This window comes from Budorcas taxicolor, chromosome 2, assembly GCF_023091745.1.
Source record: "Budorcas taxicolor isolate Tak-1 chromosome 2, Takin1.1, whole genome shotgun sequence".
Lineage (NCBI taxonomy): Eukaryota > Metazoa > Chordata > Mammalia > Artiodactyla > Bovidae > Budorcas > Budorcas taxicolor.
Genome location: NC_068911.1, coordinates 43,872,358 through 43,944,446, shown reverse-complemented (window position 1 = coordinate 43,944,446; position 72,089 = coordinate 43,872,358). Strand labels below are relative to the sequence as shown.

General features: G+C 36.8%; 1 protein-coding gene and 3 pseudogenes across 1 annotated transcript; 2 read left to right on the top strand and 2 right to left on the bottom strand.

The window, feature by feature from the left end:
- Window positions 1-10,778: 10,778 nt before the first annotated feature.
- Window positions 10,779-11,708, top strand: LOC128043893 (olfactory receptor 4P4-like). Its single transcript, XM_052636310.1, has one exon. The coding sequence runs from the start codon at window positions 10,779-10,781 to the stop codon at window positions 11,706-11,708; it is 930 nt and encodes a 309-aa protein (XP_052492270.1).
- Window positions 11,709-39,433: 27,725 nt separating this feature from the next.
- Window positions 39,434-40,366, bottom strand: LOC128043791 (olfactory receptor 4P4-like; annotated as a pseudogene).
- Window positions 40,367-48,588: 8,222 nt separating this feature from the next.
- LOC128060336 (olfactory receptor 4P4-like) lies at window positions 48,589-49,633 on the bottom strand (annotated as a pseudogene).
- Window positions 49,634-66,858: 17,225 nt separating this feature from the next.
- LOC128043426 (olfactory receptor 1165-like) lies at window positions 66,859-67,809 on the top strand (annotated as a pseudogene).
- The last annotated feature ends 4,280 nt before the right edge of the window (window positions 67,810-72,089 follow it).

The window sequence follows — 72,089 nt, the reverse complement described above, 5'->3', positions numbered from 1 at the left end:
CATGTCCAACTCCTTGCGACTCTGTGAATCGCAGCATGCCAAGCCTCCCTGTCCATCACCGTCTCCCAGAGTTCACTCAAACTCATGCCCATCAAGACAGTCATGCCATCCAGCCATCTCATCTTCTGTCGTCCCCTTCTCCTCCTGCCCCCAATCCCTCCCAGCATCAGAGTCTTTTCCAAAGAGTCAACTCTTCACATGAGGCGGACAAAGTACTGGAGTTTCAGTTTCAGCATCATTCCCTCCAAAGAAATGCCAGGGCTGATCTCCTTCAGAATGGACTGGTTGGATCTCCTTGCAGTCCAAGGGACTCTCAAGAGTCTTCTCCAACACCACAGTTGAAAAGCATTAATTATTCAGTGCTCAGCTTTCTTCACAGTCTAATTCTCACATCCATACATGACCACTGGGAAAATGAGAGCTTTGACTAGATGGACCTCTGTTGGCAAAGTAATGTCTCTGCTTTTCAATATGCTATCAAGGTTGGTCATAACTTTTCTTCCAAGGAGTAAGCGTCTTTTAATTTCATGGCTGCAGTCACCATCTGCAGTGATTTTGGAGCCCTAAAAAATGAAGTCTTACACTGTTTCCACTGTTTCCCCAACTATTTGCCATGAAGTGATGGGACTAGATGCCATGATCTTTGTTTTCTGAATGTTGAGCTTTAAGCCAACTTTTTCACTCTCCTCTTTCACTTTCATCAAGAGGCTTTTTAGCTCCTCTTCACTTTCTTCCATAAGGGTGGTGTCATCTGCATATCTGAGGTTATTGATATTTCTCCCGGCAATCTCGATTCCAGCTTGTGCTTCTTCTAGCCCAGTGTTTCTCATGATGTACTCTGAATATAAGTTAAATAAGCAGGGTGACATAAACTTGTAAATATATAAAAAATTTACCCCCATTTCGAGGAGTTGACTCATTGGAAAAGACTGATGCTGGGAGGGATTGGGGGCAGGAGGAGAAGGGGACGACAGAAGGTGAGATAGCTAGATGGCATCACTGACTCGATGGACGTGAGTCTGAGTGAACTCTGGGAGTTGGTGATGGACAGGGAGGCTGGGTGTGCTGCGATTCATGGGGTCACAAAGAGTCGGACACGACTGAGCGACTGAACTGAACTGAACTGAATTTTTAGTTTTTCTTAAAGTTTTTACTGTCATATATAAATGATCTAACTCCAACTCAAAAAAATCTTGTAGGTTTTCTATAAAGTTCACTGTAACACATGTGTCTCTAGGTCTCTGACTCATTTTGAGTTAGTATTTCTGTAGTGTGTGGTAATCTTTAAGGTTCATTTTTTTTCTTATGTATGACCAATTGATTTGCTATTTATAATAAATAGCATAATCGGTTAAATGTCTACTTTTAGATACCTCAGTTTAAAAAAATATCATGAGTAATTTGTTAAGAATTCACATTAAATCAGTAGATTGTTTTGAGGAATATGGCCATTTTAACAATATTAATTCTTCTAATCCCAGAGCGTGGGATATCTTTCCAATTATTTCAATCATTTTTAATTTATTTTCTTAGTGTGCTATAGTTTTTAGCATATGTCTTTCACCTCCATGGTCTGGTGTATTTGTAAGTTTTTTTTTTAATAATTCAGTTTTAGAAATAATTTTTGTTTGCTTTTCTTTTACTTTCCTTTTCTGATATATATATATATATATTTAATAATAAAGAAATTCAATCAATATCTGTATTTTAATCTTGTATCCTACTGGCTTTGCTGAATTTATCAGTTCTAATAGTTTTTGTGGGTCTTTATGGTTTTCTATGTATTTATTATATTGCTGGCATGTAATAATAAATTTACGTTTTCTTTTCCAATTTGGGTATGTTTTATTTCCCATTCTTATCTGATTTCTTATGGCTAGGATATCTTAAACTCCCTTGAATAGAAGTGATGAGAGTGGGCATCTTTATCTTGTTTCAGATTTTAGCAATAAGGTTTTCAGCTTTTCAACATTGAGTGCTATGTTGCCTGTGGGTTGTCATAAATAGCTTTTATTGTGTTAAGATCTGTTATCTACATACCAACTTTTAGTTTTTATAATCCATGGATATTTAATTTTATCAAATGCCTTTTCATCTACTGAGATAATTGAATGCTTTCCGTTTTTTTTTCTTTTTTTTTATATGGTGTATCACATGAATTGATTTGTGCATGTTGAACCATCTTTGTGACCCTTGTATGACCCTTGTGTGACCCTTGGTCTTTCAGTAACATGTTGTTTAGTCTCCATATATTTTTTTTCTTGTTTCTGTTTCTGTGGTTGATATTGTAATCATAAAAGATTTTTGAAAGTATTCCAGTTCAGTTAGGTCCAATCACTCAGTCATGTCCGACTCTTTGCAACCCCATGAATTACAGCACGCCAGGCCTCCCTGTCTATCACCAACTCGTGGAGTTAACTCAAACTCACGTCCATCGAGTCAGTGATGCCTTCCAGCCATCTCATCCTCTGCCGTCCCCTTCTCCTCTTTCCCCCAATCACTCCCAGCATCAGAGTCTTTTCCAATGAGTCAACTCTTCTCATGAGGTGGACAAAGTACTGGAGTTTCAGCTTCAGCATCATTCTTCCAAAGAACACCCAGGACTGATCTCCTTCAGAATGGACTGGTTGGATCTCCTTGCAGTCCAAGGGACTCTCAAGAGTCTTTTCCAACACCACAGTTCAAAAGCATCAATTCTTCGGCTCTTAGCTTTTTTCACAGTCCAACTCTCACAGCCATACATGACTACTGGAAAAACCATAGCCTTGACTAGATGGAACTCTGCTGGCAAAGTAATGTCTCTGCTTTTGAATATGCTATCTAGGTTGGTCATAACTTTTATTCCAAGGAGTAAGCGTCTTTTAATTTCATGGCTGTAGTTACCATCTGGTGTGATTTTTGAGCCCCCCAAAATAAAGTCTGACACTGTTTCCACATGTATTTGCCATAAAGTGATGGGACCAGATGCCATGATCTTCGTTTTCTGAATGTTAAGCTTTAAGCCAACTTTTCCACTCTCCTCTTTCACTTGCATCAAGAGGCTTTTTAGTTCTTCTAGGTTTCTTTAAACACGTATATTTCTACATAAATTTCAGAATGGGATTATTGATTTATTCTGATGATTCTATTTTATTTTATTGGAATCACATTGAAATTTAAAAAGCAAAATGGTAAAATAGAATAAGTCTTATAATTCACCTATATGGCATATCTCTTTACTTTATTATGACCTTTATGCATATTGTTTAATTTGACTTGTTAATATTTAATTGAGAATTTTTGCATCTGTGTTCATAAGATATTGGGCTATAATTTCTTCTTGGTACTGTCTTTGTCTGATTTTTATTTCAGAGTGATGATGGCGTAATACAATAATTTTGGGCGGGTTCCCTCCTCTTCAATCGCTTGGAAGAATTTGAGAAGGATTAGTGTAAGTTCTTTTGTGTCTGGTAGAATTTCCCAGTGAAGCATGTTCAATTTATCTATTTTTCCTTGATTCTGTTTTTGTGTATCATATGTTTCCAGAAATGTGTTCCTTTCTTCTCCTTTGTCCAATTTGTTGGCATATAATTATTCTTAGTATTCACTTATGTACTTTTCTATTACCATGGTATTGTTTGTTATTTCTCATCTTTCATTTCTTATTTTGTTTATTTGGATCCTCTCTGTTTTCTTCTTCATGAGCTTTGTCAGAAGTTTGTCTATTTTGTTTATCTTTTCAATGAACCAGCTCTTGGTTTTATTATTTTTCTATTATTTTTTATCTCTATTTTATTGATTTCTATGTGATCTTTATTCCTTCCTTCTGCATACTCTAGGTTTTGTATGTTCTTCTTTTTCTAATCCTTTCAAGTGGTAAATTAGACTGTTTATATGAGTTATTTATTGTTATCTGAAGACCTATATTGCTATGAATTTCCCTTTAAGAATCACTTTTGCTGCATCCCATAGGTTGTATGGTTGTGTTCATCAGTAGCCGGTTGGATTTTCAGTAACATGTTGCTTTCAGTTCAGTTCAGTTCAGTTCAGTCGCTCAGTAGTGTCCGACTCTTTGCAACCCCATGAATCGCAGCACGCCAGGCCTCCCTGTCCATCACCATCTCCCAGAGTTCACCCAGACTCTCGTCCATCGAGTCAGTGATGCCATCCAGCCATCTCATCCTGGGTGGTCCCCTTCTCCTCCTGCCCCCAATCCCTCCCAGCATCAGAGTCTTTTCCAATGAGTCAACCCTTCGCATGAGGTGGCCAAAGTACTGGAGCTTCAGCTTTAGCATCATTCCTTCCAAAGAAATCCCAGGGTAGATCTCCTTTAGAATGGACTGGTTGGATCTCCACCACAGTTCAGAAGCATCAATTCTTCAGCACTCAGCCTTCTTCACAGTCCAAGTAAACATGTTGTTTAGTCTTCATAATTTTTTTCTTCTTGTTTCTCTTTCTGTGGTTGATTTTACTGTGGTCACCAAAGATTTTTGAAAGTATTCCAGGTTTGTTTAAACTTGTACATTTCTACATAAATTGCAGAATGGGATTATTGATTTATTCTGATTATTCTGTTTTATTTTATTGGAATCACATTGAAATTTAAAAAGCAAAACAGTAAAATATAATAAGTCTTATAGTTCACCATATGGCATATCTCTTTACTTACTTGTGTATTGAATTTTCTTAAGAAATACTTCCTGCTTTTGATGTACAGGTTAAGTGCTCTACAAGTATATATTATTATATACTCAAATTTATCTCTTAAGTTTCATATTTTTAATTAATACCTTATATAGATGTTGATCCTAATTTCAGTTTTTAATTGTTGCTGTTATAGAAATGCACTTAATTTTTGTATTAAAATTATATCTTGTGAACTTGCTAAACTAATTGATTGCATGCATGCTAACTCACTTCAGTCGTGTCTGACTCCTGAGACCCCTTGGGCTGTAGCCCACCAGTCTCCTCTGTCCATGGGGATTCTCCAGGCAAGTATATTGGAGTGGATTGAAGTGCCTTCCTCTAGAGGATCTTCTTGACCCAGGGATCAAACCCCTGTCTCTTTTGATTTTTGCACCTGTAAATGGGTTCTTGCACCTGTAGATGGGTTCTTTACCACTAGGTCTGCTTTAGATTCTTTACAGAACACTTAGCATTTTCTATCATATAACCATTCTATATCTGTATATGTGTATATTTATTACAATTTTACTGCTACCTTTGAAGCTGTATGTTTTATGTTTCTTTCTTTTACCTCATTGCAGTGTCTGGAACTTAGGATTTAATTCAGAGTGGACAGTCTTTTATTTGTCCAGACTTATGGAGTATTCATTATTATAAGTGATGGTAGTTGTAAGTCTTATACAGTTGCAATATTAGGTTAGGCAATTTCATTTGCTGAAATATTTAAAAAATATTATATACATATAAAATTGAATTTTAAAATTGTAATTAACTTCATGCATTATTGAAATAACCTTGTGATTCTCTTTATTGTGCTAATATAGTGAATTAAATTGTTGCATTTTAAGTCTTTTATTTCTGGGATAATTTCCACATGATCATGATAAATTATTATTAAATTCATTGGACCAGAAATTATATTTGGCAAGAAGTTTAGCCATGAATTTAATTTCTCTAGCTGATATACAACAATTCTGCTTTTCTGTATCTTCTGTTAGAGTCTACAATATTTTTATTAAAATTATTTTTTAATATTTTCTACTACCTTGTTAATATCCATAAATTCTGCAATGCTGTGCATTATTTCCTTCTTGGTTCAAGTGTTTTTTCTCTATTTTCTCTTATTCTCTTGCTTACTTCTCTCATCCTTTTCCTTATTTTGAGATATTTTGTTTTATTTGATCTCTCAAAGACTGTTTCTTATTTAATCAAATTTACATTTAAGGACTTTTATTGCTTCCCAATATCAAGCAGTGCCAGGGTTCAGCCCCGGTGGATCCAGGGTAATTCGAAGGGGAGATGGCGTCGGCAATTAGGAAATAATTATTTATTTAGAGATTTAAAGAGAGATTAGAAGAGAATAGTGTAGTAGAGAAAAAGGTGCTGAGATTCCTTGGTTTACACAAAATGACAATAAAGTTCCGAGATGAGGAACTTTCACCATCTACGTTACACCACAGACACCCTCCTGGTCTCCTGAAGGAGCGGAGATGCAAAGCGCCTCCCCTTTTGGGTCTTAGAAGCCCAGGCAAAATTGGTAGACATGGAGAGCCCTTATGTTCCAGATGGGAATTCAGCCTGAAGAAGAGAGGGAGGGAGAGTGAGAGAGAGAGAGAGAGAGAGAGAGAGAGAGAGAGAGAGAGAGAGAATTGACATGGGGAGGGAGGGACCAGATTTCCGAGAAACTGGTCCGTTTCTTTATTTTCCAGGAAAGCTTTTATACTTAAAGTAGTACATAGAGATCAATGGATAATACAAAGTCATTCAGGGTCAGCAGCCTTGACCCTTATTGAGACCAGGCTTTCCCTCTGCATACTTAGCTGTATACACAGGTCTTAGGTGATTGACATCATCTTCTGGCCAGGAGGCCTAATAGAATTTTATGGCCCTTTTCTGATAAGGGTCTGTCAACCAGAAAACATATTTGCCCTAAAAGTGTTCTTACTAAAGTCTGATACTACTCTCAGAAAGCACTAATTAAGGTTACATTCTTACATAGCAAGGATACAGCAATTTATAACAAGGAAAGAGGAGTACAGTGATTTATAACAAAGAGAAAATTCATTAACTCAAAAGTCTAGTATTGCTAACAACTACTATATTCATTTTTCTATATCCCAATTACATTGATTAATATCCTTCAGGTGCCTAAAAGATAAAGGATATGGAGGCCTGGGGGCAATCATTAACTCAACAATGAAACCCTTCACCAATATAATTGTTAGTTCTTTAAAACAGGCTCTATATCTTTAAGATGTTTTAAGCTTCATGCCTCTCGCGGTTGGGAGGCTGTAAACAATCACATTCGTAGTTGTAAAAGTCCAGGTAAACCTGTCAGGTAAGTTAGAGAGCCATCAGAGGGGTTTGAGCTAAGACATTCCTTTTATATGCAGGAGACTGTTAACTGGAGCTCTAAGTTAACTTTTTCCAGAGAAAGGTGATCAGGGATAGCTCCCTGTTAATGTCATAGGAGTTGGTGAAAGTCATAAAATAATAATGGAGACAGATTCTGGTTTTGGGGTAGATGCTCGAGAAGTTCCAGGGGGCCCCACGAGGCCTGATCCTGCCTTTGCATGTCAGGCCGCTTCCTCATGACCTTTGCCATGGGCGGGATTCCCCATGCTGACACCTGGCAAAGCAGCAAGGAGAAGGCAGAGTCAAACACCACAATTAAAGGTGATTTTATTAAAAGATTATTTCTAGATATTGACAGTGTGGGGAGAGTACAACTAATATGAAATGCCCTGAAGCTAGTAAGAGTTAAATACATTATAGTACAGTGAGTATCTAGAGTGGAAATGAGCAGTTTAAAAAGGAAAAATATATTGTAAAATAAACAAAACCTTAGAAGGACCCATCATGACCCATGAAAATAGCTTGATAAGAAATAGGAACTAAGGACTACAGTTCACTCCACCTGGTCCCTTAGTTTCTACTGACAACCTGCTTGGCAAAGGGATTAAAAGGGACTAAGGAAAGCAAAAAAAAAAAAAAAAAAAACTAAAATAATAATAATCTAATACTAGATGACATCTGTTGACACAAATTGCTGTTCATGGCTTTTAAATTTCAAGTGGGAGTAAATAAACATTGAGAAACAATTTCAAAATTTTGATAGTAATGTTAAGTAGACATGTTCTGATTATCTCTTAACATATTTACACAATTAAATAATACATATTTCAAATATATTAAATGTGTAGTATATATACCTTGGTAAACATGAGCAAATTCAGTTTTTGAGGAAATTATTTTAGGAGAAGTGAGAGATAGAAAAATAAATATCCATAATATTTCATTAGTTTCTATAACATTATAAAGTTATTGAATCATTCCTATGATAACCCTCAAGAGATTAAGTTAAAGAAAGAAGCCTCAAACCCATCTTATATACTCCATTAATATCAGTAGCTTTATTCTTATAATTATAACCTTATACACACTGGCTGCTGTAAAATACCTGTGGGATTCCCCCCCACCACTTTCCTTTGGTGTACTTTCAATTCAAGTTATATACAGCAATGCTTTCCTCAAAGTCTTTTGGATGGACAGTTCCTGAGAAGGTCAGATGTATTCTCTATCTATTTGCTGTTTCAAAGCCCAGTCTCAGAGAAATAAAAAGAAACAGTCTGAAGCACCACCTGAAATTTCAAATGAATGTAAAGTTTTTCAGAAATCAGTGTTATGATTAGTTGCACAGATGCACATTAAATTTCTATAAAAATAATTGATTTAGAAAAAATTTATGTAATTTTTGATTATAGTAATTGAAATTGTAAATGCCTTCGTAGGTGTTGATAAAGGTGAAATGGTCAGTAAATGATTTTTTTTTTTTTTTAGTTTTGTGACCAGATCATTTAATTAGTTAGTAGATAGTGTCTCAACATTTGGGCTTCCCTGGAAGCTCAGATGGTAAAGAATTTGCCTGCAATACAGGAGACCTGGCTTTGATCCCTGAATTGGGAAGCTCTTCTGGAGAAGGGCATGGCAACATACTCCAATATTCTTTCTTGGAGAATTCCATGGACAGAGACTGGAGGGCTACAGCCCATGGGTCAAATACGACTGAGAAAACTACACTTGCACTTTCTGTTTTCATCTTAACACTTACTCTAAATGTAGAAAATAATGAAAACCATACATGCTAATTTCATGATTCTTTTATTTATTATTAATATGATAAACACTTAAAATGCTGATAATAATGTTGTCAAATTGCCCTTGATGGGTTTTTACAGTGTCCATGTACAATCATGAACTTAATTATAAATCCCCTTTCTTAATATGCTTATATAAGTGCTTTTTGCTTTTTCAAACTGTAGTTTGATATATCTTTTGAAACTATTCCTCACTGATTTTTTTTTTTAAGAATTTAAAGTTTGAAGGAGGGATTTTTGGAAGAAACACCTTAACTGAAAGGTATGTGAAAAGTTGGACTCAATATTCTTCCTTCACTCCCAAAACCCTTGATACCTAAATATGTATTTGGGTAATGGTGGTATGTGTGCTGGCTGGATGCAGGGAGAGAGAGAGTGAGAGAGAACAAGGAGGGACAAAGAAAGGGACAAGGCACTTTTTTTTCCCCTAGTTTAAAGGAAAACCAGAAGAAGAATAAAGCCTGCACTGAAGGCTCTTTTTCCATGAGTCTGTATTTTCCAAAGTTCTGCTCAACCACTGTAAGTAGTACAGCACTGATTCAAATATTAAGGGATGCTGAGGCTTGTAATTGCTGTTTAAAAAAGATGCTAAACTAAGAGCTTCATTTTCTACACTTTTGGTTCTCTAGTTTTTCTATAATTTCTATTATATTTTTAATAAAAAAGTGTCTTTAAATTTGTTTATATCATGTGTTCAATCTTCCACATAATTATAGACAAGGTATAAATTTTGCTTTCTGTTTTTGCTGTAAGGAAAATGGATCCAGCAGTATCAATTTCACTTCTCTAAGAAGGCTTAGAGAGGGCGAACTGTTTAGTGCTCAACAAAAATCAAACAGGACTTGTGAGACCGTATCATTAGATGATGGGTCTATCTAACATGCCACATTGTTCCTCAATGATGCCATTAAACAACAATTCATTACAATTAACAGTATTTGACGCAAACAATGATTTTACTGTGGAGAACATTTGGTTTGGGTAAAAGTTGATTTTTTTCAACATATTAACTCTGTCCTCCTTGGTTTACAACATCCAAAATGTGGCACCTAGTGTTTAACTAAATAGGTCATTCTTTGTGTTGAGTTCACCCAATGTCAAAAAAAAAAAAAAAAGCTCTAAGGAGTATCAACAGAAACCTCTGAAACATATATTTACTGAAATTAAGGTTAAAGTGGATTTTTATGTAACAATAACATTTCTTCCTATATTCAGATGGTTCACATTGTGGTTAAATTCTCTGTTTCCAGTCTCTCCATGTTTTGGATCTTGATCACACATGACTACAAGGAGAGTCACTGAAAATATTTTCAACTAATACAGGTATGCTCTGCTATGACTAAAAGCATTTTTCAAAATTTTCAAAAATAATATTTAGTTCCATTGAATGTATAGAATGTTCATCTGAAATTGGGACTTTGTATGTGATTTACATGCACATGGAGAAGTGGAGAGATTTTCTTAAATATGTAAATAGCTATTACATAGATGACTAAAAGCTGGGATGGAGAATGACTTTATATTTTTTACACAGATGAACAAAAGCTGGAATTTCCGTGATCAGTGAATGTTGTTGCATTGTTCCCAAGATCATGAACTCTGGTATCAGAGTCAGGTTTATCTTAGTTTGATTGCAACTTAATCTCTTACTGATTTGGTGCAAATTACTGAAAGCTCTTGCTTTTATTTTACAAGTGTAAAATGAGTATCAGAATACCACCTCTTGGTTGGGTTGTTATGTTCCAGACATTATTATGATTTTATTAAATATTGTTTGATATATGTTGCTCTTAATATCAAATGATAGATTGCTTATAGTAAATTTTCTGTGCCCTACATCTTTGCTCAATGTATAATAATCCAAAACTTTAAATATGCAATTAAAGATGTATTATGTTCTGTATTGTTTCAGATGAACTGAGTTTCTGTTGTGTCTTCCAAACTCTACACAACCTCATGGAAACCCAAAACAATGTCACAGAATTTGTTTTCATAGGGTTGTGGGGAAATAAGAAAATAGATTTACTGTTCTTCTTCTTGTTCCTGTTCTGTTATCTGGCTGTCTTAATGGGGAATTTCATCATCTTGCTCACCATCACCTGCAGCCATCTAATGCAACAACCAATGTACTACTTCCTTCGTCACCTCTCCCTCATGGATGTCAGCTACACCTCCACGGTGATCCCCAGGCTAATCAGGGACTTAGCTGCAGCACGAAGAAACATTTCCTATAACAACTGTATGACCCAGCTTTTCGCTGCCCACTTGCTGGCAGGTGTGGAAATATTCATCTTGATGTTCATGGCTTTTGATCGCTATATAGCCATCGTCAAGCCCCTGCACTACATGGTCATCATGAACAGACAGAGGTGTGACATGTTGATGGTCCTGGCCTGGGCATTAGGTTTTTGGCATTCTATTGCTTTACTTCTCATGGTACTCAAATTACCTTTCTGTGGTCCTAATCAGATAGATCACTACCTATGTGATGTGAAGCCTCTTTTGAAACTGGTGTGCAAAGATATTCATGTTGTGAGTATCTTAGTGATTGCAAATTCAGGAATGGTTGTGGTTGTCATATTTCTAATTCTAGTAGCTTCTTACATAGTCATACTATATAACCTTAGAACACATTCTTCTGCAGGGCGAAAGAAAGCTCTCTCAACATGTAGTTCTCACATAACAATTGTAGTTTTATTTTTTGTGCCCTATATCTATACTTACGTTCTACCTGCAGGGAGCAAGAACAAGGACAAGGACATCTCTGTGTTTTACACTGTGATTGCCCCCATGCTGAACCCTCTCATCTACACCCTGAGAAACACGGAGATGAAAATCACCATAAGGAAGGTGTGGACTAAAGTGGCACATTCAGGTTTAAAGTAAATAGAGTGATACTTATTATGATTTAGAATTCATGTCTCATCTCTAGATCCTGTATCCTTTGAGGTATTAGAAGAAAACATATACCCTTTATTTGAGAAATTGAAATAAATTTCTTCTGGTATTCAGTTCAGTCACTCAGTCATGTCCAACTCTTTGCGACCCCATGGACTGCAGCACACCAGGCTTCCCTGTCGATTGCCAACTCCTGGAGTTTACTCAAACTCATGTTCATTGCGTCAATGATGCATCTAACCATCAAATCCTCTGTCGTCCGCTTCTCCTCCTGCCTTCAATCTTTCCCAGCATCAGGGTCTTTTCTAATGAGTCAGTTCTTCACAACAGGTGGCCAAAGTTTTGGAGTTTCAGCTTCATCATCAATCCTTCCAATGAATATTCAGGACTTGTTTTCTTTAGGATGGAGTGGTTGGATCTCCTTGAGGTCCAAGAGACTCTCAAGAGTCTTCTCCAACACCACAGTTCAAAAGCATCAATTTTTGGCACTCAGCTTTCTTTATAGTCCACCTCTCATGCCTGTCATTAGGTTAGCCAATGAATCATGCTACTGTGATTCAGACTACAATATGCACTTTAAAGGACCCAACTAGTTTTGTGTGTGAGCACTTGGAGGAATGCAAGAATTGTCCTTCTAAAGCTCATCACTTATTGTATGACTGACCTGCCCAATAATTGCGGAAGAACCTATTTTCCTTGGAATAAAATCCAACCTTCTCACTCGTGCATTAGAAAATTAGGTATAACTGTCTAATTTCAGAAGTCATCACTTTGAAAGTAATTACGGGGTTACAAAGAGACTGGGTGGTCAAGGAAACCTGGGTGACTCCTCAATTTGTTTGGTTTTATGCCTTTGTCTTGGAAATTTGTTCAAATTATATTGTTTTTGAAAACGAATGTCTATGAAATGTGATAATATTATGCTTCATAAAATGAAATATTAATTGCACTACCATCTGTTAAATTTTGCTTGGGGTATGGCTACAAGAGACTCATACTAGGTGCTTTGTGCTTCATTTGGCAATAATAAACTCATAATAGGTTCTTTCTTGTTTCTTCATCATTTACCACTCAATTCCCTCTCATTAGATGCTTTTATCCAGCTACATTAGGCCCCTCTACATTCTCTAAACTGACCCTAAAATCTGGCCAACTATGACTTTTTTTCTTCTATTTTCTCTGACTAGGAACCCTCCACTCTTATGTTTTAGGGTCCATGTCATAAATATTATTCACATTTCAGATATTTTCTTATTCAGAAATATTTTACAGATTCATAAATAGACAAATAACAGACAGAAATGGTAGGAACCTAACAGAAACAGAAGATATTAAGAACAGGTGGCAAGAATACACAGAAGAATTGTACAAAAAGATCTTCACGACCCAGATAATCACATGATCACTCACCTAGAGCCAGACATCCTGGAATGTGAAGTCAAGTGGGCCGTTGAAAGCATCACTATGAACAAAGCTAGTGGAGATGACAGAATTCCACTGAGCTATTTCAAATCCTGAAAGATGATGCTGTGAAAGTCCTGCACTCAATATGCCAGAAAATTTGGAAACCTCAGCAATGGCCACAGGACTGGAAAAGGTCCGTTTTCATTCCAGTCCCAAAGAAAGGCAATGCCAAAGAATGCTCAAACTACTGCATAATTGCACTCATCTCACATGCTAGTAAAGTAATGCTCAAAATTTTCCAAGCCAGGCTTCAGCAATATGTGAACCGTGAACTTCCAAATGTTCAAGCTGGTTTTAGAAAAGTCAGAGGAACCAGAGATCAAATTGCCAACGTCTGTTGGATTAACAAAAAAGCAAGAGAGTTCCAGAAAAACATCTATTTCTGCTCTATTGACTATACCAAAGCCTTTGACTGTGTGGATCACAACAAACTGTTGAAAATTCTGAGGGAGATAGGAATACCAGACCACCTGACCTGCCTCTTGAGAAACCTGTATGCAAGTCAGGAAGCAACAGTCAGAACTGGACTTGGAACAACAAACTGGTTCCAAATTGGAAAAGGAGTATGTCAAGGCTGTATATTGTCACCCTGCTTATTTAACTTATATGCAGAGTACATCATGAGAAATCCTGGGCTAGAGAAAGCAGAACCTGGAATCAGGATTGCTGGGAGAAATTTAAATAACCTCCGATATGAAGAACTAAAGAGCCTCTTGATGAAAGTGAAAGAGGAGAGGAGAGTGAAAAATTTGGCTTAAAGCTCAACATTCAGAAAACTAAGATCATGGCATCTAGTCCCATCACTTCATGGGAAATAGATGGGGAAACAGTGGAAACAGTGGCTGACTTTATTTTTCTGGGCTCCAAAATCACTGTAGATCGTGATTACAGCCATGAAATTAAAAGATGCTTACACCGTGCAAGGAAAGTTATGACCAACCTAGACAGCATATTAAAAAGCAGAGACATCACTTTGTCAACAAAGGCCCATCTAGCCAAGACTAGGTTTTTCCAGTGGTCATGTATGGATGTTAGAGTTGGACTGTGAAGAAAGCTGAGCACCAAAGAATTGATGCTTTTGAGCTGTGGTGTTGGAGAAGACTCTTGAGAGTTCCTTGGACTGCAGGGAGATCCAACCAGTCTATCCTAAAGGAGATCAGTCCTGGGTGTTCATTGGAAGGACTGATGTTGAAGCTGAAACTCTAATACTTTGGCCACCTGATGTGAAGAACTGATTCATTGGAAAAGATCGGGATACTGGGAAAGATTGAGGGCAGGAGAAGCGGACGACAGAGGATGAGATGGTTGGAAGGCATCACCGACTCAATGAACATGGTTTTGGGTGGTTTCTGGGAGTAGGTGATGGACAGGGAGGCCTGGTGTGCTGCAGTCCATGGGTTCACAAAGAGTTGGACATGACTGAGCGACTGAATTGAATTGAAATGGACCAGAAGTATTTCCCTTTTGTTTTTCTCTTCTTTTTATTGGATTTTAGCTGTACTTTTACTGTATACGAAATAATCCAAACCCCATATTACTTTGTATGTGTGTGTGTGTGAATTGCATTTTCCCTGTTTGACTGAGGCAAAAATTATAGATCTTTCTATTTCTTTGTACCCCTGAAGTTTCTCATAATAAATCCGAGACAATTTAAGCTGTAATTAAACATTTATGAAATTAAATTCAAAGACTCTGTATTTTCCTTTTAATATGAATGTATATATTGTTCTCTTGTATATAAAATCCCCCTTATTTATTAATATGTCAGAAAGACTAAACATTAGCATAAATCCCATGATATATCAGATAGGGAATGCTGAAAAAACTATATTTTTTCCCATTATTTGTTTTTGGCATTTATGTGGAAGATAATTACCCATAGGTGTCCATAGATTCATTTCTGTTCTGTCTGTTATGTTTCATTGATCCATATGTCTGTTTTTGTATCAATACCATGCATTTCGTGTACTGTTGCTTTGAATATTGTATGAAGAGTGGAACTGTGATACCTTCAGGGTTTTTTTTTTTTTTTCCTTTTGTTTTTGTTCAAGTTTGCTTTGTAAATTTGGGGTCTTTTGGTTTCATACGATTTTTAAAATTATTTGTTCTAGTTCTGTAAAAGTTTCATGGGTATTTTGATAGGAATTGCATTACATTTATAGATTGTATTGAATAGTATAGACATTTTAACAATATTAATTATTCTAATCCAAGAGCCTGAGATGTGTTTTCATTTATTTGCATTTTCTATAATTTCATCCATAATTGTCTCTTTCTTTTCTTTTTCAGAGTGTAGGCTTTTTACTTTCTTCATTAAGTTTATTACTAGATAGTTTATTCTTTTTGATGTGATTTAAACCAGTAATTAAAAAATATAGTCCCTGTTTGTTAGTTTATTATTAGTGTATAGAAAAGCAAAAAGTATATACTAATCTTAAATCTGGCAACTTTTGCTAAGTTGCCATTATTCATTTTTCTAATATTTTAAAGGTAAAGACTTTAGAGTTTTCTATATAAATTTATGTCATCTGCAAAGATGTGGAGAGCTTTTATTTCTTCTTCTTGTCTGATTGCTGTGTGGGACTTCAAATACTGTGTTAAATAGAAGTGGTGAGAGTGGGCAGGCTTATTTCATTTCTGATTTAGCAAAAAGACTTTCTGCTTTCACCATTGAGTATGATGTTTCCTATGGGTTTCTCATAAATGATTTCATTATGTAATGAGATATAATGGATCAGTGAATTATAAGCAGGTATATTTAATTAAAATTTTATTAAAAACATTGCACTTAGGGGTCAAATCACGTACTGATATAGATTCTGTGGTACTGGAAAAGTTGCAATCTAAAATTAAAGTAACATTTACAATTTCTGATAGAACTTTCATATATACATTCCCTAGAGTTATTGAGAAATGAATTGTGCAGCAACAACAGCAACAAAAATGCCAGTATGTAGATTATGTTTTAAAGTAGTTTCTGGGTCAACTGTCCTGACTTCCCTTTGGGGGAAAATAATAACAGTAATTAGTGTAGACATAGGAAGAAGCAAAAATTCAGACTAACATTTATTATACCTACTGACCAGATTTTAAAAAATCATCCCCCATAAAACTTAAGGAACTAAATTAAAATGTGTAAATATTCACCCACTCCTACTTGATTGGGAACACATGTAAGAATTAAAGATTTTAAAATTAAAAAAATAAAAAACTAAAAAAAATAATAAAAAAATAAAATAAAATAAAAAAATAAAAAAGAAAACTGATAAGTAAATGGAAGTCAAAACCAAAGACCTTATCTTATACACTTAGGAAAAAAGTAAATAAAATCAGCAAAAGACAAATGTGATCTAGAAAAGAACAAACAAACTGACTGCAAAATACATTTTGTTGCACATGGATGCTTATACCAACTTCATTTATAACTGCCAAACCTTGAAGCATCTAAGATGCCCTTCAGTAAATAAAGTGAAAGAGTTATGTCCAATTCTTTGCAATCCCATGGACTGTAGCCTGCCAGGCTCCTCTATCCATGGGATTTTCCAGGAAAGACTACCAGAGTGGGTTGCCATTCCTTTCTCCAGGAAATCTTCTGAACCCAGGTCTCCCAAATTACAGGCAGATTCTTTATTGGCAGAGGCACCAGGGAAGCCCAAAACCGTTGCACATTTATACAATGTAATACACCTCAGTGTTAAAAAGAAATGAGCTACCAAGCCATGACCAGATATGGCAGACACATAAATGAATATTATTAGGTAAAAGATTAAAAAGTGAGTCTCTAGAAGTTAAGTGACTAGTTCAAACAGCTAGTAAATAGGAGAAAAATAGTTGAGTGCTTTCTGAGAATGAATAAAACAGATTCTGATCAGTTTGGTAATTATTTTATCTTATTCTTAACACAATAGAGGTAATGCCATTTATGTCATTATTGTGAGATGGAATTATAAATTTGAAGCATGAAATAATCTCTCAGTAAACTGTTATTACTTTTTACTGCTGAAGATATTATAAAAATTGATTTTCTGAAGTCTTACATACTTGAAAGAAACCATTAACACATAGATTTCAGCATGAAGTAAGGAATTAAATACCTGAACTTTAGGGTGTACTTTTGGGGCTGAGTGTGTATCATCTGTGGAAATGAAGTGGCATAAGAGAAAAACAAAATGGTCAGCAGAATAGAAGCTCTGCTGAGATAGGCAATGTCCACAGCTCCAGGGACATGACCTTGGACAGCAAGGTGGGAGGTTTTTGTGAAGCTCTGTTTAGAAATGCCTCTGGGAACATCATTTCTTAGAATATTCAGAGGCTAATTAATTCTTACATTGTCATATAAGTCACATTCTGTTCTTCTCAACCAAATTTCCTTTAGGGATAGGCATAAAATAAATGACTCTATGACTCTCATGATTGAAAATGTTTGTTTGCTTGTGTGAGAATTGCAGAATACTTGTTTTATTTATTTATTTTAATCTGAAAATCCATTGGTTCCATCACCGACTCACTGACTCACATTATACTCCCTGGGCAAATATATACAATTTTCTAAGACTCTGCAAAGTGAGTGTTTCAGGAAGAAACTATTCCTGATTCAACCTAAAAATTCATTGTACAGCCACTTAGATACGATGGTCAGTAAATTAGTGAAATAACCATTTTTAAAAAAAGAATATTTGAACAAGTGTGCATTATACATCATTTAAATTTATTCTCTTTAGTTTAAATTTTGACTACCATAAAATTATTTGGCTAACTTTAGTGTTAGTAGCACATTATTCACAAGTAGAATTCCAGTTGAGTTAGAGTTATAAAATATTCTATCCATAGTGAATTGCGTTGAGTCCTATTTTGGTTCTTTTATATTTTCCTCTTTCCTCCGTATTCTTATCAAAGAATAGCCCAGTTTATGCTTGTATATCTCCACTGACTAATAATTTCCTAGCTTCAAAATCCTTGCCATCCTGAAATGGAATAGAGTCATTCTATTCAATTAAGGTAATTTTATAGAAAATCATATTCTGATACACCTAGGAGAAAATTTGAACTTATGGCAGAAATTTTACCTTAACTATAATAAAAACTATTCTTATAATTTAACCAGCAAAATGAAAAACGAATGCTGAATTTTTGTGAAATGCTACTAAAGAAATAAAAATAATTATTTAATTATATTTTTGTAGCACAGAGAAAATTGTGACTTAGTAGTGTTAAGAAATGCCCTAAGATAACCAATATCTTACAGTAATTTTATTTTTATTAACAGATTATCAAAATTAAAACTACTTCATAAATCTGTGCTGTGATATTACTTTCATCTTCATTGTATTTTTTTAATGAAATGTGTATATGGCAATTTCAGAAACTGCTCACTCAAAAAATACAGTAAGGAAAAGTAAACTAGCATGTCATGCCCATGTATGATGCGGGGTATTTCAAATTTTTTCTTACCTTATTCATTGTATTCTGAATTTTTGTAGTAGTATATTAAATCTATACATATAGACAATGTGTTTTTAAGAGGTGAGCAATGTTCACAAGTCATAAGGAAGTGGAGAAAATTAATTCTATTTACTGAGCTCCATATTTAAAATATTTGCTATATAGGGAAAAATATTTAATAAAATTAATGAGAAAACAATGTTTGGATAGATTTACAGTGATTGCAAAAGCTGGCTACAGAATCTTCAGCATTTTCTCAGATCTCACTTGCTTGGGAAATTTGATTTTTTCATGTTTATTTTCCCCCTTTTCTCTTCTCATACCTGTCTCAAGAATTCCTTAATTTGACATTGTATTTCGACTGTTATATATATATATATAATTTCTTTCTTTTGAAATGCTTAAATTTATAGGAAATTGTAGGTGGTGGGTAGTGGGAAGTGGATGTTAACTAGATTTGAGTAAAACGATTTTGTCAATTCTTAAAATGAAAGTGAAAGTGTTAGTCATTCAGTTGTGTCTGACTCTTTGCAACCCCATAGACTGTAGCCCACCATGCTCCTCTGCCAATGGAATTCTCCAAACCAGAATACTGGAGTGGGTAGCCATTCCCTTCTCCAGGGGGTCTTCTTGACCCAGGGATCAAAACTAGGTCTCCAGTATTCCAGGCAGATTCTTTACCATCTGAGCTACCAGGGAAGCTCTCTTAAAATATCAGACCAATATTAAATAAACATCCTTAATTACTGAAACCTAAATTCTCTAGTATCTTATAGCTAATTTTCTAATTCTCTCTTTTGGACTTCCAATCTTATTCTAGTGTGCTCTTAATGAAATAAACTAACAGGAAGTCATCTGCTAAAGGAAAAACACTGTGAAATTTAACTCCCAGCATCTCAGAGGAGAACACTTAAAGGTTGATTATTGAGCTGAGGCTAATAAGTACATGAGTGCAACATTTAACTCCTTTTACTACTGTTTAGAAACACTCCTCTACATTAAATTTGGACCTCCTTACAAAAACCAATAGTATCTCTATGCTTTTACCAAACAAGATGCTTCTACAAAGATAGTCTCCCTCTTTTTCTCCCAAAAAGGAAATGCAAATCCTGAAATTTCTGTACAATGCTAGTTTCTCTTCTAGTTCAGGTTGCAGTCTTTCTTGAATAATCTGTAACGCTAAGAATAAATTGTAAAATTAATACTCCAAACTTAAGAAAGGAAATAAAAGTATGTAATTAAATGTATGAAAATTATGCAATACTGAATTAGCCCTTGTTTTTGTGATTGGAATCAGGAATTTAGACATAATGAAGATGGCTTATCTTTTCCCTGTGGTGTCTGAGGTTGCAGCTTAGAAAATTCAAAAGTTCATTAACTGGCAGCTGAAATTGTTTCAGTTCACTTCAGTTCAGTTCAGTTCTGTTCAGTTGCTCAGTCTTGTCAGACTCTTTGCTACCCCATGAATTGCAGCACCCCAGGCCTCCCTGTTCATTACCAACTCCCGGAGTTCACTCAGACCTGGAAGCAATTTAAGTTTCATCAACAGATGAATGGAGAAAGAAGATACAGTACACACACACACACACACACACACACACACACACACACACACACACAATGGAATATTCAGTTCAGTTCAGTCGCTCATTTGTGTCCGACTCTTTGCAACCCCATGAATTGCAGCACGCCAGGCTTCCCTGTCCATCACCATCTCCCAGAGTTCACCCAAACTTATATCCATCGAGTCAGTGATGCCATCCAGCCATCTCATCCTCTGTCGTTTCCTTTTCCTCCCGCCCCTAATCCCTCCAGGCGTCAGAGTCTTTTCCAATGAGTCAACTCTTCGCACGAGGTGGCCAAAGTACTGGACTTTCAGCTTCAGCATCATTCCTTCCAAAGAACACCCAGGGCTGATCTCCTTCAGAATGGACTGGTTGGATCTCCTTGCAGTCCAAGGGACTCTCAAGAGTCTTCTCCAACACCACAGTTCAAAAGCATCAATTCTTCGGCGCTCAGCTTTTTTCACAGTCCAACTCTCGCATCCATACATGACCACTGGAAAAACCATAGCCTTGACTAGACGGACCTTTGTTGGCAAAGTAATGTTTCTGCTTTTCAATATGCTATCTAGGTTGGTCATAACTTTTCTGAAATTATTTGGCACCTTAAATTATATGCCTGAAAGTTGATGGTGGCTGTGGACTAGGACCTCAGCTGAGATGTTGGCCATAAAACTCTGTATCTGTCTTGTATGTGTGGGTTTTCAATGGACTAGTTTGGTTTCTGTACAGTATGGAACCCGAAAAAAAATATACATACTTCATGCCTTCTATTCTATGCTTTCTGAGGTTAAACATTCACTGAAACCAAATGTCATGAACTGGAATAGACCTACACATCTTGTGGTCTATACAAACTAGACAATCAAATGCATTGGATGAGGTTTTCCTTTTCGAAACATTCATGTTTGAGGCTGTAATGTTATAACAGTCCATGTTCAGTCAGTGCCAAATTTTCTTGTAGAACTAAATGCAAACAGATGCAATCATGTTTCCTCCTATGCCAACTCCCCATAAGATCACAGTTATTGACTGAGGGAAAATAAACAATTTGGCAAGAGTTTCATGCACATTTCTTTTATTTTAGTAGGAACTGTGGAGATAAACATAGTGTGAGTCCTTTTTCCCATGGAGACCAATATAAGATCACCTGGGACCACCTTATCTCTAACAGTGAAGTGCTTTCATTTGAGGTCAACCAGGTCAGAATTCCAAGATTTTTATTGAATTAAAGAAGTCTATTTTTTGGAACTTGCTGATCTATCATAAATTACTGTTCACAGTAATTGAATCCCACTTTACTATATTCTATAAACTTCTTGTTACAATATCTGCTGCTACCACCACAAAGACCTAAACCAGGGGCATCATCACTGAAGGTTATGCCCTTTAAACTTTATGGACTATGACAGAAACAGAAAAAAATATTCTTTTAAATAATAAGTAGGGTTCATATGTGGCAAATTTCTGTAGCAGTGACAGAAATGAAATTTCCAAAATTTCAGGAGGGTGAAACAAACAAACAAAAATCTTCTTAAAAGACAAGAAAAGAAGACAGATTCAAAATAAAGACGTATTAAAAATAGAAAACAGATATAGAACTATAGAAATGAATCTGTGAAAATATGTCAGACGGCTTGATTTAAAACACTGAGCTAAAAGATGATAAGTATCAGATGACTCTTATTTTTTATTTTTTAATATAATTTATTTATTTATATTTTATGTTTAATATAAATTTATTTGCATTTTATTTTTAATATAAATTTATTTATATTTTATTTTTATATAAATTTATTTATATTAATTGGAGGCTAATAACTTTACAATATTGTATTGGTTTGCCCATACACTGACATGAATCCACCACGGGTACACATGTGTTCCCCATCCTGAAACTCCCTCCCACCTCTCCATATACCATCCCTCTGGGTTATCCCAGTTCACCAGCCCCGAGCACCCTGTATCATGCATTGGACCTGGACTGGAAATTCGTTTCACATATGATATTATACATGTTACAGTGCCATTCTCCCAAGTCTTCCCACCCTCGCCCTCTCCCAGAGTTCAAAACACTGTTCTATACATCTGTGTCTCTTTTCCTCTCTTGCATACAGGGTTATCATTACTATCTTTCTAAATTTCATATACATGCATTAATATACTGTATTAGTGTTTCTCTTTCTGGCTTACTTCACTCTGTATAATAGGCTCCAGTTTCATCCAACTCATTAGAACTGATTCAAATGTATTCTTTTTGATGGCTGAGTAACATTTGACGGCTTTCTTATCCATTCGTCTGCTGATAGACATCTAGGTTGGTTCCATGTCCTGGCTATTGTAAACAGTGCTGCGATGAACATTGGGGTACATGTGTTTCTCTCAGTTCTGGTTTGCTCAGTGTGTATGCCCAGCAGTGGGATTCTTGGGTCATATGGCAGTTCTATTTTCAGTTTTTTAAGGAATCTCCACACTGTTCTCCATAGTGGCTATACTAGTTTGCATTCCCACCAACAGTGTAAGAGTGTTCCCTTTTCTCCATACCCTCTCCAGCATTTATTGCTTGTAGACTTTTGGATAGCAGCCATTCTGACTGGTGTGAAATGTTACCTAATTGTGGTTTTGATTTGCCTTTCTCTGATACTGAGTGATGTTGAGCATCTTTTCCTGTGTTTGTTAGCCATCTGTATGTCTTCCTTGGATAAATTTCCGTTTAGTTCTTTGGCCCATTTTTTGATTGGGTTGTTTATTTTTTTCTGGAATTGAGCTGCAGGAGTTGCTTGTATAGTTTTGAGATTAGTTGTTTGTCAGTTGGTTCATTTGCTATTATTTTCTCCCATTCTGAAGGCTGTCTTTTCACCTTGCTTATAGTTTTCTTTGTTGTGCAGAATCTTTTAATTTTAATTAGGTCCCATTTGTTTTTTTTTTGCTTTTATTTTCAATATTCTGGGAGGTGGGCCATAGAGGATCCTGCTGTGATTTATGTTGGAGAGTGTTTTGCCTATGTTCTCTTCTAGGAGTTTTATAGTTTCTAGTCTTACGTTTAGATCTTTGAAAAAATTTCAGTTCATTTTTGTGTATGGTGTTAGAAAGTGTTCTAGTTTCATTTTTACATGTGGTTGACAAGTTTTCCCAGCACTACTTGTTGAAGAGATTGTCTTTTCTCTATTGTATATTCTTGCCTCCTTTGTCAAAGATAAGTTGTCCATAGGTGTGTGGATTTATCTCTGGGCTTTCTAGTTTGTTACACTGATCTATATTTCTGTTTTTGTGCCAGTACCATACTGCTCTGATGACTGTGGCTTAATAGTAGAGCCTGAAGTCAAGCAGGTTGATTCCTCCAGTTTAATTCTTCTTTCTCAAGATTGCTTTGTCTATTCGAGGTTTTCTGTATTTCCATACAAATTGTGAAATTATTTGTCCTAGTTCTCTGAAAAATATAATTGGTAGCTTGATAGGCATTGCATTTAATCTATAGATTGCTTTTGGAAGTATCCTCATTTTCACTATATTGATGCTTCCGATTAATGAACATGGTGTATTTTTCCATCTATCTGTGTCCTCTTTGATTTCTTTCAGCAGTGTTTTATAGTTTTCTATATATAGGTCTTTTGTTTATTTAAGTAGATATATTCCTAAGTATTTGATTCTTTTCGTTGCAATGGTGAATGCAATTGTTTCCTTAATTTCTCTGTTTTCTCATTTTTAGTGTATAGGAATGCAAGGGATTTCTGTGTGTCGATTTTATATCCTGCAACTTTACTATATACATTGATTAGCTCTTGTAATTTTATGGTTGAGTCTTTAGGGTTTTCTATGTAGAGGATCATGTCATCCGCAAACAGTGAGAGTTTTACTTCTTCTTTTCCAATCTGGATTCTTTTATTTCTTTTTCTGCTCTGATTACTGTGGCCCAAATTTCCAAAACTATGTTGAATAGTAGTGGTGAAAGTGGGCAGCCTTGTCTTGGTCCTGACTTTAGGGGAAATGCTTTCAATTTTTCACCATTAAGGATAATGTTTGCTGTGGGTTTGTCATATATAGCTTTTATTATATTGAGGTATGTTCCTTCTATTCCTGCTTTCCAGAGAGTTTTTGTCATAAATAAATGCTGAATTTTGTCAAAGGCTTTCTCTGCATCTATTGGGATAACCATATGATTTTTATTTTTCAATTTGTTAATGTGGTGTATTATGTTCATTGATTTGCAGATATTGAAGAATCCTTGCATCCCTGGGATAAAGCCCACTTGGTCATGGTGTATGATCTTCTTAATGTGTTGTTGGATTCCGTTTGCTAGGATTTTGTTAAGGACTTTTGCATCTATGTTCATCAATGATATTGGCCTGTATTTTTTTTTTTTTTTTTTTTGGTGGCATCTTTGTCAGGTTTTGTTATCAGGGTGATGGTGGACTCATAGAATGAGTTTGAAAGTTTACTTTCCTCTGCAATTTTCTGGAAGAGTTTGAGTAGGATAGGTGTTAGCTCTTCTCTAATTGTTTGCTAGAATTCAGCTGTGAAGCTGTCTGGGCCTGGGCTTTTCTTTGCTGGAAGATTTGTGGTAACAGTTTCAATTTCCGTGCTTGTGATGGGTCTGTTAAGGTTTTCTATTTCTTCCTGGTTCAGTTTTGGAGAGTGGTACTTTTCTAAGAATTTGACAATTTCTTCCAAGTTGTCCATTTTATTGGCATACAACTGCTGATAGTACTGTTTTATGATCCTTTGTATTTCTGTGTTGTCTATTCTGAACTCTCAATTTTCATTTCTAATTTTGTTGATGTGATTTTTTCCCCTTGTTTCTTGATGAGTCTGTGTACTGGTTTGTTAATTTTATTTAACCTTTCAAAGAACCAGCTTCTGGCTTTGTGAATTTTTGCAATGGTCTCTTTTGTTTCTTTTGCATTTATTTCTGCCCTAATTTTTAAGATTTCTTTCCTTCTACTAACCCTGGAGTTCTTCATGTCTTCCTTTTCCAGTTGCTTTCAGTTCAGTTCATTTCAGTCACTCAGTCATGTCCAACTCCTTGCGACACCATGAGTCATAGCATGCCAGGCCTCCCTGTCAAGCACCAACTCGCAGAGTTCACTCAGACTCACGTCCATCGAGTCAGTGATGCCATCCAACCATCTCATCCTCTGCCGTCCCCTTCTTCTCCTGCCCCCATTCCCTCCCAGCATCAGAGTCTTTTCCAATGAGTCAACTCTTCACATGAGGTGGCCAAAGTACTGGACTTTCAGCTTTAGCGTCATTCCTTCCAAAGAAACCCCAGGGCTGATCTCCTGCAGAATGGACTGGTTGGATCTCCTTGCAGTCCAAGGGACTCTCAAGAGTCTTCTCTAACACCACAGTTCAAAAGCATCAATTATTCAGTGCTCAGCATTCTTCACAGTCCAACTATCACATCCACACATGATTACTGGAAAAACCATAGCCTTAACTAAACGGACCTTATTAGGCCAAGTAATGTCTCTGCTTTTCAATATGCTATCTAGGTTGGTCATAACTTTTCTTCCAAGGAGTAAGCATCTTTTAATTTCATGGCTGCAGTCACCATCTGCAGTGATTTTGGAGCTCAAAAAAAGATCTGACACTGTTTCCCCATCTATTTGGCACAAAGTGATGGGACTGGATGCCATGATCTTTGTTTTCTGAATGTTGAGCTTTAAGCCAACTTTTTCACGCTCCTCTTTCACTTTCATCAAGAGGCTTTTTAGTTCCTCTTCATCTCCTTCCATCCTTGACATACTCCTTTTCCTATTCTGAACCAGTCTGTTATTCCATGCCCAGTTCTTACCATTGTTTGCTGAACCTGCGTATAGTTTTCTCAAGAAGCAGGCTAGGTGGTCTGGTATTCCCATCTCTCTAAGAATTTTCCACAGTTTATTGTGATTCACACAGGCAAAGGCTTTGGCATAGTCAATAAAGCACAAATAGATGATTTGTGGAGCTCTCTTCCTTTTCCCATGATCCAGCGGATGTTAGCAATTTGATCTCTGGTTCCTCTGACTTTTCTAAAACCAGCTTGAACATCAGGGAGTTCACGGTTCAAGTATTGCTGAAGCCTGGCTTGGAGAATTTTGAGCATTACTTTACTAGCATGTGGACGAGTGCAACTGTGCGGTAGTTTGAGCATTGTTTGGCATTGCCTTTCTTTGGGATTGGAATGAAAACTGACCTTTTCCAGTCCTGTGGCCACTGCTGAGTTTTCCAAATTTGCTGATATATTGAGTGCAGGACTTTCACAGCATCATCTTTCAGGATTTGAAACAGCTCATCTGGAATTCCATCACCTCCACTAGCTTTGTTCGTAGTGATGCTTTCTAAGGCCCACTTGACTTCACATTCCAGGATGTCTGGCTCTAGATGAGCGATCACACCGTCGTGATTATGTGGGTCATGAAAGTCTTTTTTGTACAGTTCTTCTGTGTATTCTTGCCACATCTTCTGCTTCTGTTATGTCCATACCATTTCTGTCCTTTATCAAGCCATTCTTTGCATGAAATGTTCCCTTGATATCTTTAATTTTCTTGAAGACATCTCTAGTCTTTTCCATTCTGTTGTTTTCCTCTATTTCTTTGCATTGATTGCTGAGGAAGGCTTTCTTATCTCTTCTTGCTATTCTTTAGAACTCTGCATTCAGATGCTTATATCTTTCTTTTTCTCCTTTGCTTTTCACCTCTCTTCTTCTCACAGCTCTTTGTAAGGCCTCCCCAGACAGCCATTTTGCTTTTTTGCATTTCTTTTCCATGGGAATGGTTTTGATCCATGTCTCCCATACAATGTCACAAACCTCATTCCATAGTTCATCAGGCACTCTATCTATCAGGTCTAGGCCCTTAAATCTATTCCTCACTTCCACTGTATAATCATAAGAGATTTGATATAGGACATACTTGAATGGTCTAGCGGTTTTCCCTACTTTCTTCAATTTAAATCTGAATTTGGTAATAAGGAGTTCATGATCTGAGCCACAGTCAGCTCCTGGTCTTGTTTTTGTTGACTGTATAGAGCTTCTCCATCTTTTGCTGCAGAGAATATAATCAATCTGATTTCGATGTGGACCATCTGGTGATGTCCATGTGTAGAGTCCTCTCTTGTGTTATTGGAAGAGGGTGTTTGCTATGATACCCTCAAATGTTTTCATTTGCTAGTTGCTTTAGGTGTAGAACTACGTTATTTATTTTACTTTTTTCTTATTTCTAGAGGTTTGCCTGTATTGCTATGAACCTTCCCCTTAGCAGTGTTTTACAGTGTCCCTTAGGTTTTGGGTTGTTGTGTTTTCATATTCATTCATTTCTATGCATATGTTTATTTCTTCTGTGATTTGTTCGTTATTCAGCAGCGTGTTGTTCAGCCTCCATATGTTGGAATTTTTAATAATTTTTCTCCTGTAATTGAAATCTGTTCTTACTGCATTGTGGTCAGAAAAGATGCTTGGAATGATTTAAATTTTTTTGAATTTAGCAAGGTTAGATTTATTGTCCAAGATGTGATCTATCTTGGAGAAGGTTCCGTGTGTGCTTGAGAAAAAAGTGAAATTCATTGTTTTGGGGTGAAATGTCCTATAAATCTCAACTAGGTCTAACTGTTCTGTTGTATCACTTAAAGTTTGTGTTTCCTTGTTAGCTTTTTGTTTAGTCGATCTATCCATTGGTGTTAGTGGGGTATTAAAGTCTCCCACTATTATTGTGTTATCATTAATTTCCCCTTTCATACTTGTTAGCATTTTTCTTACATATTGTGGTGCTCCTATGTTGGGTGCATATATATTTATGATTGTTATAGCTTCTTCTTGGACTGATCCTTTGATCATTATGTAGTGGCCTTCTTTGTCTCTTTTCACAGCCTTTTCTTTAAAGTCTATTTTATCAGATATGAGTATTGCTACTCCTGCTTTCTTTTGGTCTCTATTTGTGTGGAATATATTTTTCCAGCCCTTCACTTTTAGTCTGTATGTGTCCCTTGTTTTGAGGTAGGTCTTTTGTAGATAACATATATATGGGTCTTGTTTTTGTATCCATTAAGCCAGTCTTTGTCTTTTCGTTGGGGCATTCAAACCATTTACATTTAAGGTAAATATTAATAAGTATGGTCCCATTGCCATTTACTATGTTGTTTTGGGTTCAGGTTTATACACCTTGTTTATGTTTCCTGTCTAGAGAATATCCTGGAGCATTTGTTGGAGAGCTGGTTTGGTGGTGCTAAATTCTCTCAGCTTTTGCTTGTCTGTAAAACTTTTGATTTCTCCTTCATATTTGAATGAGATTCTTGCTGGGTAGAGTAATCTGGGCTATAGGTTATTTTCTTTCATCACTTTAAGTATGTCTTGCCATTCCCTTCTGGCCTGAAGAGTTTCTATTGAAAGATCAGCTGTTATCCTTATGGGAATCCCTTGTGTGTTATTTGTTGTTTTGTCCTTGGTGCTTTTGATATTTGTTCTTTGTGTTTGATCTTTGTTAATTTGATTAATATGTGTCATGGAGTGGTTTACCTTGGGTTTATCCTGTTTGGGACTTTCTGGTTTTCTTGGACTTGGGTGATTATTTCCTTCCCCATTTTGGAGAAAATTTCAACTATTATCTCTTCAGGTATTTTCTCATGGTCTTTCTTTTTGTCTTCTTCTTCTGGGACTCCTGTGATTCAAATGTTGGGACGTTTAATATTGTTCTGGAGGTCTCTGAGGTTGTTCTCATTTCTTTTAATTCTTTTTTTTTCTTTTTTTTTCACCTCTGTTTCATTTTTTTCTACCATTCTATCCTCTACCTCACTTATCCTATCTCCTGCTATGTTATTCTACTATTGATTCCCTCCGAGTGTTTTTCATCTCATTTATTGCATTATTCATTATATACTGACTCTTCTTTATTTCTTCTCAGTTCAGTTCAGTTCAGTTCAGTCGCTCAGTCATGTCCGATGCTTTCAACCCCACGGATTGCAGCACGCCAGTCCTCCCTGTCCATCACCAACACCCAGAGTTCACTCAAACTCACGTCCATCGAGTCAGTGATGCCATCCAGCCATCTCATCCTCTGCCGTCCCCTTCTCCTCCTGCCCCCAATCCCTCCCAGCATCAGAGTTTTTTCCAATGAGTCAACCCTTCGCATGAGGTGGCCAAAGTACTGGAGCTTTAGCTTTCGCATCATTCCTTCCAAAGAAACCCCAGGGCTGATCTCCTTCAGAATGGACTGGTTGGATCTCCTTGCAGTCCAAGGGACTTGCAAGAGTCTTCTCCAACACCACAGTTCAAAAAAAATCAATTCTTTGGCACTCTGCCTTCTTCACAGTCCAACTCTCACATCCACACATGATTACTGGAAAAACAATAGCCTTGACTAGATGGACCTTAGTCGGCTAAGTAATGTCTCTGCTTTTGAATATGTTATCTAGTTTGATCATAACTGTCCTTCCAAGGAGTAACTATCTTTTAATTTCATGGCTGCAATCACAATCTGCAGTGATTTTGGAGCTCAAAAAAATAAAGTCTGACACTGTTTCCACTTTTTCCCCATCTATTTCCCATGAAGTGATGGAACCGGATGACATAATCTTTGTTTTCGGAATGTTGAGCTTTAGGACAACTTTTTCACTCTCCAATTTTGCTTTCATCAAGAGGCTTTTTAGTTCCTCTTCATTTTCTGCCATAAGGGTGGTGTCATCTGCATATCTGAGGTTATTGATATTTCTCCCGGCAATCTTGATTCCAGCTTGTGTTTCTTCCAGTCCAGCGTTTCTCATGATGTACTCTGCATATAAGTTAAATAAGCAAGGTGACAATATACAGCCTTGAAGTACTCTTTTTCCTATTCGGAACCAGTCCTTTGTTCCATGTCCAGTTCTAATTGCTGCTTCCTGACCTGCATGCAGATTTCTCAAGAGGCAAGTCAGATGGTCTGGTATTCCCATCTCTTTCAGAATTTTCCACAGTTTATTGTGATCCACACAGTCAAAGGCTTTGGCATAGTCAATAAAGCAGAAATAGATGTTTTTTCTGGAACTCTCTTGCTTTTTCCATGATCCAGCAGATGTTGGCAATTTGATCTCTAGTTCCTCTGCCTTTTCTGAAACCAGCTTGAACATCAGGAAGTTCACAGTTCATGTATTGCTGAAGCCTGGCTTGGAGAATTTCTTGAATCTTCTCGATCCTTGTCTCCAGACTATTTATCCATAACTCCATTTTGTTTTTAAGATTTTGAATGGCTTTTCAGTATCATTATTCGGAATTCTTTATCAGGTAGATTCCCTAAATCTTCCTCTTTTTTCTTGGTTTGGTGGGCATTTATCCTGTTCCTTTACGTGCTTGTTATTTCTCTGCCTTTTCATCTTGTTTAGATTGCTGTGTTTGGGGTGGCCTTTCTGTATTCTGGCAGTTTGTTTTTCCTCTTTATTGTGGAGGTTCCTCACTGTGGGTGGGGTTGGATGGGTGGCTTGTCAAGGTTTCCTGGCTAAGGAAGCTTGTGTCAGTGTTCTAATGGGTGAAGCTGGATTTCTTCACTCTGGAGTGCAGTGAAGTGTCCAGTAATGAGTTTTGAGATGTCAGCGGGTTTGGTGTGACTTTGGGCAGCCTGTATATTGAATCTCAGTGCTATGTTCCTGTTTTGCTGGAGAATTTGCATGGTGTGTCTTTCTCTGGAACTTGTTGGCCCTTGGGTGCTGCTTTGTTTCCGTGTAGGTATGAGCTCCTACCGATTAATGTTCCCTGGAGTCAGGAGTTCTCTGGTTTTCTCAGGATTTGAACTTAAGCCTCCTGCCTCTGGTTTTCAGTCTTATTATTACAGTAGCCTCAAGACTTCTCTATCTGTGTAACAAAAGGTTCCAAAAGCCGCTCCATTGTTAGGGTTGGATTTCCAAACATTAGGGGGTCCCATTTTAAAATGATGGGTGAAGTTGCCAAAGTCATTCTCCCTCTCCTTCCCAGCACATCGCCATTCAGGGGGACACACTCTGTGCATTGGAGCGAGTTTCTTGCCCTCCTCCTCTCTCTCGTCCATTCCCTGCAGCTCGTGGGATAGCCACTGATGGGACTGGAGAAGCAGCGGTGGGGAAGAGGGCAGCAACTGCAGCAGCCACCTCTGGCCGAGGTGCGGTGCCTCCTGCTTTGCCCGCCAGCCCCCAGAATAGACTTTTAAATATAGCTGAGATTAACCTCAACAATACAGATACCAAGTGGTTAAAAGTAAAGGAAGAATATTGAGTGGGTAAGTATTAATGAAAAGAAAGATAGCATTTGTATTAATGTCAGAAGAAAAAATTAACAGAAACAATTATGTCAATAGTGTTAATGACATTTCTTTGCACTGTTCCTGCTGCTGCTAAGTTGCTTCAGTCGTGTCCGACTCTGCGACCCCATAGACGGCAGCCCAGAATCCCCCTTCCCTGGGATTCTCCAGGCAAGAATACTGGAGTGAGTTGCCATTTCCTTCTCCAGTGCATGAAAGTGAGAAGTGAAAGTGAAGTGGCTCAGTTGTGTCTGACTCTGCACAACCCCATGGACTGCAGCCCACCAGGCTCCTCCATCCATGGCATTTTCCAGGCAAGAGTACTGGAGTGGGGTGCCATTGCCTAAGAAACTATAAAAATTCTATGGAAATAGAAGTTTATATATTCTATGAAAATAGACGTTTATAAATCTAATGAGATCTCATGGACAGCTACAGCTCACTTGAACCAGAGACTCTGGTTCAATTTAATTTAATTTAAGCACACAGTTATTACTTTTTAAAATATCATATGTTGTATTATAAATTTTCTTCAAATCTTCATTACTTTGACCACTTTGTGTGGTGACAATTCAGTTAAGTATCTACTGCAATAAGGACATATTTTAAACAAATTGAAATTTAAAATTATACAATAAAGCAACTAGTGACATTGGGTGGGTCCTTTAGATTTGAAGCAACACACAAGATTTTTCTTCATTCTCTTTCAAACTGTTTATTCTATAATAAACCAAACTTCAAAATCTGGTTCTGGAGCTTCCCTGACAGTTCAGTAGACTTTGCCTTCCAGTGCAGAAAGTGTGGGTTCGATCCCTGGATTGGGCAGTTAAGATCCCACATGACCAATAATCAAACATAAAACAGAAGCAATATTGTAACAAATTCAATAAAGACTTTAAAAATGGTCCATATCAATCAATAAATAAAAGCTTATTTCTGATTATCTGGGCCTTTGGCTTCCTCAAATTTTGTTTCAACATAAAGAACATGATTTGCAGTCTCAGTATTGAACAAAAGTGGGCTTTCAGTTAGTACTCAAACTCCTCAGAGTATAAGGAATTATTAGCTATGACATATTATCTTCCAAGAATTGGCCAGATCTTCTTTGGGGAACTGCCTCAACCTTAGAAAGGTGACAGGGAGATTGGGGGTTATAATCTCCCAGTTCAGTTCAGTTCAGTTGCTCAGTCGTGTCCGACTCTTTCGACCCCATGAATCGCAGCACACCAGGCCTCCCTGTCCATCACCAACTCCCAGAGTTCACTCAACTCATGTAATCTCCCCGAACCTAATTTAAACACATTTGGAAATCAAACTAAAGGCTTATGTGTACATTCCATTCCCAGAACCACAGAGGCGATACAACACTTGTGTAGGAAAAAAAAAAATCTATTGAACATAAATGCTAGCGATGATTTCACTTTATTTTAGTTTCAAAAGTCAGAAGGGCATTTCCTATTTATATAAGGAGAGCAGGAAAATCCTAGAACCAGGATTCATGTGAGCTGATTATATGATAAAATTCATTCATCTTAGCAATGCAGTTAAGATTCTGACTGCATTCAGAACATTGCCACCACTTACTCAGAGATAAAAGAATTTATCTAATGAGATAATCATCTGGTAAAATTTCTATCAAGCTATAGTAAATGATAATAACTTTCAAATACAAAAAATAGAGTTTCCATATATAATTTAAATTAAATTTTATCTATAAACATGCTGATTCCATATGTTCATTCCCCTTGTCATATGCCTCAGAAGATGTCAAAGTTTAGCAGCCTTTTTTTGGTATGAGTTTGAGAAATTCATGAAGCATTTGTGTCACATAGGGACTATATAAGAGAAAAGTAAAATTAAAAAAAAAAGACGTCATGCTTCAGACAGAATAGAAAAAAAAAAAATATATATATATATATATATATAAAAGAGAAAAAGGGTTACAGTTAAAATAAGTTAAGGGAATGTACTAGTATAGAGATTCATCATTCTTCTGCCTCCTTTGCTACTCTGCACAATACGTATAGACTGACTAATTGAAATAGCAGAAGGCTATAGTACAGAACAACTTAATATCAGCAGAGGATCTGGAATGTAAAGGTAGAGCAAATTCAATAAGGAAGAATTAGAACAGGATGAATAGTTACACAGAGAGCAAATAGAATTAGTTTAGCCAAGAATTGGTACAGGTGTTAAGAGAAAACTTTGAAGTTGTTGGGAAAAATTCAGCTTATTTATGACTTTTTGTCACGTGAGACAACTTGGTTATGAAAGAAATAACAACAACAACAGCAAAAATGTCTCTAGAATCATAATTTTTACCTGATAACCAAATTAGCAACATCCGGATAGTGAAAAAAAAATTTAAAATGAACCTAAAAACAGTTTCTAATATTTATCAGTATTTATGCAAGTTGTTAACTGTTTGGCTTCCTTTTTTTTTTTTTTTTTTGCAAAAAAGAGCTAATAAAATGATCATTTATTAGGATTAATGGTTCAATAAATGTGAAATATTTAAACCTGCTTCCAGGAAATATTAAGTATCATTATCATTACTTATATTTTATGTCTGTGAAGGACCTGTGATAACAATCAATTTGATATAAATTGTAATAGCTTCATTTTTACCTGTTAATCTTTCAGCACACTTTTTTATTTTTTTTGTCATGGTGTATGGGATACTCAATCTATACATAATGATATGAAGAGAAACAAAGTGAAAGAGAAAATAATCAGTACCCATTTCATAGTATGTAACTGCTAATTCTACCTGCACTACCATGAAATATTTATATTTATACTAGAAACGCTCATATTAAAAATGAAAAAAAATTGTTATTATATATAATGAATTTGTGTTAGCAGCAATGTTAGTCCTCGTAGTTTATGATAGGAAATATTTGCTTTAAATCACTTAAATATGAAAATGAAGATCTTGTATATATAAAATCAATAACTCAAATATTAACAAAGGAAACTGGAAATGACATGGGAATTTTGGAAATGTAAGTTATAATTTAAATAACATGAGTATGAAGTCCCTGATATTAAGTTGGAGGCTATCAAGGAAAAACATTTAAGAGAAAAATAAAAAAGGGAACCAGTTAAGTTTTCTAATTATTTTTCCATTTTGTTAGTATAGCATCTAGTTAACATGAAAGAGACAAACTTTCAACTATCCTGCCTAGGAATCAATGGGATGTTTCTACTTTTTTTTTTTTTTTCCTGTTAGAATATCCTTTCCCCCAAGAATCTTATAATCAAAGTATCAAAATGATGTCAAATTCTTGGACTAAAAATATGCTTATAAACTATAGAAGCATAATGGAAAATTAATTGGAAATGAAAGCATCTACAACCTCAACTAAAGCTATTTAAAGAAGTACTTTTACATATTTTTCTGATTATAGAAATGCTAATGATATATTAGTATGTTCAACTGGCACACATAGCACGGCCGAGAGAAGCTACCCCAAATCTGAAGTCAGGAGCAGAAGCTGGGAGGACCCCATGCCTGAGGGGTGGCGGCCAAGAGGAGTTACCCCATGTCCAAGTTCCAGGGCTATGGCGGAGTGTAACAGGCTGCGAAGGCACAGGAATGAGTGAGAGGAGCTACCTCACATCTGAGGTCAGGGGTGGCAGCTGGGAAGAGCTACGCCACCGCCCAAGGCCAGCAGCGGTGGCTAAGAGGAGCTACCCCACGTCCAAAGAGCAGTGCCTGCACAGGCGCAGAAGGGCCTAGAGGAGCTAATCCATGTTCAAGGTCAGGAGGGGTGGTCGTGAGGAGATACCCTCATCCAAGGTGAGGAATAGCAGCTGCAGTTTCCTGGAGAAGCCTTGAAGAGATACCCCATGTTCAAGGTAAGACAAAGTCAAGTAAGACAGTAGGTGTTGCAAGAGGGCATCAAAAGGCAGACATGCTGAAGCCATAATCACAGAAAACTAGTCAATCTAATCACACTAGGACCACAGCCTTGTCTAACTCAAGGAAAGTAAACCATGCCCATGGGACCGCCCAAGATGGGTGGGTCATGGTGGAGAGGTCTGACAGAATGTGGTCCACTGGAGAAGGGAATGGCAAACCACTTCAGTATTCTTGCCTTGAGAACCCAATGAACAGTATGAAAAGACAAAATGATAGGATACCAAAAGAGGAACTCCCCAGGTCAGTAAGTGCCCAATATGCTAATGGAGATCAGTGGAGAAATAACTCCAGAAAGAATGAAGGGATGAAGCCAAAGCAAAAACAATACCCAGTTGTGGATGTGACTGGTGATAGAAACAAAGTCCGATGCTGTAAAGAGCAATATTGCATAGGAACCTGGAAGGTCAAGTCCATGAATAAAGGTAAATTGGAAGTGGTCAAACAGGAGATGGCAAGAGTGAACATCGACATTCTAGGAATCAGTGAATTAAAATGGACTGGAATGGGTGAATTTAACTCAGATGACCATTATATCTACTACTGGGGGCAGGAATCCCTTAGAAGAAATGGAGTAACCATCATGGTCAACAAAAGAGTCCAAAATCCAGTACTTGGATACAATCTCAAAAATGACAGAATGATCTCGGTTAGTTTCCAAGGCAAACAATACAATATCACAGTAATCCAAGTCTATGCTCCAACCAGTAACGCTGAAGAAGCTGAAGTTGAACGATTCTATGAAGGCCTACTAAACCTTTTAGAACTAACACCAAAAAAGATGTCATTTTCATTATAGGGAAGTGGAATGCAAAAGTAGGAAGTCAAGAAACACCTGGAGTAACAGGCAAATTTGGCCTTGGAATATGGAATGAAGCAGGGCAAAGGCTAATAGAGTTTTGCCAGGGGAATGCACTGGTCATAGCAAACACCCTCTTCCAACAACACAAGAGAAGACTCTACACATGGACATCACCATATGGTCAACACCGAAATCAGATTGATTATATTCTTTGCAGCCAAAGATGGAGAAGCTCTATACAGTCAACAAAAACAAGACCAGGAGCTGACTGTGGCTCAGATCATGAATGCCTTATTGCCAAATTCAGACTTAAATTGAAGAAAGTAGGGAAAACCACTTGACCATAGAAGTATGACCTAAATCAAATCCCTTGTGATTATACAGTGGAAGTGAGAAATACATTTAAGGGACTAGATCTGATAGATAGAGTGCCTGATGAACTATGGATGGAGATTCATGACATTGTACAGGAGACAGGGACCAAGACCATCCCCACGGAAAATAAATGCAAAAGAACAAAATGGCTGTCTGGGGAGGGCTTACAAATAGCTGTGAAAAGAAGAGAAGTGAAAAACAAAGGAGAAAAGGAAGCACCTGAATGCAGAGTTCCAAAGAATAACAGGAAGAGATAAGAAAGCCTTCATCAGCAATCAATGCAAAGAAATAGAGGAAAACAACAGAATGGGAAAGACTAGAGATCTCTTCAAGAAAATTAGAGATACCAAGAGAATATTTCATGCAAAGATGGTCTCGATAAAGGACAGAAATTGTATGGACCTAAAAGAAACAGAAGATATTAAGAAGACGTGGTGGAAATACACAGAAGACCCATACAAAAAAGGTATTCATGACCAAGACAATCATGATGGTATGCTCACTGACCTAGACCCAGCCATCATGGAATGTGAAGTCAAGTGGGTCTTAGAAAGCATCACTACAGACTAAGCTAGTGGAGGTGATGGAATTCCAGTGGAGCTATTTCAAATCCTGAAAGATGATGCTGTGAAAGTGCTACACTCAATATGCCAGCAAATTTGGAATCCTCAGCAGTGGCTACAGGACTGGAAAATGTCAGTTTTCATTCTAATTGCAAAGAAAGGCAATGCCAAAGAATGCTCAAACTACCAAACAATTGCACTCCTCTCACATGCTAGTAAAGTAATGCTCAAAACTCTTCAAGCCAGGCCTCAGCAATACGTGAACCGTGAACTCCCTGATGTTCAAGCTGGTTTTAGAAAAGGCAGAGGAACCAGAGATCAAATTGCCAACATCCGCTGGATCATGGATAAAGCAAGAGCGCTCCAGAAAAACATCTATTTCTGCTTTATTGACTATGCCAAAGCTTTTGACTGTGTGGATCACAATAAACTGTGGAAATTTCTGAAAGAGATGGGAATACCAGACCACCTGACCTGCCTCTGGAGAACCTATATGCAAGTCAGGAAATGACAGTTAGAACTGGACATGGAACAACAGACTGGTTCCAAACAGGAAAAGGAATCAATATTACCAGGAGAAATACCAATAACCTCAAATATACAGATGACACCATCCTTATGGTAGAAAGTGAAGAGGAACTAAAAAGCCTCTTGATGAAAGTGAAAGTGAAAGTGGACAGTGAAAAATTTGGTTTAAAGCTCAACATTCAGAAAATGAAGATCATGGCATCTGGTCCCATCACTTCATGGGAAATAGATGGGGAAACAGTGTCAGACTTTATTTTGGGGGGGGGGGGGGCTCCAAAATCACTGCAGATGGTGACTGCAGCCATGAAATTAAAAGACGCTTACTCCTCGGAAGGAAAGTTATGACCAACCTAGATAGCATATTCAAAAGCAGAGACATTAACTTTGTCAACTAAGATCCGTCTCCTCAAAGCTATGGTTTATCCAGTAGTCATGTATGGATGTGACAGTTGGACTGTGAAGAAGGCTGAGCACTGAAGAATTGATGCTTTTGAACTGTGGCGTTGGAGAAGTCTCTTGAGAGTTTCTTGGACTGCAAGGAGATCTAACCAGTCCATTCTGAAGGAGATCAGCCCTGGGATTTCTTTGGAAGGAATGATGCTAAAGCTGAAAGTCCAGTACTTTGGCCACCTCATGCAAAGATTTGACTCATTGGAAAATACTCTGATGCTGGGAGGGATTGGGGGCAGGCGGAGAAGGGGACGACAGAGGATGAGATGGCTGGATGTCATAGCTGTCTCAATGGACGTGAGTCTGAGTGAACTCTGGGAGTTGGTGATGGACAGGGAGGCCTGGTGTGCTGCAATTCATGGGGTTGCAAAGAGTTGGGCATGACTGAGCGACTGAACTGAACGGAAGGGATTTATATTTTCTTTTTTGTAGCAAAATCACTTTTGGTTTATTTATTCTGTGATCATATATACTTAATGTCAAACCCAGTTAAAATAGCAGGAGTTCGTACACACACACACACACACACACACACACACACACACACACACACACATTTTCCCCAATACTTGCAATGTCACTTCGCAAGCAGATCACACAATGACTTACTTTTCAGAGGGACATGCCATGTAGACTATAAGACTGCACTTTACACTATGTTCTACTTAGATCTAAATATTCTCTTCACTTAAGTAAAATAATAGCAGTTTACAAATATACACAAAAAAATCTGTAGATATTTGATTTTAAGAATTCTAGAGTTGTAGGGCACAAGGCTAGGTATATAGTTCTGAAAGGAGTTTTCAGTATGTGATTGTTCCTAATTTCCTACAACTGCAGTTTTGTTGTTGTTTAGTCACTGAGTCATATCCAGCTGTTTTGCATCCCCATGGGCTGTAGCCTACCAGGCTCCTCTCTCCACGGGATTTCCCAGGCAGAAAACACTGGAGTGGTTAGACATTTCCTTCCCCAGGGGATCTTCCTGGCCCATGGATCGAACCTGTGTCTCATGCATTAGCAGGCGGATTCTTTAACTGTCTTTGACCTTTTAACATATTTTTACCTTTTATACCTTGAGGCCAAGTATTTTGAGGGCTAGGTCTCCCCCAGGTTTAGCCATCAATAATGGCAGTATCACTCTTTCTCCAGATTTTTCAATGTGTTTTTACCTGTAAAAAGTTTTCTTTTTTCTTTCTTTTAACAGAGGGGATTATAAGTGAAATCAAGGAAAACACATTGAGTAAAAAATAAAGAAGGAACCACTGAAGGTAAGCTATTGTTGAAGGCTTGGCTTTTACACATTTTGACTGATTTTCCCATTAACAGGAGAGAATCAGCAACAAAGGGAGTGATGAGAAAACAGTTACTGGCATCAAAAACGAATGACCTTCAAGTCATTAACCTCCCTTCCCAGAATATTTTATTGCACCAAACTCTTCTTATGGAATTTTTCATCTCCATGTTTTTAAGTGTGTAGATAAGCAGGTTTAACATGTGGACAATAATTGTGTAGAAGAGTGTAAACACCTTATCTTCTAGTAGTGTTGTGACAGGTCTAATGTAAACAAAGATGGCAGGTGAGAAAAGAGTATCATGACTCTGATGTGGGAACTACAGGTGGAAAGTGCTTTATGACAGCTTTCTGCAGGATATGTGTGCATGTTATACAAAATCAAAATGTAGGAGGCCATCAAAACCACAAAGATCACCAGTCTCATCAAGCCAGAATTGGCAATGACAAAAAAGCCAATTTTGTGTGTATCAGCGCAGGCTAGTTTCAACAAAGGATATGCATCACAAAAATAGTGATCTATTTCATTGGGGCCACAGAAAGGTAAAACAATCGCAAGAAGAAAGAGACCAAGAGAATGAAGAAGTCCCCCTGTACATGATGTTATGAGAATTGAGTTATGTCTTTGCCTGTTCATGATGATGGCATAGTGGAGAGGTTTGCAGATGGCCACATAGCGGTCATAGGCCATCGCTGTGAGGATGAAGACCTCAATCCCCGCAAAAAGTGTGTGTTGAAAAGCTGTGTCATGCAGTTTTTATAAGATGTGAATTTTTTCCCCATCAGTAAGTCAGTCGTGAGTTTGGGTGTCACAGTGGAGGTGTAGAAGAGATCTGAGAGTGCAAGGTAGTTAAGGAAGAAGTACATGGGCTGGGTGATTAGCTGACTGCATGTAATAGAAATCATGATCAAATTCCTCAACCAAATAGCCAGGTAACAGAGTAAGAAATATAAAAGCAGAGGATCTGGACTTTCTTGTCCATAGAAAGTCCCAAGAGAATAAATTCAGTAACATTATTTCTATCTTCCATGATTTGATGATGTTCAAGAAAATTATCTGAAATGATAAAGGTAATGAAACGAATCAATGATGAGAAAATGGAAACCTAATATCTACTTAAAATGGCACCAATGCCTTTTAAAGACATGCTATTTTGAGACCCACTCAAATCACTTTCATTTAATAGAACTCTTTTGAATATCTAGTATTAATGTTCTTCTAAGAGCTAAGAATACAGTGGCAAATTAGAGAAAGTTCCAGTTTTTATATAATTTAAATTATTTTGTGAGGAAACAAGAAATATTTGTCAAGAATGAAAGAAGAGATAATCTTAATAGTGTTAAATAGGGTGACATATAATATGCCCATGTAGGATGTAAAATAGAAGTAACTACAGAATTTGCTTGATTAAATGGTTTCAAATGAAATCACAAAATTGGTGTAGGATGTATGGGTGGGATTTACAGTGCTTGGCACATAGCCAATGCTAAATAAATATAAATTAAATTAAAAAAGGAAAAGTGGAAAGCAAACAATGTGCTATAGTTTTGAAGGAATAATAAAAGAAATAAGGAATCATCCATTAGTCAAGTAATTCATGATAAAACTGAAGAACAAATCATTTTTATGAGTGGACTCATAATCTGTGTGTGTTTTTTTTAATTTTTATTTTTACTTTATTTTGCTTTACAATACTGTATTGGTTTTGCCATACATTGACATGAATCAGCCACCGGTGTACATGAGTTGATTTATAAAAGGAAATATTTCCATCATGTGAAATACTCCATGAAACTTTTCTATTTCTTAAACTTTATTTGTAACATCTATAGGTTAATGTATCTACAAATTTGCTTTTTCTATTTGCCTACATTTCTCTTGCAAGATTATTTCCTCTTTCAAGATAAATTTACTTTCAGAAGCTATTTGAGTTACATCTTATAGTTTCGTAGGTTGGAAATATAGAAAAAATGGGCTTCTTTAATTCCAAAATAGTTTCTCCCAAACACAATACAGTAAACACAATGTAGCTCTTCTTCCCTTAATTCCTTAGAGAATTCACCCACACAATCTGCAAGACTATATAAAAGAATGTTTTGAATTTTCTAAAATAGAAACACTTTTACCTTCATTCAGCTAACCATCTGGTAAATACACTATATGAATAGACAAAATATCTAGTTTTTTCCTCTCATTCTGTTGTTTACTTCTTCATTCCCTAGGATCCCAGGCTCCCACTCATAAAATAAGAGAAAAGATAGTGTCTGAAGATCTCTCTAGATTCCAATACTGTGTGACTTCTGATTCTCCATTAAGTTGGGGAAGATATCTGTCCACCTCTCTCCTGCCTTCCCTTCTCTGCTTGATATATTGAAACTATAAAAAAAAAAAAATACAGTATCAGCAAATGGTTATTTCATTACAGTTCCTTTGCCTGTTTACTGTAAAACTGAGGTAAATATCTCTTTATATGCTATTTTTAAATTAAAAAATTACTAAATATGAAATTTCTTAAAGCATATCTGGAAAGTACTATACATTGAATAATTGTTGGCCATCCTCTACAATTACTAAGGACTTCCCTGGTGGCTCCAATGGTAAAAATCTGCTTGCAATGAAGGAGATCAAGGTTCAGTCCCTGTGTTGGGAAGATCTCCTGGAGAAGGGAATGGCTACACACTTCAGTAAATAAGTTTGCCTAGAGAAGTCCATGGACAGAGTAGCCTGGTGGGCTATATATAGTCCATGGAGTCACAAAAAGTCAGACACAACTGAGCTAGTAACACATAATTACTAAATACAAGATCAAGGCCCCAGAGAAAATGTAAGTACACCAGCACAGGAATTGCATATTGTACTATCCTTCCCTGAACAATATAAGAAATATTATTAATATTAATATCAGAAACTATGGAGGTAGACCTGAGTTCAGCACACAGCTCTGATACTCAAATTCAGGAGTCTTCACCTTCTTTAACACTTTGTCCTTCTTCCTTAAAATAACCATGCATTGCTTAATTTACAGGACTATTGTGGAATGTAAATAAGCTTACATATACAGAACTTGATGCTCAACATGCTAGTTTCACCTCCTTCCTCTTGAAACCCCCATAGTGTTATAAATTTAGGCAGTCCTTTAACTATTCAAATAGTAGTAGATTCTAGCAATTAAGGTTATAAGTTCTGGACCTACATAGAATGAGACACCAGCTCCAAAATTCTCTTGGATCATAATCATAGACAAAATATGTAACCTCAACTTCTTCATCTATAAAATGAGCAATACTGTAATTAACTCTGAGGTCTTATGTAATAGCTTAGGATGCAAAGAGTTGGACATGACTGAGCGACTTTCACTAGGACAGAAAGTGAAAGTGAAAGTGAAAGTGACTCAGTCATGTCCCACACTTTGTGACCCCATGAACTATACAGTCCATGGAATTTTCCAGGCCAGAATACTGGAGTGGATAGCTATTCCTTTCTCCAGGGTATTTTCCCAACCCAGGGATCGAACCCAGGTCTCCCGCATTGCTGGTGGATTCTTTACCAGCTGAGCCAGCAGGGAAGCCCTTAGGACAGACACTGGTATATATTAAGAAAAAACATTTAGTAAACATTCATTGTCGTTGACATTATGTTTGTCATATCAATGGATATATTGTATTATTCTTACTATACATTTGAACTTATTTAAAATATGTAATATTGTAACATGGAATAAAGATAGATAGATAAGACATAGCATAGATTCCCTGCCGTAAACAATCTGCTATTTCTTACCTGAAGGCTGTAGTTTACAGAGAAACATTCTATCATTAAGCAAAATCTTTCCCTCTGGTCTGGATTGCGCTGACTTCCCCACATTTCTAAATGTTCTGCGTATTTCAGTCATTTAATACTTTTGCTTTCTTTCTTTGCAAACTAATTAACCCTACCCAAATTAGACAGACGTTTGTATTTCCCTCACGTTTTTCTTCATTTCAAAAAACTCATTATCTAAACATAGGAAAAAGAAGTCTACCACTTAATTACTATCCATTCAAGTAGGTTGTTAGAAAAATTCATCATTCATTTTTGCTTCTGCATAATTTTAGAAGCATACTGGTGTTTTGATTTGATTTGTTTTTGTTTTTTTTTTAATGTTTTTATTTTTTTATTTCTTTAAATTTTTATTTTTACTTTATTTTACTTTACAGTACTGTATTGGTTTTGCCATACATTGACATGAATCCACCACGGGTGTACATGTGATCCCAAACATGAACCCCCCTCCCACCTCCCTCCCCACAACATCCCTCTGGGACATCCCCGTGCACCAGCACCAAGCATGCTGTATCCTGCATTGGACATAGACTGGTGATTCGATTCTTACATGATAGTATACATGTTTCAATGCCATTAATATTTGGTTTCTTCATGGCAATACTGTCCACTTATCTTCTGGGCCACTCCATTCTTCTTCATATTCAACTTTTTTCCATCATGGAATCCAAACGGCTAACTATTAATAAAATTTATGAAATATTAAAAAGATAAGTAAATCTAGTAATATTTTGATAGTTGCTGAGAGATATAGCACTGATAACTTTAAGAGCTCACGTGCAAATCACAATTCATGATAATTGAAAACAGAATGTTTCCGCAAATAGTAAAAGTAGCATTTTAAAGATTTTGGAATTTTTCAAAGTTTTGTTAGAATGCTTAGATCATAAATAAAATCAGAATGATTCAAATATTCATTTTAAGGAAAGTCACCAGTATAATTAGGAACTGGATTTAACTTACCAGCTGCTTAACTCATCAGACAGATTTCTTATGAGGCCTCACACCTAAAATGAAGTCAGAATTTTAAAAATTACCATTTCCATGCAGCATTCCATTTCTAATTGCATAACATCTTATAAGAGAACTCATGAGTTCCACTGATAGGGATATATTTGGCAAATTGAACTAACTTTGAGATACTTTTAGCACAAAATTTTTCCATTTCTAAAAAATAAATGTGTCTCTGATATTCTGCCTTTGCCTCTATAGAAAATTTGAATATATAAGTATTTATATATGTATGTACATATGTATTATTCTTTTTGATGTTGAATTAGCATTTAAGGAGAATTCTGAAAAATGTTTAATATAGAATAGGTCTCAATATCTCTGAAGATTTAAAAATTTCCCATCAGTATACTTTGCCAAAGATGTAAACCATAGCTTCAGTTTCTCAATTTCTACCTAATAAATAAATATGCCAAAGTCCTTAATTACATTTCCCTATTGCATCAACATCCAAGACACTACAATTAGACATGGGACGTGGTGAATGTAAGGAATGCTGTATATAATGCCCATTTGTCAGGACAGGGCAAAGTCAGCTAGCTGAGGGAGGCTGAAGTGAGCTGCCATGGGAAATACTGAGAACCCTACGGCCAGAATTAAAGGTTCAGAGAGTAGACCTAGGACTTAAGATTGAATTTTCCCTAGGGGGGAATAATTTTTTTCTTAGGGCATTACAGTTTCTAGGTGATGCCCAGAAAATTCTCCTATGCTTTAGAGTGGTTTTTGTTTGTTTGTTTGTTTGTTTGTTTGTTTTGTGGGGTGGAATCTCGCATGCCCCCATGGGTTCTCTTGTCAGATGCACAGATAATTTCCCAATTTATCTTTGCATGGCTAACTCATTACTAAAATGACGTGCTTTTTCTGATTGAATTTTCCATATGTATTTGTATAAAATTTATTTTTAAAAGAACTATAACAGAAACATAAAATGGTTTCATAAATTCATTCATATAAAATGTTTACTATTTCTTACTTCTAGAAGGTCTGATTGGGTAAACCTTACTATGGAGAATGCATTTGCTGTTGTTTAGCTGCTAAGTCATGTCCAAATCTTTTGCAATCCCATGGAATGTAGCCCACCAGACTCCTCTGTCCATGCAATTTTGCAGGCAAGAATTCTGGAGTGGGTTGCATTTCCTTCTCCAAGGGAATTTATTGAGCCAGGGATCAAACTCACATCTCCTGCATTGGCAGGTGGGTTCTTTACAACAAAGCCACCAGGGAAGCCCTAGAAAATGCTCTGTGGTGAACAAAACCCTCAATGAGGCTGGAGACTGAAGAAGGAGACAGAAAAGGAAACAAACAAACAAACAAATGTATAATTACAAATAGTATATTTAAAATAAATGAATGGGAAGCTGTGGGTCTTTTCATTTTAATTTATAGAAGTTTTACTCAGTTGTAAATCTTTGACTTTTTAATGTTATACAGATATTTATTATTTAGTTGTTTCTTGAACTTTACTTTATGTAATTCCATAAGACAATCATATTTTCTCATCCGTTTTGTTCCTGAAAATGTAGTATTTACATATGTTCCAAAGCTGAAATCATACAACTGAATTCATCTTCTAAAAAAATTTACTTTGTCTTTATTGTCTGTCTGAAAGTTTCTAAGATCTTTTCATGTATCACTAAATTTTTTTAAACAGTCAGTGGGTATCTATGAATGGATATATTTCTATAGTTTCTTTAAAGCTTATCATTTGTCAAATGATGCATTTTAAGAGAGAACATATTTTTGTTTTTATACAAATGTTGAATGAACATGTCAAAGATTCTATTGAAATTATAATTAATATTTAATTTAGAAACCACTAAGATGTTACCATTGGTTCAGACAAGAGTTCCCCACATATTTATAGTCATTAAGTGGTGCTAAAATGAATTTATAAGTTTATGCAAAACTAGTCAAATATACAAAGGGCTATCATTAATTGCGTTTTTCCTGACACAATTTGAATTTCTATGGCCAGATATTGTTAGCATTGGTATTATTTTGTGTGAATCAACTTCTCTATTTTGACTTGCAAAATATTTTAGCCAAAGTTAATGAAAGGTGGATAATAACCTGAATGCAAGAACTGGTAAAATCATTCACTAAATTACAAAGAATCTCATCATCATTTCTTGATATTTCACATGCTATTAATGATCCAGCTGGAGAGAGAAATATGGCTGATGTTCTTGAGAAGCTGAGAAGAGAGATCAAAGTGCAAAAGTGAAGGAATTCCCTAGTTAATAATTGATATTGAAAATGACATGTTTGTTTGTTTTATTAAACTGCAGTCTATTTAATATATTGTGCTGGTTTCATGTATATAGTCAGGTGATTCAACTCATATATATGTGTGTTTATATGCATGTATATTTTCCATCTCATTACTTTCATTATAGGTTATTACAAGATATTGAGTATAGTTCCCTGTGCTATACAATAGATCATTGTTGTTTATCTATTTTATAGGTCATAGTCTGATTCTGTTAATTCCAAACTCCTAATTAATCCCTTCTCTGCCCTTTTCCTTTTGGTAACCATAAATTTGTTTTCTGCTTCTGTGAGTCAGCTACTGTTTTGTAAATAAGTCCATCTGTGTAATTTTTTTTTTTTTAGATTCCACATACAAGTGATTGCATATATTTGGTTTTCTCTGTCTTACTTTACTTAGTAAGATAATTTCTGGGTCCATCTGTGTTGCTGCAGTCTCCAATTATTTTAGTAATCCATATTCACAACTTTTATTCCAAGAGTAGAAATAAAACAGAAAAAATTTGTGTTAATTTTTGAAGTTTTATTTTTCAATAATACAAGTGTGGTTGGATGGAAGATAGGGCTTCTGAAGCAGAGGGAAACTTTGAGGGTTGGCTGGCTTTCTTCTTAAAACCCCTCCTTATTTCACACCAGAAGGTGATCTTTCACTTTCCTGCTCTGTTATGTTCTCTGATGTGTATACTGTGTATGCCCTATCCAGGAGCTTTAGGATAGCTGTCAAGAGCTAGGTTTAAAACAACAAGCAAATATGTTAAGATGTTTTTGCAAGAATTTCTAGCACTTATTTTAGGCTGTTTGCTAGGCATTTAAAACAGTCATAGAACTATGCTATTTTTATTTTTGAATCGTGCACCCATTTTGAGAATTCTCAACACTGACAACTCATTTTGTATCTAGCATGGCTCTCTCTACAACTTGAAAACAAATTCTCATTCAAGCAAATCAAACCCAGGTCTCCCACATTGCAAGTGGATTCTTTACTGTCTGAGCCACCAGGGAAACCTAGTCGGAAAATGACATTAATATAAGTCCCATTCTCACACCCTCACCACTCCAAAGGAAAGTTATTATCAGAATGGTTACATTTCTGATACATAACAGGAGACTGGGCAATAAAATAGCTCATACTAACTGAGCACATACTGTATGGCCAAGCAGTATTTTCAGTCCTGCACATATCTTCACAAGACTGTGTGCTGGGCTATTATCACTTGATGGATGGTTTGTTGAGCATATGTCCTCGTCCTTATAGTTAGTAAGCAATTCTGGATCCCGAAGAGATACCTGTAACAAATATACACTATCAGGTGCTGGTCTTAGCCAGAGTTGCAGTTCATGTTTACACGGACAGAGTTGGGAGAGACAGTTCCTTCAGTTCAGTTCAGTTCAGTTGCTCAGTCGTGTCCAACTCTTTGTGATCCCATGAACCACAGCATGCCAGGACTCTCTGTCCATCACCAATTCCCAGAATCCATCCAAACCCATGTCAATCGAGTCAGTGATGCCATCCAACCATCTCATCCTCTGTCACCCCCTTCTCCTCCTGCCCTCAATCCCTCCCAGCATCAGAGTCTTTTCCAATGAGCCAACACTTCACATGAGGTGGCCAAAGTACTGGAATTTCAAAAGAAAAGAGTACCAGTGTTGGACACATAAGAAGCTCCAGATGCCACTGGCTACAAAATTATCAGAGTAGAAAGCTATATTTTTAAGAAATAGAGTTGCAGGTCCAAAATTTGGCCATTTAGAATATTCTTTAAACGATGCAAGTAAATGTTGGAATTATCTTCTAAATCATTGCTACCTGGAATTGGCTTTATTGATTAAAGTCACATACAAAATGGGCAATATGTGTTTTCAGTGTTGATTTGTATTACATGATACCTTTGATAGTCTATTGCTAAATATCTAAACTGATTACAGAACCAAAAGATCAGAGGGGAAGAGGAGCTATAAATAAGAAGACAAGAAAACTAGAAAAGAGTACGGCAAAGAGTCTGGATAAATCCAGGGAGTTGTAAGCTCTTGTTCATATTTGAATCTATATGTTGCTAAAACAAAACAAAAAACATAGGCAAGCATTATACATTTTAAAGTTTTCAGTATATAAAATTCAACAAGTTCAGTGGTGAAAATCAGAGGTATGTTTTAGTTCATTTCCTTTCTTACTGTGATATGGCACCAGAGTTTCTTTATGGCATTTTTTCATTTCTATGTTTCTCAGTGTGTAGATTAGATGGTTGAACATGGGAGCAATGATAGGATAAAAGAGGGAACACTTTGTCTTCTGGTAAAGTAGTTGCTGGCCTGGCATGCTGCAATTCATGAGGTCCCAAAGAGTCAGACACGACTGAGCTACTGAACTGAACTGAACTGAAAGTAGTTCCTGGTCCAACATAAATGAAGAATAAAGGAGCAAAAAAGAGGACCACCACAGTGATGTGGGAACTGCAGGTGGAGAGAGCTTTGTGGCAATTCTCTGCAGAGTAGGACCTGACAGTTTATAACATCACACCATAGGATAGCAACAAGACCACAAAAATCACCAGGCCCATGAGGCCCGAATTGGCGATGACAAGGAGACCGATTGTGGTGGTGTCAGTGCAGGCCAGTTTCAGCAAAGGATACACATCACAGAAGTAATGATCTGTTTTGTTGGGGCTGCAGTAGGGTAAAAAGATGGCCAGGAGAAACTGACTGAAGGAATGCAGGAAGCCCCTAGCGCAGGAAGCAGCGATCATTGCAACGCATTTCTATCTGGTCAGGATCAGAGTGCAGCACAGAGGCTTGCAGGTGTCCACATAGTGATCATAGGCCATTCCCGTGAGGATGAAGACCTCGACTCCCCCAAAGAAGTGCATGGTTAAGAGCTGTGTCATGCAGCCATGGCAGGAAATGGTCTTCTTTGCTGCCAGCAAGTCAGCAATTAACTTGGGGGTCATAATGGAGGTGTAACAAAGGTCTGTGAGGGAGAAGTGACTCAGGAAGAAATACATGGGCTGCTTCATAAATTGACTGGAGGCGATAGAAATCATGACAAGTAGGTTTCCGATCAGAACTGCAATGTAACAAAGTAAGAACAGCAAAACAAAACAAAACAAAACAAACAAACAAAAACACAGTGAATTTCAATTTCCTTTTTCTGAGAAAGTCCTAAGAGAATAAATTCTGTGATGTTATTCCTATTTTCCATGACTCAGAGCGGTTTGTAGCCACCTGCAATTAGTTTTCAGTCTTTATAAATATGTAAATATAATGATGCATAGTATTCCTTGTCATCAGTTCAGTTCAGTTCAGTTCAGTCACTCAGTCTGTGTCTGATCCAACTCTTTGTGACCCCATGGACTGCAGCATGGGGCATTTTATAATAGAAAGTGTTCAAAACTTGAAGAAAAAAAAATTTCTTTTATTTTAAAAAGCTTTCCTTACGTTCTTTTTGTTTATGAGGAAAATATTAATTCCTCATAAACAACTTTGATACTTGATTTGAAAACTAACACTGTGGAATGCAGTATATTTACATAACAATTCTATTAGCATGTATTATCAACCATAACTGGATATTATGCCCTGGTAGAATTTAAGAAATGGTAATTTAGAAAAAAAAATCAGTCATCTCTTTCCTAGCCTCACTATTATTTATTGAGAAAATAGAAACAGAAATGAAACCTTGAGAGAAAATAAAAAGGCACAAATATATGAGATATAATATGTGGATAATGTTATATGTGAAAAATTTCCTTCCATCCATGCTAGCTGGAAATGTGATAAATAGAAAAAAATAAAAACAAATTTTGAATCATGAGGTATATATACATGGCCAAAATCAGCTATATTTATTTTGTGCCTAATTTACAAATGTGCTTAATTTATAGATAAAATATTATATTTTATAGTCACACAAAGGGATAGCAAGCAAAGTATAATTACCTCTGTTTTTTCAAAAGATATCATCTCAAACTTTAAAAATATGTGTTTTAGATATTCAGTAAAGCATTTGAGGATACTAAGTTTCACTTGAATTTTAGTCACTTAAAATTTTAGTGTCTTATTCACTTGCACAAATTGGTTTCTTTCTAACTGATGTACTGTTCAACTCTTTCTAATAATCAGTCATCCTGTAAATGTTTAATTCTTTCTGTTCCTATATCACATGTCTTAGTATCTCAGGCTGGCTTTTCTCTCTCTCATTTCTGTTATTTTTACCTCCTTCACCTCCTAGTCACTACTATAAAGTAATGTAAGGCCAGCTATAATAATGTATTTATAACTATCACATCTTTAACTAAACCAATACCTTTCTACTGGTAGAAGTTCAAGAAAGATAGACTAGGGAAAACTACAGAGAACTAATCATTCCACTAAATCACACTAAAATTTACTTCAGCTATATAAAACACAGGACTTTGGTATTTAAAATATTGTATTTAATTTACTCCAAACTTCAGAACCAATATATTCACAATTTATTTTCAAATCTGTAATGTTCCTCTCCTTCTTTTTCATTTACAGAGAAATTACCATTCAAACCTGTGTACAAAAAAAATGGGGTTTGGAAGAGTTAAACTGCAAATCTATATAGTGTATGAGAGTCATCATCAATGGCCACAAAATGACATTTAAATATGTATCATACTGAATAGAGAAGAGGGGATATTTGTAGTTATCAAATAAGCCATCTCATTCAACTCTCAAATACATTTTAGGCTTTTAAAATTATTCTCAATAATTTAAGCACAGGCTGGAATCAAGATTGCCGGGAGAAATATCAATAACCTCAGATATACAGATAACACCACCCTTATGGCAGAAAGTGAAGAGGAACTAAAAAGCTTCTTGATGAAAGTGAAAGAGGAGAGTGAAAAAGTTGGCTTAAAGCTCAACATTTGGAAAACTAAGATCATGGCATCTGGTCCCATCACTTCATAGCAAATAGATGGGGAAACAGTGGAAACAGTGTCAGACTCTTTTTTTGAGCTCCAAAATCACTGCAGATGGTGACTTCAGCCATGAAATTAAAAGATGCTTACTTCTTGAAAGAAAAGTTATGACCAACCTAGATAGCATATTCAAAAGCAGAAACATTACTTTGCCAACAAAGGCCAGTCTAGTCAAGGCTATGGTTTTTCCAGTAATCATGTATGGATGTGAGAGTTAGACTGTGAAGAAAGCTGAGTGACGAAGAATTGATGCTTTTGAACTGTGGTGTTGGAGAAGACTCTTGAGAGTCCCTTGGACTGCAAGGAGATCCAACCAGTCCATTCTAGAGGAGATCAGTCTTGGATGTTCTTTAGAAGGACTGATGCCAAAGCTGAAACTCCAATACTTTGGCCACCTCCTGCAAAGAGTTGACTCATTGGAAAAGACTCTGATGCTGGGAGGGACTGGGGGCAGGAGGAGAAGGGGACAACAGAGGATGAGATGTCTGGATGGCATCACTGATTCAATGGAAATGGGTTTGGGTGAACTCCGGGAGTTGGTGATGGACAGGGAAGCCTGGCATGCTGCAATTCATGGGGTTGCAAAGTCGGACACGACTGAGCGACTGGACGGAACTGAACTGAATGCTCTATTTTAACTTCTCCCCTAAATTATATTCTTCTGATTTGGTGGGAAACAATGTAAATTAAATCTTGAATCACAAATTATTCTTTACATAATACTTGACTTGCTGCATGAACTAATCAGTTTACTTACATTTTCTCAACCTTTTTTCCCCTTTACAGTATGTCTAAAATCCTGCCTATGTGAGATTCTTTATCAGATAACAGGCCAAATTATATTTGAAAAAGACAATGTAAATGCCATTTTGGTAAATGTGCTTGCAGACTAAACTGGAAAATCAATGAAATTATTATGAATTGTTGAGAAAGTAAACAGAAGCTTTTAAAATGCAGATTCTTTTGTCTTACCAATACTTGAATATTTCAGGCAAAATTGATAATTATTTTTTAAATTATTATAATGTAAATGCACTCAACCTAGTCAATTAGAAAGAGATGTGAAAATGTAAAAGACGTGAAAAATATGTGAAAATACCTATAAAATTTACTTTTTAAAATATAAACATTGTATAATGCCTGACTCAAAAACTATAACCTATATTCCTAAACAATTTGAAAGCATTTTCCCTATTTACAATTATTTCTATGAAAATAAAAAATATGATTCATATGTCTACAAACATCATTTTCCATTTTCATATTTTAAAACATAAATATTATATCATCTTAACAGAAGATATTATTTAAAATACTGGACTATTTGGAAAACTAAACAAAATGTTGTCCCCTTCATCTCATTGCACTATTTTCTAACTTGTTACCATGAGTATGCCACATCCCTATTTTGTATTTCAGTTTAGACATCAATAAGCAATGGGAGTTAATCCAAATCTTTAAAGGTCTCTGCTGGACCCGAAGTTTTTGTCCATGATTCTGACATAAATTTTGAGGAGTCAGCAGCTGGTTGTTGATGACTATTATTTTCCAAACATATCAGAATAAATTTAAAACTCCTCTCCAGGCTATTCTCTCTCTTATCTCTTATAAGATTAACTGACCCAGTCTCAAAAGGAAGCACAACTCCTCAAGCTCTCCTTTACTTTCGATCCTTTGAAGTGAAGTCGCTCAGTCGTGTCCGACTCTTTGCGACCCCATGGACTACATGTAGCCTACCAGGCTCCTCTGTCCATGGGATTTTCCAGGAAGTAGTACTGGAATGGACTGCCATTTCCTTCCCAACCCAGGGATTGAACCCAGGTCTCCCACATTGTAGACAGACGCTTCACCGTCTGAGCCATTAAGTTCCCTTTATCCAATCCAGGTATATGGAAATCTATCATTTCTAGTTCAAACTTAAGTATTCTTCTCTGAAATTCCTAATGATTCCATGAAGCAGTGAGGCTGGACCAGCAGTTCCAAATCAATCTTTGTTCAGTTTTATCACAATGTATTAAACTCCTGCTACTCCCAGGCAGAGCTCACTAACTACAGTCCAGGATGCCATGGTTACTCAAATATTCTGTTTCATGGTTCTTAGAACTACCTACCTTGCTTCATATTTTTACCTAATTATTGTCAGATACTGTTAAATGCTTTAGCTTATCTCTCTTAAAAAATCTTATCTTGGTGAGAGTTAGGGCCAGTGCCTCATTTTCTCCCTGACCTGGACATAATGAAAAACAAAACCAAACAAAATGTATGCCATTCAGATCTGTGTTGAATAGTGACTGCTTGAATTTGGAACAGATTATGTAAACTTTCTGAGCCACCTTAATTGTTTAATCTCTGAATAAAGGAAAATAAAACTCAAATTATTAATTAGTTATCAATTACAATGTGCCAGGAGTTGTACTAGGTGGAAAAAAGACTAAAATCACCTAGGAGACTTTACTGAAATTATCATTTAGTAAGTTAGTTACCTAGATCTTCCATAATAAGATTGTGACTGGATAATGAAAGGATGAATTATGAAGAATTTGATGTATTTGATTATACAATGCATTCCTCATTTAATCAATTATAGGGCACTTTGTCTCATCATGAATTAAATTATTAATTATGTTAGTTTCTCATTATATCCTCACTCTATACTTTGATTATCTTAAGTGTTCAGTATGTATTTGTCAAATAAATAATTTTTATTTCAATATTTGATAGAATGAAATGAAAATTCATTTTAATTATGTCATTGTCAATATAATTGTTTTGTCATGTATTTAAGAGACATAGAAACACAGAATCTTATAGTCATATTTACTTCAGAATGATAGAGACTCGGAAAGATCAACTTAGAATTGCTCCTCTAATGTTCACTAGTTTTCTGTCTACTAGCAAAAATCATTTGAAGGTCACATAAACCCATCCCTGTAACCTTACCCCATTTCTCACTCATTTGGCTTACTGTGGAGACTAGACCCTTAAGAGTAGTCTTATACATTAAAACTCAGTCATTTGCCCTAACACCCTGGTTGTCTCCAGCCTGGGTGATCTCCAAAATGTACAGAACTAAATCTGACCATGCTCTATTCATCACTCTTTCATTTATTCTGAATAATTATTCAGATCAACTTTATTAACTTTCTATTTTAATAAAAGCTCTATCTTGGCTGAAATGTAATAGAATAAGTGGTGTTAATACAGGAATGAGAAACTCAAGCTACAAATATGGCACATTCAGGCAATTGATAGAAAGTAAAAGCAGAGTGATTTAACATACTCTGTACTTCTTGAGGTTTTCTTTAACAGATTTTTTGTATCTTTAACTGAAATATAAGTCACTGACTTTCTGCTTTACTTGGTTCCCTTTAATATTCCCCAAGTTATGAAAAAATGTTTATCACTGTCATTGTTTATTACCTTATGCAATCGACATAGGAAGGGTAAGTTATCACACATGAATTGTATAAAAAAATATGTAACCATGAAAGAGATGTTCCATGTTACCAGGTAGATAGAGCAATAGTTTCAAATATTGACTGAATGTAAACGTGGCTAAAGTTTTCTAACAAACATTAGCCAGAGGACAAATGATCATTAAATTATATTTAAATAATAAATTCTAAAATCATATTGATCTAGCAACAGTGATTAATTGTGAGTTGATTAAAGAAAAGTTAACTCATGTGCAACTCACTAGATATTTGGCTTAAATCTAAGGTACATGTAATATTTCACAGTACCATATCTTACGTTAACCAGTATATTCTATGACTATGTAGTAATATGTCTCATTATACAAATAATTTTGAAGAAATCTGAAAATAGAACTTACCTGCTCTTTAAGGTAAGGTGTCCAGCTTTTTTCTTAACCAAATTCAAAAGGCTTTTCCAAGTTTTATTTTAATATTTCAGAGAATAAAATGATGCCATCAGCATTTATTTATTCTTTATTTCTCTTTAAATAACACTTATATTCTATGCTGAACATAAAAACAAAGACAAAACATGGTTCCTAACTGATTTCTATACAACTTTACCAGGGAGATATTTAACTTGCAGACATTTATTTCAGTATCTCGGTGAGTTTGGAAATTCCCTTTGGAATAACTTGACCAAAGTGAAGCTTATTTTTTTAACATTATTCAAAGACCTAACAATAGTTATATCGATCAAGTCATATTTTCCCTATGCATATATGGAAACGAAGTACAAATCATCTTTTATTTTAATCCAGGGACAATTGTGAGAAAACTCTAATGACCTGGAAAGAAAGCTCATAATACCCACAGCTCAGAAAGAAGAAGTGAAGAAAGAGAAGAAAACTCTGAGTTGCAGGTAAAAGGAAAATATTGATGCTGCCTCAATTCAGTTTGTGGAGGGTGCTGGCTGTTCCAGCATGCATCACCTATAGTCTATTAATAATAAAACCACTTTGAAAAGTTAGCATGATCTGTTGTCCTTTCTTCCTCAGTTTCCTTTACTGTTGATTTTTCTGTCAACAATTCACACAAACAGCTCCTTTATTTACCTCATACCTGTAGTGGAACACAATACCAAGTCTTTTTGTGATTATTTATGTTTTTCTTATTTCTCAGTAACATTTTGAGACAGTATTTTCACTTATTTGACAGCATTTTATTCAAGCTCCAGAGACCATATTCCTGAAATGTGTTTACATTAAAAAAAAAGGCACTTTAACTATTTTAAGTACACAACTCCGTGGCATTGATTATATTTAAAATATTGTGCAACTGCTGTATATTTCCAAAACATTTTCATTACTCCAAACAGAAACTTTGAACCCATTAAGAAGTAATAACTCCTCAGCTTCCTTTTGCTCGGCCGCTGATATCTTGTAATATACTCTGCCTCTGTAAATCTGCTTCTTACATTTTATATAAGTGGAATCACACAATGTTTATTTCTCCAATCCCTTTTTTTCAAAATTAATTAGTTAATTTGGCTGTATCAAGTCTTAGCTGTGGCACAGAGATCTCTCATTGCACTGCTTCGGCTCTTCATTGCAGTATGGGGCCTCAGTTGCTCCTCTGCATGTGGGATGTTAGTCCCCAATCAGGGATTGAACCCACATCCCCTGCATTGCAAGGTGCATTCTTAACCACAAGACCACCAAGGAAGTCCCCTGTTTTCTACCTAGTAATTTAATCTTCAGTTCAACTCAGTTCAGGCATTCAGTAATGCCAAACTCTTTGCGACCTCGTGGACAGCAGCACACCAGGCTTCCCTGTCCATCAACCCCCGGACCTTGCTCAAACTCATGTCCTTTGAGTTGGTGATGTCGTCCCCTTCTCCTCCTGCCCTCAATCTTTCCCAGCATCAAGGTGCATTCAATAAGTCAGTTCTTCATATCAGGTGACAAAAGTATTGCAGTTTCAGTTTCAATTTCAGCATCAGCCTTTCCAATGAATATACAAGACTGATTTCCTTTAGGATTGACTGGTTGGATCTCCTTGCAGTTTAAGGGACTCTCAAGAGTCTTCTCCAACACCACAGTATAAAAGCATCAGTTCTTTGGTGCTCAGTTTTCTTTATAGTCCAACTCTCACATCCCTACATGACCACTGGAAAAACCATAGATTTGATTAGATGGACAATTGTCAGTAATGTAATGTCTCTTATTTTTAATATGCTGTCAAGTTTGGTCATAGCTTTTCTTCCAAGGAGCAGGCATCTTTTAATTTCATGACTGCAGTCTTCATCTACAGAGATTTGGGAGCCCCCTCAAAAAAAAAAAAAAGTGTTTCACCATTTCCATTGTTTCTCCATCTATTTGCCATGAAATGATGGGACTGGATGCCATGATCTTACTCTTTTTAATTTTGAATCTTAAGCCAGCTTTTAAACTCTCCTCTTTCACTTTAATCAAACGGCTCTTTAGCTCCTTTTCACTTTCTGCCATAAGGGTGGTGTCATCTGCTATCTGAGGTTATTGATATTTCTCCTGGCAATCTTGATTCCAGCTTGTGTTTCTTCCAGTCCAGCGTTTCTCATGATGTACTCTGCATATAAATTAAATAAGCAGGGTGACAATATACAGTCTTGATGTACTCCTTTTCCTATTTGGAACCAGTCTGTTATTCCATGTGAAGTTCTAACAGTTTTTCAAATAGGAAAATAAGTACGTCAAGGCTGTATATTGTCCCCCTGCTTATTTAACTTATATGCAGAGTACATCATGAGAAACAATGGACTAGAAGAAACACAAGCTGGAATCAAGATGCCGGGAGAAATATCAATAACCTCAGATAGCAGATGACACCACCCTTATGGCAGAAAGTGAAGAGGAACTAAAAAGCTTCTTGATGAAAGTGAAAGTGGAGAGTGAAAAAGTTGGCTTAAAGTTCAACATTCAGAAAACGAAGATTATGGCATCGGTCCCATCACTTCATGGGAAATAGATGGGGAAACAGTGGAAAAAGTGTCATACTTTATTTTGGGGGGCTCCCAAATCACTGCAGATGGTGATTGCAGCCATGAAATTAAAAGACGCTTACCCCTTGGAAGAAAAGTTATGACTAACCTAGATAGCATATTCAAAAGCAGAGACATTACTTTGCCGACTAAGGTCCATCTAGTCAAGGCTATGGTTTTTCCTGTGGTTGTGTATGCATGTGAGAGTTGGATTGTGAAGAACGCTGAGCGCTGAAGAATTGATGCTTTTGAACTGTGGTGTTGGAGAAGACTCTTGAGAGTCCCTTGGGCTGCAAGGAGGTCAAACCAGTCCATTCTGAAGGAGATCAGCCCTGGGATTTCTTTGGAAGGAATGGTGCTAAAGCTGAAACTCCAGTACTTTGGCCACCTCATGCGAACAGTTGACTCATTGGAAAAGACTGTGATGCTGGGAGGGATTGGGGGCAGAAGGAGAAGGGGATGACAGAAGATGAGATGGCTGAATGGCACCACTGACTCAATGTACATGAGTTTGGGTGAACTCCGGGGGTTGGTGATGGACAGGGAGGCCTGGCATGCTGCAATTCATGATGTTACAAAGAATCAGACACGACTGAGTGACTGAACTGAACTGAACTAATGGCAGAAATCAACACAGCATTGCAAAAATTAAAAAAAAAAGAAACAAAAATAGTGTTCTCTGTGTCTGTGTGTAGTTTAATAAAGATCTGTTACTAACACAAAAACTATTTAGAAAATTTGAGAATGCATCATGTAATTTCTGACATATTCAGTAATGTTTCAAGATAGTAATTAAAATATACTCTTTTAAATATAAAATTTGAAGTTATGTAACTTATAATTTGGTTCTCATTAGATTTTTATCTTAAGTAGAAAAGAAAACAATACAGAAAAGGATTGAATAGTTGCAGAATCTTTTTAGCACAGATTATTTTTTACTTGGTAAATCCTCTTGAATAGGCAGTTTATTTATACAATTGCAATGAAAACTCTTTTCCAAAAATTCTCAGATTGCACTTTCAATCTAAGAGTAAACATTTGAACTACAAAACTAAATGCATTGATATGTTAGATAACATAGGTAAGTTCACTAATGACTATATTAAGTAACATTTAAGAACTACTGTTTCTACAGATGGTTTTACGTGCTGCTGACTCACTTCAGTCGTATCCGACTCTGCGCAACCCCAAAGACAGCAGCCCACCAGGCTCCCACATCCTTGGGATTCTCCAGGCAAGAACACTGGAGTGGGTTGCCATTTTCTTCTCCAATGCATGAAAATGAAAAGTGAAAGTGAAGTCGCTCAGTCATGTCTGACCCTCAGCAACCCCATGGACTGCAGCCTACCAGGCTCCTCTGTCCATGGGATTTTCCAGGCAGGAGTACTGGAGTGGGGTGCCATCGGCTTCTCTAGATTTGCATGCTACTTATCTGTAAAACTTTTGGATGTAACAAGTATAAACATAACTTTTCTTTCTTGAAAGACTATGACTAAATGGTTGCTGAAGATACATGCAGTACTGCTGAGAACTGTACAGTTCATTTCAATGGCTGAGTAATAATTCATTGTGTATTTGTACCACAGTTTTCTTATCCATTCATCTACTGATGGACATCTAGGTTGCTTCCATGTCCTGGCTATTATAAACAACGCTGTGATGAACATTGGCGTACACATATCTCTCAATTCTGTTTTCCTCGGTGTGTATGCCCAGCAGTGGGATTGCTGGGTCATAAGGCACTTCTATTTCAAGTTTTTTAAGGAATCTCCACACTGTTCTCCATAGTGACTGTACTAGTTTGCATTCCCACCAACAGTGTAAAAAAGAATACATTTGAATCAGTTCTAATGAGGTAGATGAAACTGGAGCTGATTATAGAGTGAAGCAAGCCAGAAAGAAAAACACCAATACAGCATATTAACACATATATATGGAATTTAGAAAGATAGTAACGACAACCCTGTATGTGAGACAGCAATAGAGACACAGATGTATAGAACAGACTTTTGGACTCTGTGGGAGAGGGAGAGGGTGGGATGATTTGGGAGAATGGCATTGAAACATGTATAATATCATGTAAGAAACAAATAGCCAGTCTAGGTTCGATGCAGGATACAGGATGCTTGGGGCTGGTGCACTGGGATGACTCAGAGAGATGGTATGGGGACGGAGGTGGGAGGGGGGTTCAGGATTGGGAACTCATGTACACCCGTGGTGGAGTTATGTTGATGTATGGCATAAATGCTGGAGAGGGTGTGGAGAAGACGGAACCCTCTTACACGGTTGGTGGTAATGCAAACTAGTACAGCCGCTATGGAGAACAGTGTGGAGATTCCTTAAAAAATTGCAAATAGAACCTTATGACCCAGCAATCCCACTTCTGGGCATACACAACGAGGAAACCAGAATTGAAAGAGACACGTGAATCCCAGTGTTCATCGCAGCACTGTTTATAATAGCCAGGACATGGAAACAACCTAGATGTCCATCAGTGGATGAATGGATAAGAAAGCTGTGGTACATGTACACAATGGAGTATTACTCAGCCATTAAAAGGAATACATTTTAATCAGTTCTAATGAGGTGCATGAAACTGGAACCTATTATACTGAGTGAAGTAAGCCAGAAAGAAAAATACCAATACAGTATACTAACACATATATATGGAATTTAGAAAGATAGTAATGATAACCCTCTATGTGAGACAGCAAAGAGACACAGATGTATAGAACAGACTTTTGGACTCTGTGGGAGAGGGAGAGGGTTGGATGATTTGGGAGAATGGCATTGAAACATGTATACTACCAGGTAAGACACGAATCGCCAGTCTATGTCCAATGCAGGATACAGGATGCTTGGGGCTGGTGCACGGGGATGATCCAGAGAGATGATATGGGGAGGGAGGTGGGAGGGGGGTTCAGGATTGGGAACTCATGTACACCCGTGGCAGATTCATGTCAATGTATGGCAAAACCAATACAGTATTGTAAAGCAAAATAAAGTAAAAGGAAAAACAAAATAATACAGTATTGTAAAGTAAAATAAATTAAATTTAAAAAAAAAGGAATTGTACAATTCCATGTTAACTTCTTTGTGGAGCAATAATTACAAAACCTGAATCTGGTCCATGATGTATACATGTCAATATTAATACATTGACTAAGTAAAGAGGGCATCAGCCAATATACTGACTGATATTGGGCACATATCTTACTATATTATTGTTACAAGACATTTTCCTTACATAACTAAAGTCAAAGTGTGGTGGCTCAGTCATGTCCAACTGTTTGTGAGTCCATAGACTCTAGCCCATGTTTCCCCTGGTGGCCTAGTGGTAAAGAATCTGCCTGCTACGCAGAGGACACAGGAGATCTGGGTTCGATCCCTGGGTGGGGAATATCCCCTGCAGGAGGTCATGGTAACCCACTCCAGTATTCTTGCCTGGAGAATCCTATGGACAAAGGAACCTGGCGGGCTACAGTCCACATGTATGCAGAGTTAGATATGACTGAAGTGACTAAGCACGCATGCATGGACTGTAGTCCATGGGCTTCCTCTGTCCATGGGATTCTCCAGGCAAGTACACTGGAATGGGTAGCCATTCTCTTCTCCAGATGATCTTGCCCCATCCAGGGATCAAATCCATGTCTCCTGCATTGTAGGTAGATTCTTTACCGTCTGAGCCACCAGGGAAGCCCTTACATAAGGGAAATTCAGAATCAAAAAATGTAAAAAGTTTAAAATATAATGATTCAAGTTTATTAAAAATAGTTTCTTGATGTGATACCTGTCTCCATTCTTCCATGTTTTACTAACATGGCATCCTCCTGTCTTAAAGATGGTACTCTTCCAGTGTGATCATTACTGCACAATATCTTCTTTTTTATTTTTAATCAAATCTTAAATATTAAAAAAATAATTTCCTATTATAACCCTCTAGTGAGGTTTATGTTTTCCCAAAGAAATTCAAGTTAGTAATGGTAATTTTGGGGAAGACTTTCAAATATGGTATTTGGACAATATCTAACCTTAAACACAGGCCAAGCATCGTATGAATAAAAATTTGGATTCCAATAATCAATGATCTGTAGTAATATTATGGTTTATAAATTATCCTTTGTGGATGACTGTAATATATATATAGTGTTCACTGAACCAAATATCTTGAAAATTGGCTGTCTGTCATGAAAGTTTTGTTCTGACCACAGAAAATGGGAGAAAATGAGCTATGGGTTCTTTTGATTGTCCTGGGGAACTTTCAAATTTTGTAGGAAACTTTGGCAAAATTACTTTGAAAGAAGTTGAAATATCTTATGGTAGCCGCAAAAGCCTCTTATTTTTTATTAAGCCACTAGGAAAGTTCCCTAAATTTCTCAGTGGGAAAACTGTGTGTCAGAGACTATGTAGTCCTCAACATTATAAAATAATTTTATCACATGATCTGTGACATTCTACAATATTGTTGGCATTCCAGTCTATTTTGATATTTCCCCCCAGTTTCCTGTTGATGTCTGTTAGGATACAGCCTGATTTTGTATCGGACAAATGAAATAGTTCTTCCTTTCAAAAACATTTTTCAACAATCTATCTGGGTCCACTAACAATTTATTTAAATATCTCTGTAGCCTAGACTCTTGAACCTCAACATATCTCCTGATGAATATTTTCCTTAATTTAACTTTTCTTTCTTCTAATTTTTCTTTTTTTTTCTTTCTCACTGTACTTGTTTTTGTTATTTAAAAAATAACAAATTCTGAAAATAAAACCATTTATTTGACACTTACCCCGTTCACAAATCTTTAAATCTGAATTTGAAATCTCTGTTTTTAAACAAAACAGATGCCACATCACAAATAATTAAGACATCCATTTTTTTAAATGTGTTTACATAATGCAATCCCAACCTCTCTATGGGAGCATGCACAATCTGGGCTTCTCTATCTAGAAGCATTGTCAAAGCTTATGAAATTAAGGTCTTCAAGCTTTAACCAAACTACATATTGGAGGGTAAAAAACACTGTTTCCATCCCTCGTCTGGGAAGATCCCACATGTCACACGGCAACTAAGCCTTTACACCATGACTACTGAGCTTGTGTTCTGGAGCCATGAGCCAAAAATAAATAAATAAATATTTTTAAAAAGAAACAAAGTGGCATCATATACACAGTGCTTGCTTTAAGTAAAACTAGCATGCAATTCTGAACACAATTTGGAAGAAAGGAATTTAAAATTACACAGTAATACTTTATAGAGTTAATAAACTTGTTGCACTAATTATCTTTGGTCTACATGGACTTCAGCTATCTTTACATTTATATTTGAATTAATAAAAAGCATACTAATAAATCTGTAAAATAACAAAAAATTAAAAAAAACCTATTTCAAGGGATTCTCTTTTTTCTTTTTTTGTGAATTAATTTATTTATTTTAATTGGAGGCTAATTACTTTACAATGTTGTAGTGTTTTTTTGCCATACATTTACATGTATCAGCCATGGGTGTACAAGTGATTCTCTTTTAAAATGCTCCTTTGGTTGGATTTACCAGCATATTTGGTGATTCAATCCCTGACAAAACTTCAGTTGAAATATCAGGCCAACTGTACTGATGTGGTTGACAATAGATTCTCAAACGAGTAAGCAGATATTTTCTTTATTTCTTAGCCCTCACATATTAAAAACAGCTTACACTTGTAAATGGGAACTTAATTAGCTACTGAGTTGTAGGTTACCCATTTGGCTAAATCTTCCAAAATTAGATGCACCAGAATTGTCAATCACTGAATTATTTGTGTAATCTTTGTTTTCCAATGCCCCTACATATGTGTATATCAAGATTTCCTACACAGGAAACTATGTGTGTGTGTGTGTGTGTGTATGCATGTTCAGTTGTGTCTGACTTTTTGAGATCCCCTAGACTGTAGGCCACCAGGCTCCTCTGTTCATGGAATTTTCCAGGGAAGAATACTGGAGTTGTTGCAATTTCCTCCTCCAAAGAAACTCTGTAGTATCATTTTATTGGGTCTTTCCTGATATGTGACATAAAGGAGTCGGTGCAGGGATCACATTAATGAATTAAAAATATTAGTGCTATGACCTCTGTGACTATAGTACAGAAATATAGCTGGATCTATCACCAGTCAGTCAGTTCAGTTGCTCAGTCGTTTTTGCCTCTTGTGACCCCATGGACTGCAGAACGCCAGGCTTCCCTGTCCATCACCAACTCCCAGAGCTTACTCAAACTCATGCCTATTGAGTCGGTGATACCATCCAACTAACTCATCCTCTGTAGTCACCTTCTCCTCGTGCCTTCAATCTTTCCCAACATCAGGGCTTTTCCAATGTGTCAGCTCTTTGCATCAGGTGGCCAAAGTATTGGAGTTTCAGCTTCAGCATCAGTCCTTCCAATGAATATTCAGGACTGATTTCCTTTAGGATGGACTGGTTGGATCTCCTTGCTGTCCATGACAGGATCATAACACCTAATCAATCTCCCCTCTACCAACCCATAGCTGATGACACTCATATTCAAGGCATGACAAATAATAAGCCTAACTGGCTAAATGCTAAAATATGTATAGTATAATATTGTGTATTTTGTATACTGTAATGTTAACTGTGTTTCCATATCAATATATGTTCAGTTCAGTCGCTCAGAAGTGTCTGATTCTTTGCGTCTCCTTGAATCGCAGCACCCCAGGCCTCCCTGTCCATCACCAAATTCCGGAGTTCACTCAGACTCAAGTCCATCGAGTCAGTGATGCCATCCAGCCATCTCATCCTCTGTCGTCCCCTTCTCCTCCTGCCCCCAGTCCCTCCCAGGATATGAGTCTTTTCCAATGAGTCAACTCTTCACATGAGGTGGCCAAAGTACTGGAGTTTCAGCTTTAGCATCATTCCTTCCAAAGAAATCCCAGGGCTGATCTCCTTCAGAATGGACTGGTTGGATCGCCTTGCAGTCCAAGGGACTCTCAAGAGTCTTTTCCAACACCACGGTTCAAAAGCATCAATTCTTCGGCGCTCAGCCGTCTTCACATCCATACATGACCACTGGAAAAACCATAGACTTGACAAGACGGACCTTAGTCGGCAAAGTAATGTCTCAGCTTTTGGATAGACTGTCTAGGTTGGTCATAACTTTTCTTCCAAGGAGTAAGCGTCTTTTAATTTCATGGCTGCAGTCACCATCTGCAGTGATTTTGGAGTCCCCCAAAATAATGTCTGACACTATTTCCACTGTTTCCCCATCTATTTCTCATGAAGTGATGGGACCAGATGCCATGATCTTCATTTTCTGAATGTTGAGCTTTAAGCCAACTTTTTCACTCTCCACTTTCGCTTTTATCAAGAAGCTTTTTAGTTCCTCTTCACTTTCTGCCATAAGGGTGATGTCGTCTGCATATCTGAGGTTATTGATATTTCTCCTGGCAATCTTGATTCCAGCTTGTGATATAGAGATATGTAAAACTAAAAAGCACATTGTATCAGCCATAATTTGGGTTAGGTTCATTGGAAAATATACTAATGTAATTTTTCATAATTTTAAGAAGTATAGCCTCTATATGGTCTTCCCAGGTGGCACTAGTGCTAAAGAACTCTTCTGCCAGTGCAAGAGACATAAAGAGACAAGGGTTCAGTTCCTGGGTCAGGAAGATCCCCTGGATGAGGGAAAAACAATCTGCTCCAGTATTCTTGCCTGGAGAATTCCATGGACAGAAGAGCCTGATGGGCTATAGTCCATGGGGTCGCAAAAAGCCCAACATGGCTGAAGCGAACGAACACAGCACGGACACAGCCTCTGTATGGAGGTGAATTATTTTTAAAAACATCAGTAATAGGTCAATGACAAAGAAATCATATTGTAAATTACAGAAGAGGAATTTTCCTTTAGTTATTCTATATGTGTGTATGTTAGTAGCTCAGTTGTGTCTGACTCTTTGCTACCCCATGGATTGTAGCCTGCCAGGCTTCTCTGTCCATGGGATTCTCCAGGTAAGAGTACTGAAGTGGGTTGCCATTTCCTTCTCCATTATTCTGTCTATAGCTCATGACAATAAACTCTGTAAGAATTCTTCAGGGTTTGAGTCCATAAGGTTAGGTGATTAGACATAAAACAAATTAAAACACCATCCTGTAGTATAATTTCTAGGTCTACTTATTATTCAAGGACCTGTTCATTCTCATGCTGCAATTTCTTGACTGTTGCAAAAATAACATGATATCTCTTGCTATCTTTATTATCTATATTTTGCAGGGATCATCAACTTTCTGAATAAAGGACTGGAAATATTTAAACAAAAAATTCAATTTTGATACAAAGTATGTATGCAGCATATTAATATTAGCAAGGAATCCATCATAAAAATACACCAAGGATATCTGGCATTTGATGAGTTGATTAACCTAGGATCATCCTTACTCTGATCTGAGGGATATGGGATCCAGAAGGTTTTTGGCAGAGGAAACCTATATGAACTGAAAATAGCAATATACAGGCTAAATTCTACTTTTATTAATCCCAGAACCATTGTGCATGTGCAGTTATGTGTTTAACCGCAGAGAAACTTACTATTAAATTTTTCTTTATGTATTAAAATTGTTTAATCTTACCCAGAGCAATTGTACTGTTATCATATGACTGCCGTAATTCAATCGATGATTTGTTTAGTTATTTTTTTTTCTGATTTTCTTCTATGTAGCCTGTGTTCTCATATAATTATATTTTATCTTGAGGATATTTAATGCATCATATTTATTTAGGAATCATTTATATAAAACACTGCTACTGATAAATACTATTCTCTCTTGTTTTCCAGGTAAGGAAACTAAAGTTCTTAAGGATAAAGCTAATTTCCCATAATCAAATTCACTTAAATTGTCAAGTAAAGACCAATCTGACACTTCAGAACATTCCTGGGTATACACTGATCACACTGCCTTCACTAGCTTAGTTTGGGCTATCTTCAGTTTCTTTCACTCCACCTTCTCATGTTCCACTGCTCAATTTTAATTCTTTTTTTTATCTTTTAAATCAAGATCCATGGTACTGGATGAAGGAAATCAGAGCCCTGTGACCATGTGCATCCTCTTGGGCTTCTCAAAACACCCATGCCTCCAGGCACCCCTTTTCCTGATGTTCTTGACCATTTAAACAGTCACTCTGGTGGGAAACCTTGGCATAACTGTAGTCATAAGGATCAATCTCAAACACCACACACCAGCGTACTTTTTCCTCAGCCATCTATCCTCTTGGGATATTTGTTCTTCCAGTGTATTTACACCCAAACTCCTAGATACCTTGGTTGTGGAAGACAGAGATAACTCTTTCAAAGGATGCATAGCACGGTTTTCTTTGGCTGTGTATTTGTGATTCCAGAAATGTCCATGCTAGCAGTCATGGCCTATGACCAGTTTGTGGCTGTTTGTAACCCCCTGCTCTACACAGTTGCTGTGTCTCCTAAGCTCTGCAGCCTCAAGGTCGCTGGAACATACACATGGGGTGGAATGTGTTCCTTGACAACCACATGTTCTCTTTTGGAGCTGTCCTTCTGCAGTTCTAATGTCATACATCACTTTGGCTGTGAGTATTCTACATCATCTCTGCTTCCTGTTCTGATACCTATTTCAGTCAACTGACATGTTTCATTGTTTCTACATCCAATGAGGTGTCTGTAGCCTCCTGATTATCCTCACCTCCTATGTTTTCATAATTGTCACAGTCATCAAGATGCCTTCAGCTGGTGGACTCCAAAAAGCCTTCTCCACCTGTGCCTCCCACCTGAGCACCATCAACATTTTCCACAGGACTGTCCTGTTCCTTTATTGTGTACCCAACTCCAAAAGCTCATGGCTTCTGGTCAAAGTAGCCACTGTGTGTTTTACTGTCATGATTTCTATGCTGAATCCCCTTATCAATTGTCTTTGGAATAAAGATGTGAAAGATACAGTCAGGAGTTTGATAACTATGAAGCTGCTTTCTCCCTCAATATAATTCAGAAGCCCAATGGGACTGTAAAACCATTTGAAGTAAAGTCAACCTGTGTATAAGCCAAATAAATATGCTTGTGTTCATATTATGCCTAATAATTTTCACATATATTTCTGATGCTAGTTTACCTTTATTTTAAGTAAATATATGATTCTAGGAATCAGCAAACTAAAATGGACTGGAATGGGTGAATTTAACTCAGGTGACCATTATATTTACTACTGCAGGCAGGAATCCCTTAGAAGAAATGAAGTAACCATCATGGTCAACAAAAGAGCCCAAAATGCAATACTTGGATGCAGTCTCAAAAATAACAGAATGATCTCTGTTCATTTCCAAGGCAAACCATTCAATATCACACTAATTCAAGTCTATGCCCCAACCAGTAACGCTGAAGAAGCTGAAGTTGAACGGTTTTATGAAGACCTACAAGAACTTTTAGAACTAACATCCAAAAAAGATATCCTTTTCATCATAGGGGAATAGAATGCAAAAGTAATAAGTCAAGAAACATCTGGCATAACAGGCAAATTTGGCCTTGGAATATGGAATGAAGCTGGGCAAAGGATAATAGAGTGTTACCAAGAGAACACACTGGTCATAGCAAATACCCTCTTTCAACAACATAAGAGAAGACTCTACACATGGACATCACCAGATGGTCAACACTGAAATCAGATTGATTATATTCTTTGCAGCCAAAGATGTACAAGTTCTATACAATCAGCAAAAACAAGACTCAGAGATGACTGTGGCACAGATCATGAGGTCCTTATTGCAAAATTCAGACTTAAATTGAAGAAAGTAGGGAAAACCACTAGACCATTCAGGTATGACCTAAATCAAATCCCTTATTATTATACAGTGGAAGTGAGAAATAGATTTAAGAGACTAGATCTGATAGATAGAGTCGCTGATGAACTATGGAGGGAGGTTCATGACATTGTACAGGAGATAGGGATCAAGATCATCCCCATGGAAAAGAAATACAAAAAAAGCAAAATGTCTGTCTGGGGAAGCCTGACAAATAGCTTTGAAAAGAAGAGAAATGGTTTTCTTTTTTTGTGGCATCTTTGTCAGGTTTTGGTATTAGGGTGATGGTGGCCTTATAGAATGAGTTTGAAAGTTTACCTTCCTCTGCAATTTTCTGGAATAGTTTGAGTAGGATGGGTGTTAGCTCTTCTTGAAATTGTTGGTAGAATTCAGTTATGAAGCTGTCTGGACCTGGGCTTTTGCTTGCTGGAAGATTTCTGATTATAGTTTCAATTTCCGTGCTTATGATGGGTCTGTTAAGATTTTCTATTTCTTCCTGGTTCAGTTTTGGAAAGTTGTACTTTTCTAAGAATTTGTCCATTTCATCCACGTTGTCCATTTTTATTGGCATATAATTGCTGATAATAATCTCTTATGATCCTTTGTATTTCTGTGTTGTCTGTTGTGATCTCTCCATTTTCATTTCTAATTTTATTGATTTGATTTTCTCCCTTTGTTTCTTGATGAGTCTGGCTAATGGTTTGTCAATTTTATTTATCCTTTCAAAGAAAGAGCTTTTGAGATTCCTTAAAAAATTGCAAACAGAACTGCCTTATGACCCAGCAATCCCACTTCTGGGCATACACAACGAGGAAACCAGAATTGAAAGAGACATGTGTACCCCAATGTTCATCGCAGCACTGTTTACAATAGCCAGGACATGGAAACAACCTAGATGTCCATCAGCAGATGAATGGATAAGAAAGCTGTGGTACATATACACAATGGAGTATTACTCAGCCCTTAAAAAGAATAAATTTGAATCAGTTCTAATGAGGTGGATGAAACCAGAGACTATTATACAGAGTGAAGTAAGCCAGAAAGAAAAACACCAATTCAGTATACTAAGACATATATATGGAATTTAGAAAGATGGTACTGATAACCCTGTATGCGAGACAGCAAAAGAGACACAAATATTTAGAACGGACTTTTGGACTCAGAGGGAGAGGGAGAGGGTGGGATGATTTGGGAGAATGGCATTGAAACATGCATACTATCATGTAAGAAACGAATCACCAGTCTATGTTCGATACAAGATACAGGATGCTTGGGGCTGGTGCACAGGGATGACCCAGAGAGATGATATGGGGTGGGAGGTGAGAAGTGGGGTTCAGGATTGGGAACTCATGTACACCCGTGGCTGATCATTTCAATGTGTGGCAAAACCAAAACAGTATGGTAAAGCAAAATAAAGTAAAAATAAATTTAAAAAAAAATAAAAATAAAAGCCTGGGTAACAGGAAAAAAAAGAGAGAAAGAAAGAAAAGATGAGAAGTGAGAAGCAAAGGAGAAAAGGAAAGATATAAGCATCTGAATGCAGATTTCCAAAGAATAACAAGAAGAGATAAGAAAACCTCCTCAGCGATCAATGCAAAGAGAGGAAAATAACAGAATGGGAAAGACTAGAGATCTGTTCAAGAAAATTAGACATACAAAGGGAATATTTCATGCAACACCTGTGGCAGATACATGTTGATGTATGGCAAAACCAATACAATATTGTAAAGCAGTTAGCCTCCAACTAAAATTAAAAAAAATTAAATTAAAAAAATAGTATTGACTTAACAGAAGCAGAAGATATTAAGAGGAGATGGCAAGAATACACAGAAGAACTTTACAAAAAAGATCTTCACGACACAGTTAATCACGATGGTGTGATCACTCACCTAGAGCCAGACATTCTCGAATGTGAAGTCAAGTGGGCCTTAGGAAACATCACTATGAACAAAGCTAGTGGAGGTGATGAAATTCCATTTGAGCTACTTCAAATCTTGGAAAATGATGCTGTGAAAGTGCTCTGTTTGTTTCAATACGCCAGCAAATTTGGAAAACTCAGCAGTGGCCACAGGACTGGAAAAGGTCAGTTTTCATTCCAATTCCAAAGAAAGGCAATGCCAAAGAATGCTTTAACTACTACACAATTGCACTCATCTCACACGCTAGTAAAGTAATGCTCAAAATTCTCCAATCCAGGCTTCAGCAATACATGAACCATGAACTTCCAGATGTTCAAGATGGTTTTAGAAAAGGCAGAGGAACCAGAGATCAAATTTCCAACATGCACTGGATCATGGAAAAAGCAAGAGAGTTCCAGAAAAACATCAATTTCTGCTTTAATGACTATGCCAAAGCCTTTGACTGTGTGGATCATAATAAACTGTGGAAAATTCTTAAAGAGATAAGAATACCAGACCACCTGACCTGCCTCTTGAGAAACCTGTATACAGGTCAGGAAGCAACAGTTAGAACTGGATATGGAACAACAGACTGGTTCCATATAGGAAAAGGAGTATGTCAAGGCTGTATATTGTCACCTTGCTTATTTAACTTATATGCAGAATACATCATGAGAAACACTGGGCTGGAAGAAGCACAAACTGGAATCAAGATTGCCAGGAGAAATATCAATAACCTCAGATATGCAGATGACATCACCCTTATGGCAGAAAGTGAAAAGGAACTAAAAAGCCTCTTGATGAAAGTGAAAGAGGAGAGTGAAAAAGCTGCTTAAAGCTCAAAATTCAGAAAATTAAGATCATGACATCTGGTCCCATCACTTCATGGGAAATAGATGGGGAAACAGTGGAAATAGTGTCACACCTTATTTTTTGAGGCTCCAAAATCACTGCAGATGGTGACTGCAGCCATGAAATTAAAAGGCGCTTACTCCTTGGAAGGAAAGTTATGACCAACCTAGACAGAATATCCAAAAGCAGAGACACTACTTTGCCAACAAAGGTCCTTCTAGTCAAGGCTATGTTTTTTCCTGTGGTCATGTATGGATGTGAGAGTTGGACTGTGAAGAAAGTTGAGCGCTAAAGAATTGTTGCTTTTGAACTGTGGCCTTGGAGAAAACTCTTGAGAATCCCTTGGACTGCAAGGAAATCCAACCAGTCCATTGTGAAGGAGATCACTCCTGGGTGTTCGTTGGAAGGAATGATGCTGAAGCTGAAGCTCCAGTACTTTGGCCACTTCATGAGAAGAGTTGATTCATTGGAAAAGACTCTGATGCTGGGAGGGATTGGGGGCAAGAGGAGAAGGGGACGACAGAGGATGAGATGGCTGGATGGCATCACTGACTCGATGGACGTGAGTTTGAGTGAACTTCAGGAATTGGTGATGGACAAGGTGGCCTGGTGTGCTGCAATTCATGGGGTGGCAAAGAGTCGAACAGAACTGAGCCACTGAACTAAACTAAACTGATGATTATGTTTCAAATAAATTGTATGTTGCATCTTACTTTTTTT

Excerpts from the sequence above, each read along its gene's own strand:
- LOC128043893 (XM_052636310.1), top strand. The coding sequence starts at position 10,779 with ATGGAAACCCAAAACAATGTCACAGAATTTGTTTTCATAGGGTTGTGG.